At 42.1% G+C, this 72,089-nt stretch overlaps 1 protein-coding gene across 1 annotated transcript; it reads left to right on the top strand.

Annotated features, from left to right (window-relative positions):
- Positions 1–30,919: 30,919 nt before the first annotated feature.
- Positions 30,920–50,413, top strand: LMO1 (LIM domain only 1). The gene is made up of 3 exons (XM_077820077.1): positions 30,920–31,125; positions 45,805–45,930; positions 50,308–50,413. Exons 1-3 carry the CDS (start codon positions 30,920–30,922, stop codon positions 50,411–50,413), a joined length of 438 nt encoding a protein of 145 aa, XP_077676203.1.
- Positions 50,414–72,089: the final 21,676 nt, after the last annotated feature.

The raw sequence follows: 72,089 nt of genomic DNA, 5'->3' as shown, positions 1-72,089 counted from the left end.
TAAAAAGGAGTACTTGTGGCACCTTAAAGACTAACCAATTTATTTGAGCATAAACTTTCGTGAGCTACAGCTCACTTCATCAGATGCATCCGATGAAGTAAGCTGTAGCTCACAAAAGCTTATGCTCAAATAAATTGGTTAGTCTCTAAGGTGCCACAAGTACTCCTTTTCTTTTTGCCAATACAGACTAACATGGCTGCTACTCTGAAACCTAACTCAATAAAATGTCAAGATTAAAAGGTTTTGCCACACTTGTGTGTGTATGTTTCCCTAATGATCGCAGGTACTGTACCTTTGAAGGGTAGTTTGCCTATATCTTTTTTTTTTTCTTTATACCATCAGGTGAGTTCTGGAACCTCCCAAGAATTAAGGGGGGGTGAGGCGGCTAACATTTTCTTAACCTGTTCAAGCTTTTTTCTCATTGTTCTTGTGGTTTTAAACTCTTGATGTAAATCAGAGTTGTACTTAGTTCTTCGTGATTGAGTCTCTTTACAATCTTTCCCTCTGCCCTTATGGGTGGTTCAAGAGTGACAAAATCTGAAATGTCCATTTTTGTCTCATATACCAAGCTGGCAATACGTAGACTTATACACACGAGCCTATAGGCCTTTAAGCTACATAAATACATTTGCCACACTTAGGTTCTGTTCAAAGGAAATAGTTCTCATTAGGACAAAGGATATAAATTCTTATTTTGTCATTTCTTTTTTTTATATTAGTGATATGCCAAAAAATCTCAAATCCATTATGCTTGTCACATTATGCTTGTAAAGTAAGTGTGTTTTTAAGACTTTTAGCTATTCATTTTTCCAGACACCTACTGTATTATGTTCTGCCACATTAGGTTTTCCTAATAATCTATGGGAGGATGTGATCAAGGCCTGATCTGATAGACTGTGAACATCACTGAATTTTGTAAAAGAGCTATCACGGAGACCGACTCTGCAGACGTTTTAATCTGTACTTTCAGAGATGCACTACATTTTCCTTACCATTGTGAAACAAGATACAAAAGGTTGTCTGATGTTAGGTGTGCTTGTGGCACCTTAGAAACTAACCAATTTATTTGAGCATAAGCTTTCGTGAGCTACAGCTCACTTCATCGGATGCATACTGTGGAAACTGCAGAAGACATTTATATACACAGAGACCTTGAAACGACACCTCCTCCCACCCCACTCTCCTGCTGGTAATAGCCCATCCAAAGTGACCACTCTCTTTACAATGTGTATGATAATCAAGGTGGGCCATTTCCAGCACAAATCCAGGTTTTCTTTCAAAAAAAGTTAGACATAGAGAAGGTATTATTGGGATGTCTCTGCAAACTTGTGTTATAGTCCAAGTGCATTTTGATACTGGAAAAGAAAGAAAATTGAAAACTAGATATTGGGATGGGGGCATGTTTTCTATTCAGACTGTGGAACCACTAGTAAAAATTCTGTTCACTGAACTCTTCCATTTCTTTTTGCCATAGATAAATTGTCTTTTACTTTGTGTATTTTTTTTCTGAGATCTTAAAAATCAAGGTGCTGGCTGCTCTGCACTGGAGATGCCATGGCACTCTTTAGAGAGACACTGATATCAGTGTATATTGGGCTACGTGACACCTGTCAGTATTTCAGTCCTGCTGTCTGCATATAGCTTGTGAAGTGTTTTGGGATTCTTCAGCCTGAAAGAAATGTAAAATGTATTCATAGTGGAGGCAAGCAGATTAAAAATGAAGTTTCAGATTGGCCAGCATATAGAAATCGACAGTGCTAACCCAAGTAACAGAATGAAACAACTGAGTATTTTCTGTGGTGCTTCATTCATTTCCTTGGCACCATCGTGTGAAATTTCCAGGTTTTCATTTTCAGGAGCTCAGTCTGTCAGTTTTAAAGCAGCTATGGGCCGTAACCTTTGAACACTAGGAAAGTTGTTTCCACCTACAAACACTTGTGTAGCCAGCCTGTGATTGTGTTTATATTACAGTAGCTCCCAAAGACTTCAGCTGAGGTTGGGGTGCTAGGCACCCTGCAAATGCTTTATAAGAGACAGTCCCTGCTCAGATTCCTTGCAATCTAAGTAGACAAGAGAGACTGGGAGAGAAGGGAAACAGACATTGGAGGTGAAGTGACTCACCCAAGGTCATACCATAGGGCTCTGACAGAGCTGGGAATAGAACCTAGTTCTCAAGACTCCAGGTTCTAGGCTCTGTTTGTTAGGCCATGCTGACTTGCAGTGTGGAAACATTGTTTGCTAGACATGGACTGAAGCTTGTGCTTGAGATCTAGGTTAGACGCAAATTCTGGTTTGGGGTTGAGACTGAATCTGGGCTGAGGTTCAGGTTGGGGTAGAATTTTCATTTAAAGGTGGAAAAGCCTTCTCCTGAGAGGTTCTTGAGATATCTTACCCCTGAAGAGGGCAGAAATCACCCAATTAGCAGTTCTTGCGAGTTTTCCTCCATCTTTGGCCAAAAATGGGATGGTTTTCTGCTGGAGACTTGACTCCCGCTCCCTTGAAATTCAGATGGGTACAGAATTCAAGGTCCCTATTTGTACCCATCTCTGCTGGTCACTAACAGGGAGTGGTGAGGCCCTGGAGGACCAAAATAGAAGTTGTTAGCCTTTCAATCAACAAGGGATCCTTAAATTGGGAAATGTTTGGCTTAATGTATTGATCAGCTCTTGGATCTTGAGAATGTCCTCTTCCTCTCTGAATACTCATAATACAAACAGATTATGTACAATAGTGATATATAAAGAGGAAGTTAAATAAATGAAGATTTCCATGCTCTCATTATCACCTAAAATGTGGTTGGTAGTTTAAAAAACACTTTGATGTAGTAACAAACTGCTTATCATAAGCTTTGCTGTAGTAGCTCCAGGCTTGCTTTAGAGTAACATTTTATTCCAGTGCTGCAGGTAATTTAAATGCTCCTCTGAAACGAGGGACCACACAGAGTACTGCTGAGTTGAGGTGGATTGGCAAAGGGCATTATGGTTTGCAGGTGGAAGCACTGAACGTTGGCTATAGATGAATGGGGTAGGTTTAGCGAGATGACTGGGCTGCAGCTTGATTTTCAGGAACAGGTTGTGTTGTCTTTTTCAAAGATCTGCTGCACTCTGACTGTATAGTATCTGCCCATGGGACTTGTGCCTTCTTCCCTCTACACAGTGGTTCCCAAACTTTAACAATCTGTGAACTCCTTTCACTAAAATGTCAAGTCTCACGAATCCCCTCCAAAAAATGAATATTTCCTGGGATTTTTTCCTTTACTGGTGTATAAATTCTAAAAGCAGTGATCTTGGAAATATAAAATGTTTTTATGACGTGCTCATTTCACACTATTTATTTATCATTACAGTATTTTTATCACATTATGAAAACAACAACACCCTTCCAAGAGCTCACTTTCATAGCTTGTATCACTTTGAATAAGCCTGTTATAAGACAAGGTGCCTATGTTTCATCAAGAAGTATTGGATGTGAAACAGCATGAAGATATTTAAGAAGCCAACTCAGAGTTTCTCCTACACAAGCATTTAGGTCTTGTGCAGTCCAGGCAAACAATGCACGTTACAACAGAGCTTAAACTTGTTCTTCATAATAATTTTAAAAACAATACTAGCTGTCTATTTAATTTTAAAAACAGCAAAAAATATCCACCTCCCTTTCCATTTCTTAGAAGGAGTCTTGAAGTTTAAATCTACTCAGTGTGATAGATATGCTTGCTTTGATCTGCTTAAAGTCCAGGGGCTCCGTGCTGCTGGCCCGTGCTGCCTAGGGTCCCTAGGGACACCTCTGTCCACCATGAGGGAATTTTTTTCCTGAGAACGCCCTGTAACATTTCTTGAACCCCCAGGAGTTCATGAACCCCAGTTTGGGAACCACTGCTCTAGCAGTTTATCACCCTATTCCCATTTTTCTTGATAAATGCATCCAGCAATGGTAAAGGAACTGACAGAATGCTACTTTCATTTCCATTACTGAAATCCTGTGGTGGATTTGCCATATATGAACATTGGTTTCATAGCTTTTAAAAACTAGAATTGCAATAAGATTGACAGTCTTAGGCATTTTGGAGCCTCTTAATTTAATACACAAATGTTTGTTCATGGTTTAGAAAAGTTGTACGTACTTGCCAAAAGATGTGGCAAGCCATAGGAGTTTGAATTGCTTACTTGCCCCGCAAAATAAGTTTGGGATGGATGTTATCCTGGTGAGAGTGAGTCTAGGAAACCAAGATTTCTGTTTTACCCGTAACGTTTCCAATAGGAGGACGTTCCCAAGCACCAAATGCACTTTAGGTGTTCCCTCCCCACCTTTAATTATGTGATTTGTAAGTAATAAGTCCTGTCCTTGAGACCTATATTTTTGTTCTTTCAAACCTGGTTTCCCGATTATATAATCCATGAACTTTTCTTGAAATCTCAAAATATCTGTGGCTGATCTTTTCTGTGGGTTAACAAATTGCCTGATTAGTCCATGGTGCCATTCAACATTTGGTGGATAAATTCCTTTTTTATTGAGTAAAGAGCCAAGTTGCTTTTTTATTATTATTATTTATTTATTATTAAGCTCTTTAATTCATGGGTGGAGTGCACGTGACAGGAAAGCATTGGAATTAATCTGAATAGCTGGCATAGGGTAAGCACTATATACCCTACTCTAATCAGCCTGGGATTCTAAAAGCTTGCTAACTGCCTGTCAGAGTAACTGTCCGGCTTCTAGTGGCAGACTGACATAATTCCCCCTATCTCTAGGGAGCATAGTAGAGCACTCCCTGATGTGCTCATAATTCTGAAGGGAAATTGGGCCTTTTTATAGGATTTCTGAAGTGCTCGTGTTCATACAAAGAATTGTGGGCTGTTTAATGTTTTTTAAAGGTTTTTCTAATTGCCACACTTTTACCCCCTTTAAGTGGCTTCAGACTTCCATAGAACTTTTTGATTTTTAAACTAGTCTAATCTCCCAAACTATCTAGTTAGGAAAAAACTATTGTAACTGAAAATGTCTCTGATACTGCTTCCATTTTAATAGAGCCATTTAGTCTGTTTTAAAAGCTTTCTTGGGCACTCGTTATAAATGACTGATTTAAGCCTGACGGGTTTTAATTATAATGTCTTTATACGCAAGTTAAGATGCTTAATGCTAGTGAAAAGTTCTGAACACAAAGGAAACCTGTGTCAAGTTGTAGAGCACTCTTACCCATCTTAATTGCTTTTGGTTTGAACTTTGACCTTAACTTTCCCATTTATATCTTGCAAATTGCCTTGCCTCATCACAAGAACTTTTTTAGTTGGACTACATAGATCTATTGTAATTTTACAGATTTTCTTTTTAAGTCTTCCAAAGGCCAGAATTTGCCCATCTTGCTCACCCTCTAACACTACAACGTGATTACTTTCCTTGGGGCCACATTACACCACCTTTGACCACGCTGAATAGTACCTTACTCCATGAATAAAAATGGAGCTACTTGTGCAGTATAAAGTACTGTTGTACAAGTGTAAAGGTGGCTGGGTCTGGACTCAAGTGTTTTGGCAGCTTAAAAGTTCAGTTAAAACAGTGATTCTCAAACTTTTGTACTGGTGACGCCTTTCACATAGCAAGCCTCTGAGTTCGACCCCCCCCTTTATAAATTAAAACCACTTTTTTGTATGTTTAACACCATTATAAATGCTGGAGGCAAAGCAGGGTTTGGGGGTGGAGGCTGACAGCTCTTGACCCCCCACATAATAACCTCACGACTCCCAGTTTGAGCCCCTGAGTTAAAACAAGCTTCCAGTAAATCTCTGCAGTACATTTTTGTATGTAACTTTTATAAGTAATGCCTTAAGTATATTGTTCCTTTTTAGGATTGTTGGTGTCTGCGTAATTTTCCCCATGTGACCCAGCTTTGTTACTTCAGTAACAAAGGTTAGCTGCATCCTTTCCTTAGAGAAGTGTGAGTTGCACCCAAGCAGTAGAAAATTAGCCATGAAAATATCCACTGAGAGCAAATTCTTTTCCTGTGTTCTGGAGAGTGCATTTAAAACTTTGAATCCAAAATTGATTTTGAAGAACTCTAATCTAAAATAAACCTGATGTTAGCAATGTGTATCTAACTCTTGCTAGACTCTAGTGTTCTGGTTCAATGCATTGGCACGCAATTCCCTGATGCTGTGAAATTGAGACTTATCTGGAGAGTCAAACTTTTCTAAAGAGATTGCAGGGCACTTAAGACTCTCTTTTTCATTAGTAAGGTGAGAGTAGTTCTTTTCAGCGGTCAGGAATTTTATGATGAGTTGTCCACTCAAAACACAGACTATATCAAGCAGTTGGGACTTGACTTGACTGTCGAAATGGAAGGAAGGTAAAGTACACTAATTGGAATTTCTTGTCCTGCGTTGTCAAAAGTTTGGAGGTGAAGCTCGACGTTTACTACCCATTTGAAGCAGTTGGAAATGTTTTGGAATCCACTGAACCACTTCAGTAAACAGAAGAGACATCAATCCAGGTTCCAGAACATCCCAAATTTCAGAGGCTTTCAGATCTGGGTTTTGAGTTAGTGCTCATCTCTCTTAATAAAATTAAAAAAAAAAAAAAAGAAAGAAAGCAACCTGCTAGTTTTACACTTAATTTTGTTAATGTGTCAGTGAGAATTAAATGGAGCATAAGTAACTGGTCTTAAGAACAGAATTCCTCTTAAAGAGGATCTGTTGCTGCATAGAGCATTTGTAATGATGGTGAACTACAGCCAATGTGTAGGCAGTGAGTCATACGTTTTTCTGCTGCTGGTGGTGGTCTGAGGTCCAAGGAATAGGATTAGAAAGGTATTATAGGTTAATGAAAATGGCTTCCTTGGGATCAGCTTGAATGCAGCCCAGTGGTCAGCCGTAAAATGGGGAGAGTCTCGTGATCCTGTCTCCTCGTATTCTGAGTACTGTGGTACTAGTAAATCCTGTATATAGTAGAATAGACTGTATTTGCACTCTATTTTAAACGCTTTCGTGGGTGCAGTAAACTAAATGTCAGAATAGTTTGTCCCAGATCCTGAGTGTTCGTTCCATTCTGGAATATTGAGCACGTTGCCACATAAGTATTTTCAAACTTTTTGTACAATGCACAGAAAATGTCTTGCAGTTTCCTCCCACTTTGTTGCCCTTTGTCTGTATAGCACTCTTGTCATAAATATAAAGGGAAGGGTAAACACCTTTAAATCCCCCCTGACCAGAGGAAAAAACCCTTTGGCATACTTCACAAGACCGGACATAGGTAGAAACATCCTTGCCCATTCCCTCCCAGTGGAATGACCTCCCCAAACGGTCTTTGGTCCTATTCACCCACAGCCAGGCTAAGCAAGCCGTCCTGCCTAGCTCTGTTCCGGAAACTTCTACCAGGACCCAGTCAGAGGTGATGGACCCGGACCCCATGCCAACATCTGCAACAGCAGTAGTGGATCCAGTCCCAGAGACCCAGGCAGAGCCAGTCCCAGAACCGGCAGCAGCCGATAACCCTACACAAGAGGCTCAGCTGGAGCCTGAATCCCAACATAGTGCACCAGCGGAGAGTGGTTCACGGTCAACGGAAACAGCCCCATCCCCTACATCGCTTCCAGAAGGACCAAGCCTAGGTCCACAATCCAATGAGGAACTGATGTCTCCAGCATCAAGGGAACAGTTCCAGACCGAACAGGAAGCAGATGAAAGCCTCCAGAGAGCTTGGACGGTGGCCCAGAGCAACCCACCGCCTCTCAGCTCTTCTAATCGATCCAGGTTTGTTGTAGAAAGAGGACTTTTATACAAGGAAACTCTTTCTGGTGGACACCAGGAAGACTGGCATCCTCAGAGACAGTTGGTAGTTCCAACTAAGTACTGGTAAAGCTCTTGAGCTTGGCCCACGATCATCCTAGTGGCCATGCTGGGGTGAACAGGACAAAGGACTGTTTGGGGAGGTCATTCCACTGGGAGGGAATGGGCAAGGATGTTTCTACCTATGTCCAGTCTTGTGAGGTATGCCAAAGAGTGGGAAAACCCCAAGACCAGGTCAAAGCCCCTCTCCAGCCACTCCCCATCATTGAAGTTCCATTTCAGTGAGTAGCTGTGGCTATTCTGGGTCCTTCTCCAAAAAAGACACCCAGAGGAAAGCAGTACATACTGACTTTCATGGATTTTGCCACCCGATGGCTGGAAGCAGTAGCTTTAAGCAACACCAGGGCTAAAAGTGTGTGCCAGGCACTACCAGACCTTTTTGCCAGGGTAGGTTGGCCCTCTGACATCCTCACAGATGCAGGAACTAATTTCCTGGCAGGAACTATGGAAAGCCTTTGGGAAGCTCATGGGGTGAATCACTTGGTTGCCACCCCTTACCACCATCAAACAAATGGCCTGGTGAAGAAATTTAATGGGACTTTGGGGGCCATGATACGTAAATGAGCACTCCAATGATTGGGGCCAAGTGTTACAGCAGTTGCTCTTTGCCTACAGAGCTGTACCACATCCCAGTTTAGAGTTTTCACCATTTGAACTTGTACGTGGCCACGAGGTTAAGGGGCCATTACAGTTGGTGAAGCAGCAATGGGAGGGGTTTACACCTTCTCTAGGAACTAACATTCTGGACTTTGTAACCAACCTACAAAACACCCTCCGAACCTCTTTAGCCCTTGCTAAAGAAAACCTAAAGGATGCTCAAAAAGAGCAAAAAGCCTGGTATGATAAACATGCCAGAGAGCGTTCCTTCAAAGTAGGGGACCAGGTCATGGTCTTAAAGCCGCTCCAGGCCCATAAAATGGAAGCGTCGTGGGAAAGGCCATTCACGGTCCAGGAGCGCTTGAGAGCTGTTAATTATCTCTTAGCCTTCTCCACCTCCAACCAAAAGCCTAAGGTGTACCATATTAATTCTCTAAAGCCCTTTTATTCCAGAGAATTAAAGGTTTGTCAGTTTACAGCCCAGGGAGGAGATGACGCTGAGTGGCCTGAAGGTGTCTACTACGAAGGGAAAAGTGCTGGTGGCGTGGAAGAGGTGAACCGCTCCATAACCCTTGGGCGTATGCAGCGACAGCAGATCCAGGAGCTGTGCACTAGCTACGCGCTGACGTTGTCAGCCACCCCAGGACTGACTGAACGGGCATATCACTCCATTGACACAGGTAATACTCACCCAATTAAAGTCCAACCTTACCGGGTGTCTCCTCAAGCTAAAACTGCTATAGAACAGGAGATCCAGGATATGCTACAGATGGGTGTAATCCGCTCCTCTGGCAGTGCATGGGCATCTCCAGTGGTTCTAGTTCCCAAACCAGATGGGGAGATACGTTTGTGTGTGGTCTACTGTAAGCTAAATGCTGTAACTCACCCAGACAACTATCCAATGCTATACACAGATGAACTATTAGAGAAGTTGGGATGGGCCCAGTTCATCTCTACCTTGGACTTAGGGGTACCGCTAGATGAATCCACCAAGGAAAGGTCAGCCTTCACCACACATGTCGGGCTGTATGAATTTAATGTGCTCCCTTTCGGGCTGCGGAATGCACCCGCCACCTTCCAAAGTCTTGTAGATGGTCTCCTAACGGGATTAGGAGAATATGCAGTCGCCTACCTTGACGATGTGGCCATATTTTTGGATTCCTGGGCAGAACACCTGGAACATCTACAAAAAGTCTTTGAGCACATAAGGGAGGCAGGGCTAACTGTTAAGGCTAAGAAGTGTCAAATAGGCCTAAACAGAGTGACTTACCTTGGACACCAGGTGGGTCAAGGAACTATCAACCCCCTACAGGCCAAAGTGGATGGTATCCAAAAGTGGCCTGTCCCAAAGTCAAAGAAACAGGTCCAATCCTTCTTAGGCTTGGCCGGATATTACAGGCGATTTGTGCCGCAATACAGCCAAATCGCCGCCCCACTGACAGACCTAACCAAAAAGAAACAGCCAAATGCCATTCAGTGGACCGAAGAGTGTCAGAAGGCCTTTAACCAGCTTAAAGCGACCATGTCTGACCCTGTACTAAGGGTCCCAGACTTTGACAAACTGTTCCTAGTAACCACAGATGTGTCTGAGCGTGGTGTGGGAGCAGTTTTAATGCAGGAAGGACCGGATCAAGAATTCCACCCTGTAGTGTTTCTCAGCAAGAAGCTGTCTGAGAGGGAAAGCATCTCGTCAGTCAGTGAAAAAGAATGTTACGCCATTGTCTACGCTCTGGAAAAGCTACGCCCATATGTTTGGGGACGGCGTTTCCACCTGCAAACCGACCATGCTGTGCTACAGTGGCTTCATACCGCCACGGGAAATAACTTATTCGGTGGAGTTTAGCTCTCCAAGATTTTGATTTCAACATCCAACACATCTCAGGAGCTTCTAACAAAGTGGCTGATGCACTCTCCCATGAAAGTTCCCCAGAATCAACTGGTTAAAATCGTCCTTGAGATGTGGAAAATATTGTTAGTCTTTCTATACTTGGTAGTATATTTAGAGGTGCATGTGTCTTATTAACTCTGTTTTCTCCTAGTGCTCCAGGAAGAAATCACAACCAATGTTTTACCCTATCTGTGATTTGGGGGGCGTGCCATAAATATAAAGGGAAGGGTAAAAACCTTTAAATCCCTCCTGGCCAGAGAAAAAAACCCTTTCACCTGTAAAGGGTTAAGAAGCCAGGATAACCTCGCTGGCACCTGACCAAAATGACCAATGAGGAGACAAGATACTTTCAAAGCTGGAGGGGGGGAGAAACAAAGGTTCTCTCGGTCTGTGTGTTTTTTTTTGTTTTTTTTTTTTCCTGGGACCAGAGCAGGAATGCAGGTCAGATCTCCTGGAAAGGGCTAATAAGCAATCTAGTTAGATCTGCATTAGATGCTGTTTTGTTTAAATGGCTGATAAAATAAGTTGTGCCGAATGGAATGTATATTCCTGTCTTTGTGTCTTTTTGTAACTTAAGGTTTGCCTAGAGGGATTCTCTGTGTTTTGAATCTGATTACCCTGTAAGGTATTTACCATCCTGATTTTACAGAGGTGATTCTTTTACTTCAATTAAAATTCCTCTTTGAAGAACCTGATTGCTTTTTCATTGTTCTTAAGATCCAAGGGTTTGAGTCTGTGTTCACCTATGCAAATTGGTGAGGATTTTTATCAAGCCTTCCCCAGGAAAGGGGGTGTAGGGTTTGGGAGGATTTTGGGGGGAAAGACATTTCCAAGCGGGCTCTTTCCCTGTTATATATTTGTTTATTGCTGCCACCACCAAGCATCTAAGTCCAAGGGCAAAAGGTAAAATAGTTTGTACCTTGGGGAAGTTTTAACCTAAGCTGGTAAAAATAAGCTTAGGGGGGTTTTCATGCAGGTCCCCACATCTGTACCCTAGAGTTCAGAGTGGGGAAGGAACCTTGACAACTCTAGAGTTATCTCCATGCATGATTTACTCTTAAAAAAAAAAAAAAAAAAAAAAAAGATGGCACCAACTAATTACTCTGACAGTTACTAATTTTTGTCACTCCTTTTCAAGGTGTTTACATGTTAGACTTATAGCGTAAGGGGCCAATTGTGGATTGCTAAACCCTGATTTAGCAATATAAATAAAAATGGATTAAAAAAACCACTCTGATCTATGCTATATGACTAGTTACTGGCTAATTCCAGGTATAACAGATATTAAACAAGCTTTTCCTGTGCATTAAAGGGGAAGGGTAGTGGCCCATGTTAATGTCATGGTTTTCTCAGCTACCATCCTCAGAGAAGACTTCAGCTGGTTAAGGCTGCATGGAAATGAATTTGTGCGTTTGGTCGTGGGCCTGCCTAAGTAAAGATAGGACCAGATCAGGAGAGTAAACAGGTGAGTGGAAGCCGTGCTGCAATCTGGCATGTTTTCTGCCCATCCTCCACCACGTTCAGATACTAATAGATTTTGAAGGGACCATTATGATCATCCAGCCTGACCTCCTACATAATGCTGGCTGTAGAATTTCACCAAACAATTCCTGCATCAAACCCATAACTCTGAGCTAGTGCATTCAAAAAAATACATTCTGCCTTCTAATTAAAATCAGATTACAGCAAAGGAAACCATGCTAAACTTTCCACAGGGCAGGAGCATTGGGGAACTTGCTTGGGACTTGGGGTACTATTTCAAGCTGGTGGTGGTAGGGAGTGGGAAGGAGGCCTTTTCAGTATAATCCTTTACTTTGGGTCTGGTGTGTTTTCTGCAGGTCCAGTGTTGCTTCAGGATCCCTGGTTGTAGATCAAGGCTTACTACAGCAAAATGGTCTCACTGCTTACTGAACTCCCGCTCCCCCCAAATATGGAATTCTTTCCTTCTTTACTCTGACCTATACACTAGCAAATCGGTTTCTTAAGCATGTGTGTACAAGCAAAGAGCTCTGTCCTCTCAGGTGACCCATATGTTTCCTTGGGGGTGTCTGCACTACGAGCTCTACAGAGGCACAGCTGCAATGTGCAGCTATGCCACTGCAGTGCTGTAGTGTAGACTTTTCCTACCTCGATGAAGGAGTTTTCCATTGATGTAGGTGATCTACTACCTCCGCTCCTCCCCGAACAGTGGCAGCTAGGTCGACGGAAGAATTCGTCTCTGTGAAAGCTTGCTATTCTCACCAATAGAAGTTGGTCCTATAAAAGATGGTACCTCACCCACCTTGTCAGTTTAAAAACTTAGCACTTGCGAACAGTTAAAGCATAGTTATATCTGAGATATCACAGTTTCCCCTATTAAACTGAGGAAAAATTGGCAACTGTTATCTGTTGGTAATTCTTGACTTTTTTTTAATGATGACCACTATATATGCAACTGTCTCCTGGCTATCTTCATCTGGAGACTTGAAACAAATCTGAGGGAGTCCCAGACTTCTATATACACTAGAGCAATGTGTCCTTTTGGAATATATTGGCGAGGCAGAAAATTATTTATCTTTGGTAACCTTGGTTTTCTGCCACTACTTTCATGAGACAGAATTCCAGCCTGCTTTATTTTTAAGTCAGCAAACTGATTATATATTGTAAAAGATCAGTGTTTTCATGGGTGAATAGTAATTACTGAGTAATGGCTTAAAACATTTCCTGAAGGAACATAAAGCTGTTTTTAAAAGTCAAGAGTACATTAAAAGGATTACCATGTAGATTTGATTTTTAGATAACACTAAAATGGATCCCAAATGGACTTATGAAAGGGGATGCTATCTCTTTAATGGAAAGTGCATGGTCTGACAGTTAAGCATGCAAATGGTTTGTACTTATTGCTGCAAAGAAGTGGGTTGGCTTTTTTTTCCTCCTTCTTTCAACAAAGAAGTTGGAAATGGCTCCCCCCAGCCCACTTCCAACTTTTAATAGCAAATAGACTTGTATGGTGGTTGCTTGGGAAGGTAAAAAGAGACTAGGTTTTTCAGGATAACTGCATCTTTATGAATCATTAGAGAGGTATGTTTCATGACACTAGAAGGTCAATAGCAATTGTATCTGTTACATGGATTGCATTAAGTGAAAGACTCTGTCTGCACTCTTTAAAAGTGGATTCTTGCTCATCTTTTGAAAAACCCAGGGGAAATGCAATTAGATCCTTAGAGGTAAAGGTGAAGAGTTGACTGTGAAATACACTAATTCTGTGCAGGGGGTGCATTTCAGAGTGTAAATCTGTTGTAAGCTTTTTGGGGGTCTTCCTGCTTACATATTGTGATGACCTGTGATAGCTGTAGCTTTTGATGTTTTTTTAATGACTTTCTAGCTATTGATGGCTTCAAATATTGCCTCTGGCTTCAATATTATTCCCTTTAAAAACATTTGAAAAGCATATATCTATATTTCATTACGCTTTGGTTGATTTCAAATTCTTTTATGGTGGTAGACAAATTTTTATTGTCTCCAAAATTCTTGAGAAACTTCAGTAGGCCTGTGAAAGCTTTGCATTAGAGAGTTGTTATTGCCTGTATTAGGGTTTGTGACAGATTGCTTCATCTATGTACACAGAACAGAACATCAAATGGCCATTTGGCAGTGGGCATTGAAATTCTATTAAGGTTGCCGAAAGCTTAAGCTGACAATGTGTATGTCTGCAAAAAGGAAAAAGAAATGATGAGGATCTTACAATGATACAGCTCTGTTTACCTGGAAGTACTCACTAATTTAAAAATAAATAAATAAAAGAACCTACATTAAAGCAGTGTTATAGACTCATTGTTAAACCTGAGTTCAGACATGTTCTGTATCCTTTTTTCATATATGTGTGCTTCTTGCAATCTAAACAGTAATGTATTCAACCATACATTTTAACAGAAAATAGGAATACAAAATATTATTCATGTGCATTTAGAGTTGACTTCAACTCTTATTCCCCTGGCTTTTGGGGGGATTTTAATTGCACTTAATTTAAGGTTTTTACAGTTAATTTCCTTTCTTTTTAAAAATAAAGAGAAAAGAAGTTGGCTTTGTTGCAATATTGGTATTTTAGTTACCCTAAGTGAAGGGTGAGTTCCTAGCTTTGTTGCCATTTGGCCTGGAGACAGATCTGTTTTTCTGTTTGCGTTGGCAGTTAAATCTTCTGCATAGAACCAAGGAACTTAATTTTGTTTTAATGGTAACTTACAAATTTGTACAACATGGAAAGACTCCCAGCCAAATCTGAAATCACTGAAGCCGCAATATTTTCCCACCAGCGAGTTTCTCATTCTTTGCTAGCGTGCGTTAGGTGTGATCTTGAATTTGTAACTTTTTATTTTTCTACTTTCCCTGGCCCCAAACAACTAAACGAAGGTACTAATAATCCTCAAAAAAGGCAGCCCATGCCAAATTTCAAACTCAACTGATTTTGCTTTAGTGGTGTCTTTAAGAAATTAGAATATTCTGACACTGGGGAGATGGGAGGTGAGAAAGTTGGGTTTTAGTCACTTCTCCCAGAACTCAGAACTGTTGTATGGATTTTGTGAACATGCTCCCCCCCCCCCGCCCCTCACCCCCCCAAAAAAAACAAACCAACCACAAAAACTGTAGATAGTTTATATCCATATATCTTTGGAAAACTTAAGCCTGCAACTAGAATATTTGTATGAGCATATAAAAATATTACTTATGGAAGCTGTTTTGCAACCTTCACCATTGTGGATTCCATCTAGTGCTTGGCATGTGTTATATTTTTTAACTACAAGTTGTACACTTGTACGAACTAGGTACATAATGAAGATTGGCCTGAACTAGTCATCTGAACACCACAGAGGAAGGGAGTTTGAATTTTGAGCCTTAATCCAAATTTTGTGGATTAGGTCCATCTGTATGCAGTTCTTGGACAAGAAATGAAGAGGAGTGACTTTGGATATCTGTGTTTGGGTGCCCAGCTTCAGCCAGCACACTTTGAAAATTAGGTCCCTGTCTTGCCCCTTTTAAAGTGTTGCAGGTTGGGCAACCAAAATCATTAGACGCTTCTGAAAAATTAAGCCACCTTGTGCAATTGAAACTGGAGTAGGCAATCAGAGCATACAATAGCATACTGCAATTTGGCTAAGATTCTAGGGCTAAAAGTAGTGTTCCCCCCACCCCACCCTGCCCTGCAGCAAATAAAGCAAGCCTGGTGATATCTAACTAAGAGTTGTTCTGAACCTCAGTTTTACATCTCTTCTTAAAAACTGCCCCCTGCACCAACAGGGCTCCTTATTCTGCTTGAGGAATTTGTTCAGTAATGACTCAGAGGAAAGAATGCCACCAAATGAATTCCCAAAGCCATACTGAAATCAGCCACTGCATATCACAGCACAACACTAGAATTGTGAAATGATCATGGTTTTCTGTAATACATTCCTTTTTTGAAATTATTCATTGAATAAGTTTGATGAATATGACTTGGTCTATTTTGATTGTCCATGCATCACATGGTAAGGTTCAGCTCATTCATTGGATTCCCTAATCTCATTAAATCAGGTTCCAGGAGCAAATTTTCAAGGTGGCAAATACTGAAAATGTGCTGTTTGACTTGATAGTTTCCTGTTTAGCAAACTTGTTTGCTAGAATGTTCACAGAAGATAAACACAATAGTATTACGAGCACAGTCAAAGTGCTTTTGTTTTAAAAATAAGACTGAAAATTCTCTAAATCTTCTTTATTTGTAAATACTTGCCCAGCTCTGCTTATGTTGGTGTTGAGACTAAAGCTTAGAAATAATGTCAGATCCTCTGATGAAAGACGCCACAAGAGTGCTGCTTATTTACTGTGTTGACAAAAGTCAATAAGATTACTCTTCAGTTGCCATTTTGTTTTTTGCAGCCAAATGCTAGTTTGTTACTGGAAGGTCAGTTTTTTAAGTGAAGCTATTAGATGTAAATAAGATTCTTTAAGTACTCTGAAATACCAGGTTAAACTGCCTATGTATCTCCCAACTTCCCAAAGTGTGACCTCTAAGCACAAATTGCTTTAAGCCCTTATTGCTTTAGGAATTCAATGTTCCATCTACCCCCTTTTTATATTTGTTTTTGCAATTAACGTAGCATATGCACTGAGAAGAATTGTAGCCTCTGGTTTCCAACCTGAAGCATGTTGGCTAATTATATGTTTGGAAGTGCTGGGCAGCCATTTAAGCAATAGTTCGTGGCTGAACAAAACAACATCACCATGGTCCCCAGATGCCTGTGTGTTAGGTGTTGTACAAACCTATATGGAAATGTAGTCCTTGACCTGGAGAGTGGCAGTCTGCTAGTACCTTTTGGGGGAGGGGAGGGAGGTTAGAGCATGGTTACCCAGTCTGTTGTTGTGAGAAGTTGTTATGATGGTAAAAGCAGTTAATCTGTGGGAAAGCTTAAAAAGAAGTTGCTGAAGGAAAGAGTTAAAGCCATCTGCCTGAAAGCATTGTGTAAAACATACACACAATGTTGGGAAAACAAGCCAATTATGTGTGCTTCACGGGAGGTGGGGGAGTGACCTTTGTGTATAATTAGTTCTTTTATTTAAAGCAAAGATTTTGAATAGAATAACTAATTAGCTGTCATAAATGGCAAATTGAAGATTTTGGCCAGATTCCTTAGGGACTGTGGGAGGACTTCCCTCCTCCCAGCCCATACTGTACGCTCACACACTTTCCTCATTAGAGTTGTTTTTAGTTCTTTGCTGTGGTAATGAGAAGTGCAGTCGCGGCTCTTAACTGAGCCCCCTCTAACAAGGCATGAAATGCAGGTGGAACAGAACTGCCTTCAGCTACTGCTGCTTTAATATGAAGCATTTTAGATGTATTGGTAGGTTGGAGGGCTGTTGGGGGAAGGAGGGGAGGGCTCGAAAAGTCACGGTGATCTCAGCTGCGTATTATGCTCTGGACTTGATTGTATAAAACACAAGAAAGCCAGGAAGCCTTGAGGCATATATCATTAGCCAGCAGTCCACATTACTCTTTCAGACCAATTAACCTTTAGAGTTGCATTAAAGAAATTAGGTGGTGAACTTCCATGCTTTCAGACAGGACCAGGAGCCCTCTTGCAGAACACAGCACTGTAGAGATGTACATCACAGCACCCTTTCAGGTAACTATTATTTCAATGTGTGGCCTGCCCTTTTTAAAAGTTTTCCAGTCTCTCGAAAATGAAGATCTATGAGGGGTGCCCTTAGAGGTATACGCAAAAAGAAAAGGAGTACTTGTGGCACCTTAGAGACTAACCAATTTATTTGAGCATGAGCTTTCGTGAGTTACAGCTCACTTCATAGTTACAGATTGCCACATGAATAAAATATCTGGAAAATGATTTAGAAAGATTTCGGGTGTATTTAGTTGATACTTGTGGTATAAGCCAGCTGAATAATTTTCTTGAAAGACCCTTGATAGAGAAGAAATAGGCTGATTAAAGCCAGTTTGTCAGCCCTGGAGTAGAGGTAAAGTTTAGCTTACCCAGTAAAATAACATCCTCTTTAGACACAGTGGTAAATTTCAGTATGACCAGAGGGAGGTGTCTGTAATTTTTTTTAATGTGTGTTGGGGCTGTGAGCGCTAAGTATAGCTTTTATTTTGTATTTTCCAGCAGCAAGTCTATTAAGTTGTAAAGGGCAAGGAAGAGAGTATAGGTAGCCAAAAATAGAAAGGTTTCATCTACTGTTTCTAAGAAAAGGTACCATGGATGGTGAGCAGTGGGGAGGGGGAGAATGGAATTCGATATTACTTGCAAAATTTCCACTTCAGTACTCTATCAAAATTCCTTTGTAATACATTTTGATTATGTATTTAAACAGGTAAGCATCGGTATGTTACTTTTCCCAGCTCCACAGATGTAAGTTCCTTTATAATGTTAGCTTGACCAGTGCATGTGGGACTGTGCCTGAAGTGGTCTGTTAACTCTTGGGGGGATTCTGCGCCACTGCGCATGTGCAGAATTTCTAGCCCCTGCAGATTTCTTTGCTTCCCCACAGAAAAATGACTTTCTGTAAGGGAAGTAAAGGGAAGCCATAAGAGCAGTTATGCAGTCCTCCCCAGCAGTATGTTTTGGGTGCCCAGGGCATCTGGCAGAAAAGTAAATCACTGTGGGTCAGGGGACAGGACTTGGGAAGACCTGGTTGGTGGCTCAGCTGCTAGTGGACCCCCAAACGAGCCACCCACATCTGGATCCCCACCCCATTGATCCCCAACCAGCTGCACCTGGATCCCCCCCCATTGAGCCCCACTCCTTCAGCGTCTTGGACCCCCCCCCCCACAGAGTCCCATTACCGTTGCACCCAGAACCCTCCAACAAGCCCCTGCACATCCAGTTTTCTCCCCATCACCTGGATCCCCCACTGAGCCACCCACACCCAGATTGCCCCATACAGAACCCTCCCAACCAATACCTGGATCCCCCACAGTAAGCCCCTCCATGCTTGGATCTTGCCTTGCTGAGCCTGCCTGCCCACACCTGGTGCACCTGGCACAGCAGGGCAGGGCCAGTACTTGCGCTGTGTCAGGGTTGCGTGCAGCCTTACTTGGGGGGGCAGGGTATGACTGCACAGTGATCTCCCACTTCTGGGAAGCCAGTGGCCTGTGCTCCTCAATGTCATGCTGGAGCCTCCACATTTAGTTGACAAATAAAATTTGCAGAATTTTCAAATATTGTGTGCAGAATTTTAATTTTTTTGGTGCAGAATGCCCTCAGGAGTATCTGGGTTTTTTTGTTAGCACCCATTCCAACACCACATTTTTCCAGGCAAAATGAACTGTATTTCTTGCTTTAGAGCCTCAGATAAGTACAAGAAAATAAATAATACTCCAGTGGTGGTTCATGATTTTAAGGTAGGAAAGTGACTTACTAATAAAAATTTGAGGCTCTGAATACTGGCTGGCTGGCATTATTCAGCCATGGTGGTTTGTTTTTCGAGGTGGGAGGAGAGTGGGGTTTGGTATTAAACCGTCCCTGTCTTCTGAGATTTCCCTGCAGGGCTCAGGCTGTAAAGTTGCAATGCTTTGGAGACTCTGCTCGCTCCTTGTTTGGAAACGAAATGACAAGTACCCTGTGAATCCAGGCTCATAAACTTTGGCAGTTTTGAAATTTGTTTCACACCTCACTTGCCATGTCAATGTGCCAGCTAATTGCAGTCAAAACTTTTTATAGTTCCATTTGTGCTCCATCCAGATTGGTTAGGGTGTTGGGGGTGGGGAACCCTCTAGACCAAAATGTAATTTCAAAACTCTGAACCTGACTGGCACAGGTTGACCTTGCTCGTTATTATCTGAGTGGGAATAGCAGCTTTGAACATCATATGATCTCTGCAATGCTAGCTTTTTTCATTAGAAAACCCCCTGCTGAAAACTGACCAAGTGTGTGGCATTTCTTTCCTTGCTAAGGTACTGTAAAACAGATCTTCACTGCTTTTCTGCTAGTTATTAGAAGAAAATTGGAACGTGGTGCTATCCTCCTGTTCACAAGAGCCTCTCCTAAGGGTATGTCTACGCTACGAAATTAGGTCGCATGTATAGAAGTAGATTTTTTTAGAAAGTGATTTTATACAGTTGATTGTGTGTGTCCCCACTATGTGCATTAAGTCAGTGGAGTGCGTCCACAGTACCGTGGCTAGCGTTGACTTTCAGAGCTTTGCACTGTGGGTAGCTATCCCGCAGTCTGCTGCCCATTGAAATTCTGGGTTAAGCTCCCAGTGCCTGATGGGGCAAAAACATTGTCGCGGGTGGTTTTGGGTACATGTCGTCAGTCGCCCGTCCCTCCATGAAAGCAAAGGCAGACAATCGTTTAGCGCCTTTTTTCCGTGTGGGCTCCCTACTGCTTTCAGCAGACGGTGCAGTAGGTCTGCAAACCGTTGTCATCGACCAACCACTTCCGCTGCCACTCTGTTCTCCTGATGCCATGAATCCATCTCTCAGGTCCTCTATATGACCATCATCATCCATCGCTTCCGCTGCCACTCTGCTCTCCTGGTGGTCTTGCAGGGTCGCTTCCACTGCCACTCTGTTTGCCTGCTCTTGTCTCACCATACCACAGCAAGTGTGCAGCCCACTTAGCTGTTGTATCCTGGCAGCAGACAGTGCAATAGGTCTGCAAAACTGGTCATCCAACCACCGCTTCCCCTGCAATTCTGCTCTCCTGCAGATGCCATACCACGGAGCCCGCTCAGATCGCTGCAGCAGTTATGAGCATTGTAAACACCTCACGCATTATCATGCAGTATATGCAGAACCAGAACCTGAAAAAGCAGGTGAGGAGGCGACGGCAGCGCAGTGACGAGAGCGATGAGGACATGGACACAGACTTCTCTCAAAGCACGGGCCCTGGCAATGCGGGCATCATGGTGCTAAGGGGACAGGCTCATGCCGTGGAACGCCGATTCTGGGCCCGTGAAACAAGCACAGACTGGTGGGACCGCATAGTATTGCGGGTATGGGATGATTCCCAGTGGCTGCGAAACTTCCACATGCGTAAGGGCACTTTCATGGAACTTTGTGACTTGCTTTCCCCTGCCCTGAAGCAAAAGAATACCAAGATGAGAGCAGCCCTCACAGTTCACAAGCGAGTGGCGATAGCCCTGTGGAAGCTTGCAACGCCAGACAGCTACCGGTCAGTCGGGAATCAATTTGGAGTGGGCGAATCTATTGTGGGGGCTGCTGTGATCCAAGTAGCCAATGCAGTCACTGAGCTGTTGCTATCAAGGGTAGTGATTCTGGGAAATGTGCAGGTCATAGGGATGGCTTTGCTGCAGTGGGATTCCCTAACTGTGGTGGGGTGATAGACGGAACGCATATCCCTATCTTGGCACCGGATCACCAAGGCCGCGAGTACATAAACCGAAAGGGGTACTTTTCCATGGTGCTGCAAGCAGTAGTGGATCACAAGGGACGTTTCACCAACATTAACGTGGGATGGCCGGAAAAGGTACATGACGCTCGCATCTTCAGGAACTCTGGTCTGTTTCAAAAGCTGCAGCAAGAGACTTACTTTCCAGACCAGAAAATAACTGTTGGGGATGTTGAAATGCCTATCGTTATCCTTGGGGACCCAGCCTACCCCTTAATGCCATGGCTCATGAAGCCATACACAGGCAGCCTGGACAGTAGTCAGGAGCTGTTCAACTACAGGCTGAGCAAGTGCAGAATGATGGTAGAATGTGCATTTGGATGTTTAAAAGCACGCTGGTGCAGTTTACTGACTCGGTTAGACCTCGGCGAAATCAATATTCCCATCATTATTACGGCTAGGTGTGTGCTCCACAATATCTGTGAGAGTAAGAGGGAGACATTTATGGCGGGGTGGGAAATTGAGGCAAATCGCCTGGCCGCTGATTACGCACAGCCAGACACCAGGACAGTTAGAAGAGCACAGCAGGGTGCGCTGCGCATCAGAGAAGCTTTGAAAATCAGTTTCATGACTGGACAGGCTACGGTGTGAAAGTTCTGTTTGTTTCTCCTTGATGAAAATCCGCCCCCTTGGTTCACTCTACTTCCCTGTAAGCCAACTGCCCTCCCCTCCCCCCTTCTATCACGCTTGCAGAGGCAATAAAGTCATTGTTGTTTCAAATTCATGCATTCTTTATTAATTCGTCACATAAATAGGGGGATAACTGCCAAGGTAGCCCGGGAGGGGTGGGGAAGGAGGGAAGCACCAGAAAGGGTGGGGGAGGAGGGAAGGACAAGGCCACACTGCACTTCAAAACTTATTGGATGCCAGCCTTCTGTTGCTTGGGAAGTCCTCTGGGGTGGAGTGATTGGTGGAGGCCTCCCTCCCCGCGTTCTTGGGCATCTGGGTGAGGAGGCTATGGAACTTGGGGAGGAGTGCGGTTGGTTACATAGGGACTGCAGTGGTGGTCTGTGCCTTTCCTGAACCTCAACCATACGCCGGAGCATATCAGTTTGATCCTCCAGTAGCTTCAGCATTGCATCCTATCTCCTTTCATCATGCTGCCACCATCTTTCCTCTTGATCCTGCCACCTCTTCTGTTGCTCCCGCCACTTGTCCTCTTGCGCATCCCTCCTGTCCTCACGTTCATTTTGTGCTTTCCTGGACTCTGCCATTGTCTGCCTCTACGCATTCTGCTGGGCTCTTTCAGTTTGGGTGGACTGCATGAGCTCAGAACATTTAATCGAGAGTGCGTTTTTTTTTTTTGCCTTATCTGCGCTAGCCTCTGGGACGGAGATGCTAGTCGCAGCTGTCATAAATATAAAGGGAAGGGTAAACCCCTTTGAAATCCCTCCTGGCCAGGGGAAAGCTCCTCTCACCTGTAAAGGGTTAAGAAGCTAAAGGTAACCTCGCTGGCACCTGACCAAAATGACCAATGAGGAGACAAGATACTTTCAAAAGCTGGGAGGAGGGAGAGAAACAAAGGGTCTGTGTCTGTATGCTGCTTTTACCAGGGACAGAACAGGAATGGAGTCTTAGAACTTTTAGTAAGTAATCTAGCTAGGTATGCGTTAGATTATGATTTCTTTAAATGGCTGAGAAAAGAATTGTGCTGAATAGAATATTTCTGTCTGTGTATCTTTTTTGTAACTTAAGGTTTTGCCTAGAGGGGTTCTCTATGTTTTTGAATCTAATTACCCTGTAAGATATCTACCATCCTGATTTTACAGGGGGGATTTCTTTATTTCTATTTACTTCTATTTTTATTAAAAGTCTTCTTGTAAAAAACTGAATGCTTTTTCATTGTTCTCAGATCCAAGGGTTTGGGTCTGTGGTCACCTATGCAAATTGGTGAGGCTTTTTATCCAACATTTCCCAGGAAAGGGGGGGTGCAAGTGTTGGGAGGATTATTCATTGTTCTTAAGATCCAAGGGTCTGGGTCTGTAGTCACCTAGGCAAATTGGTGAGGCTGTTTACCAAACCTTGTCCAGGAAGTGGGGTCCAAGGTTTTGGGAAGTATTTTGGGGGGAAGGACGCGTCCAAACAGCTCTTCCCCAGTAACCAGTATTAGTTTGGTGGTGGTAGCGGCCAGTCCAAGGACAACGGGGGGGAATATTTTGTACCTTGGGGAAGTTTTTGACCTAAGCTGGTAAAGATAAGCTTAGGAGGTTTTTCATGCAGGTCCCCACATCTGTACCCTAGAGTTCAGAGTGGGGGAGGAACCTTGACAGCAGCGTTGAAACATTTGCAGCTGCTGGAGGGGAAAAAAGGGATATTAAAATTGAAAAAGACACATTGGCCATTTAAAAGGAGGGGCTGATATTTTCAGGTTAATGTGCAGCACAAACCCAACTAACACAATTCTCTGGAATGATCGCTTCACCGCTCCCCCCACCGCGTGGCTAACAGCAGGGAAGATTTCTTTTCAGCCACAGACAAACAGGCCAGCAGGAACGGCCACCTCTGAATGTCCCCTTAATAAAATTCCCCTATTTCAACCAGGTGACCATGAATGATATCACTCTCCTGAGGACAGAGAGAGAAAGAACGGATGTTGCTTGAATGCCAGCAAACACCGGAACCACACACTGCCATGCTTTCTCATGCAGTGATTCCAGACTACGTGCCACTGGCCTGCTGTGGTAAAGCATCCTACCATGGAGGACACACAGGCTTTGGGAGTACCTCCAGGACAGCTTCATTGAGATGTCCCTGGAGGATTTCCGCTCCATTCCCAGACACGTTAACGGACTTTTCCAGTAGCTGTACTGGCCGCGAATGCATCCCAAGTCTTCAGTGCAAATTAATCATTAAACATGCTTGCTTTTAAACTGTTTTTATTATATTTACAAAGGTACACTCACCAGAGCTGCCTTCTCTGCCTTCAAGGTTCGGGAGTCCAGGTTGGGAAGGTACGGTCTCCAGGGTGATAAACAGTTCCTGGCGGTTGGGGAGAATGGTTTCTCCACTTGCCTGGTGTGCGCTATCTTCAACCTCCCCCTACTCATCATCTTCCTTGTCCCCAAAATCCTCATCCCTGTTGCGTGAGACTTCCTTGCAGGAGTCCATGTACAGATGTGGGGTAGTTGTAGGGGCACCCCTTAGAATTGCATGCAGCTCATCATAGAAGCGGCATGTCTGGGGCTCTGACCCAGAGTGGCCATTTGCCTCTTCGGTTTTTTGGTAGGCTTGCCTGAGCTGCTTAATTTTCACGCGGCACTGCTGCGGGTCTCTGTGATAGCCTCTGTCCTTCATGCCCTTGGAGATTTTTTTCAAATATTTTGGCATTTTGTCTTTTGGAACGGAGTTCTGATAGCACGGATTCGTCTCCCCATACAGCGATCAGATCCAGTACCTCCCGTTCGGTCCATGCTCTTTTGCGATTCTGGGACTCCATGGTCACTTCTGCTGATGAACTCTGCATGGTCACCTGTGCTGATCAGCTTGCCACGCTGGCCAAACAGGAAATTAAATTCAAAAGTTCGCAGGGCTTTTTCTGTCTCCCGGGCCAGTGCATCCGAGTTGAGAGCTCTGTCCAGAGTGGTCACAATGGAGCACTGTGGGATAGCTCCCAGAGGCCAATACCGTTGAACTGCATCTACGCTAACCCAAATTCGACCCGGTGATGTCGATTTCAGCGCTAATCCCCCCATCGGGGAGGAGTACAGAAATCGATTTTGAGAGCCCATTAAGTCAACACAAATGGCTTTGTTGTGTGGACGGGTGCAGGGTTAAATCAATCCAGCGTTGCTAAATTCGACCTAAACTCTTAGTGTAGGCCAGGGCTAAGACAATCATGTGCACAGAATGGCGATTGGAGGTTTGAGAGAGTCATCTGCCTACAGGCCATATATGGGACAAGAAACCATACTGTGGTCCACTAATCATCCTTAACACAGGCTACTAGTGACCCCCTTACAATTTAGTTCAAGCCCTGCTTAATTTTTATCAAGGGAAGTTTCCCTCCTGTACTGATTAAACTAACTTTTTGAAATGTTTTAAGAAAGGGAACTGGATTTTCCCTCCATCCCTCACAGCCTCAGCAGAAGTCCTGATCTTACTGCAGTTGTTAGGAGTCCAACTTTTAGAGTGAAGGCAAATCTCATTCTTGTAGAGTGATCCCCCTTCCCCCCTCCCCCCCAAAAATGACTTGGAAACACAAGTCCCATTGAAAGTCTTGTACTCCTAAGTCACTTAGGTGCTTTAGAAAACCCCACCTATGTAACTATTTTCTGTTTGGAGAAATAGAACCAATTAAACTTAATGTTTAAACCTTGAAATTAGAGGCATCTACTGTTCCTGGGAGGGGTCTGAGGCAGGCTCTCCAGACTTGTTTAAGATCTCACGAATGACATGTGGTTCCATGAAGGGATGAGGAAGGAGATCTGTAAATTGCTGAGCTGTTTCAACAGCATATTTATGAAAAGTGTGACTGTTGATTAAAGCACACCAGCAGAGTAACGTAACCTGGGGTTTGGTATTTCTCAATGCCTACTAGATTTCCACTGATGTGTTTAAAGTTGGGTGGATGTGCATAGATCTCTCGTAGTATAAAGTTAATGATAACTACAAGCATAATAAAGTTTTGTAGGGGAGTAGAGGCTACTATAGGTGGGGCAGACTGCTCCAAATTGAGTTGTTTGTTCTGCCATGTATGGCGTTTCTTTCTTGCACTTTCTGTATGAGCTTGGGTAAGTTAAACTCCTCCTTTATTCATGTTGTACTGAAAAGTTGGACACCGAGCCTTGCCCATGAAACTTGTCCAAATATGAAGCAGACTTATGTTGATTGACTGTATGGCTCAGGAGGCAGACTGGGGGGGCAGGGGAGTGGTAGTGCGTTCTTCCAAACTCTGCCCACAAAACAAGCTCCACCCCCATGAATATCCAGAATGAGACGCTGCTCACAGATTATGCAGATATTCAAAATATGATTTTGTGTTTTTTGGTTCCCCCTCTAGGTCTACACCACAATCTGTGTCAGCAAAACGTATGTCACTCAGGGCTGTGAAGGAATAGTCACCCCCCTGAGCAACATAAGTTACACTGGCATAAGCACTTGTGTGCACAGCTTCTCCCGCCAGCATAGCTTCCGCCACTCGCGAAGGTGGGCTTTTTCTGCTGATGGGAGAGCTCTCTCCCATTGGCCTAGAGCGGGGGTGGGCAAACTTTTTGGCCCAAAGGCCACATTGGGGTTGCAAAACGGTATGGAGGGCCGGGTAGGGAAGGCTGTGCCTCCACAAACAGCCTGACCCCAGCCCCCTATCTGCCCCCTCCCACTGCCTGCCCACCGACTGCCCCCCTCAGAACCCCCAATCCATCCAACTCCCCTGCTCCTTGTCTACTGACCGCCCCACACCTGGGACCGCACCCCCATCCAACCCCCCCACTCCCTGTCCCCAACTGCCCCGACCCCTATCCACACACCCACCCCCTGACAGGCCCCCCGACCATCCAAGCCCCCCACTCCTTGTCCCCACCCTCCCGGGACCCCCGGGACTCCACCCTCTCTACAACCCCCCCCCCAGCTCCCTGTCTCCTGACAGCCCCCACCCCCCCGAACCTCCGCCCCATCCAACTGCCCCCTGCCCACCCCCTGGGACCTCCTGCCCCTTATCCAATCCCCTCCCCACCCCCTTACCATGCCGCTCAGAGTGGCAGGACAGGCTTATTGGAAAGCCTGGGAGGTGGGCGGGCACAAGCCATGCAGCTGTGGGGGAGGGGGGACAGCGAGGGAGGGGCTGGGGGTGATCCTCCCCGGCCTGGAGCTCAGGGGTCGGGCAGGACCAAATGTGCTGCAGTAGCGCCGCTGTAGCACCATATGTATAGACACGGCCTTACATGAAGAATGAAATAGTAGACCCTTAACTCAGATGGCCAGGGATGACTAGGCCTCTGTTGAGATGAATGGGACAGTTCATGCCTCTCAGAGCTGCTGCTCCAGGCATTCAGCCTAGGTTTCAGAGCCGATGCTGTGAAGTCCAAGTAGCAACTTCGAAGTGCTGTTGATCCTGCTATTTTTTTAGAGCTCTAATGCAAACCCCATTTGGTGACCCAGTCTGAGAGGTTTGCTCCAAAATACTATGCAGACAGACCCTTAGAGATGATAATTTCAGAGAAGTACCAGTACAACATGTAGGCGGCTACTCGGTATTTCTGAGCCCTGATATATGTACAGTAAACGCATATGTGGCTGGCAGAGAATGACAAAATTAGAGATACTGACACACCGAGACCTCCTGTTTAAAATCTTGTTAACGTGGCAGCAGCAACTTCATATCTTATGTTAGCAGTATATTTTAAGTATCTTGAAGAACTGTAAGGGTTTGAACTCAAATTACTAATGTTTGTCACAGCCAAGCATACCCAGTGCTGAAGAGGATAAAAGAACTGCTGTCAAGCAGGGTTTTTTCCTACAGTATCCCAGAGTATTGATCTAAACACATGTTGGGATCCAGAAAAAAAATGAACCCACTTTCACGATTTGGCAGCTGAACAGCTGGTACGGGATTTGTGATCCCCTGCATCAGAATTTCAATCTCTTGTGATCTGAAACTTGATTTTTCTAATGTTGACAAGTAGCGACTTGGATTGTGTCTTCTCCCTTGCTTTCCATCTACTGGTGAGCAGCAGCATTGACATCAGAGGGTTTTAAGGCAGCCATTTGAAGAGCATCTGGAGGAGATATTGGAAACACAGTTTTGCCGTGCAAAAATCAATCTTTCTGTCCACTTTTGAATGACAAATAAGATTATGGTTATTTTTGACAGACAAGGCTGAAGTTATACAATTTGTGGCCAGACTAACCGTGCTTATAAAAAGGAGTGGAAATCCCTTCGCTCACTGTGGAATCCAAGTACATGATTAGTCAACAAATCCCATCCAGTACTGTGCGGTGTCACACCTCTTTAAGGATCTTGGAGAGTCTTGGATTACGTATATCAAGCCACTTTAATCCTGTGATCCAAAATGTTGTATTAGTGGATAGAGCTGTTTTCTCTTCCCTTCTCCAGTGTCTGGAGATACTGTCTTTCAATAGGATTCTTAAATTTGGGGAAGCCTGGTGCTTGGTTTCAGTAAGCTCAGAAAGTTTACTTTAAAAAAAAAAACAAAAAACGTTGCTGCTGAAACTTACTTCTACATCAGGTGTTGTTTCCATGCAAAGGTCTCCATTCTAGCAAGGTATTGCAATCCTTTGCTTGTGGAGTTAGTCTGCTGATGTGGGGTTTGAGCTGGCACATAATTATCTCTTGATGGGAAATATTCTGAGGAAGAGATCGGCTGGAAAAGTGGAACTCCTTCTCTTTGCTCCCCAAATGCCGAAATAAAAAGCACAGTGTGTGGAACCCATGTGTCCCTTTCATGTCTCTTCTTGTGGGCGTGTCTTGCAATATCACTGCTGCTCAAATTTTACCCCATTCTGAGATAGGTTTCACTTCTGAAACATCCATGTTTTTTCCTCTAGAATTTGCACAGGGTTGTTCGTGGGTTTTCTTTAGAAAACGCTTCTGTGCTTGCTCAAAAATCTTTTTCTGCTTTTGGGCAGCCTGATGGTGCCATGCGTTTCCGAGTAGCATTGTTGATTTGATTAGGGGGGAAGGATAGCTCAGTGGTTTGAGCATTGGCCTGCTAAACCCATGGTTGTGAGTTCAATCCCTGAGGGGGCCATTGAGGGATCTGGGCCAAAAATTGGGCATTGGTCCTGCTTTGAGCAGAGGGTGGACTAGATGACCTCCTGAGGTCCCTTCCAACCCGGATATTCTATGATTTCTATGATTTGTGTGTGGTGTTGGAGCAGAGGCTTAGATTTTCACTTACTAATTATTACATAGTTGTCGCCAGTGTCAAAAGTTGGCAGATATTTCTCTGCAAGTGGATTTTGAGCCTCCGGCAGCCTAGAGCAGGAGGGCTCTTTTAGCCTTAAGAATTTTTGAATGTTACTTGACCTGTTTCCACAGTACCGAGACCACTTTGATAACAAATGGATCAATAGCGCACTGTTTGTGCAGAAGTGGCTTAAGTGCTGTTGTCCTCCACTTGCAGCTCTGACAGGGCAATTATTACTGTAAGAGTGGTGGAGCCAAGCGTTAGCCACCCTCACGCCCCCCCCCCCCCCCGGCTTTTAAGGAAAGCAGCAAATGTCACTTAATACAGCAGCACTATGTAGTGCCACTCAGGTTAAGGGGCTGTTAATAATTTCCAATATCAAGCTGTTGCTTCCTAGGATCTATAACTTGCTATTAAAAACTGTTCTAAAGTGTTGCATGAGAACAGACCCTGTGCCACCCCCACTGTTGCCAGCACCACCACCACCTCATCTCCCCAACTTCGTCTAAGGCAAATCGGCCATGTTCTGGAGGCCCAGCTCTCGTTTCAATGTAGGTGTGATATGAGGCAGGGCCAGCAATAGACACTTTGAAGCTCTAGGTGAAGTGGCATTCTGACTCCTTATATAGTCACTTCCTCCATCTAGGTCACTTACAGAGTGCACTTTTTTTTTTTGGCCCACTCAGCCCCATGAAACTACGTTTTTGTTTCCTTTGCCCTTGTGCTCCAGAGTAAATCTCTCCCCTTTCCCTGTGAGGAAACAGGCTTACTCCTTCCAAAGCAACAGGCAAGCAGCTTCTCTCCAAGACTTCTGGACACAGAGCTCAGAGTTCAGGAGTCCTGGTGTGACTAGGTACCCAGGGAGGAGGCCTGTAAGGAAGCTGTAGGCAATAGGGAGGAGCAGCTTATTAGAAAGTTGGAAGAGGAGCCCATGAGAGGCAGTGTACTAAAAGGCTTGGGGACTTTGGTGCCCTGGGGGCTCAGATAGGCTCTTGGTGTCCTATCACCATCTAGGGATTTGATGGCCAAAGAACTGCTTTCTCCCAAGACTCCCTGATTGAGAACCTAGCCCCTGCTCCATGCCAGCTATCTCCCTGACACTCTTGTACTCATCTCTGCTGTCTAGCAGGGATGTCCAGAATCTGAATGAGGCCCAGAGTTTTTGGTACCTGCTCTGATGGCACAAAGCAAAGAGAAAGTCCAGGTTAGACAGTTACCTGGAAATATCTCCTAGGTGCTAGTGCAGGGCCCTTGACATAAGCTGCACAGTCAAAGAATGATTGTGCTCTGGCTATTCTCAGTTGCCTTCAGGGGCCTGGGGCAGCATAGGTTAGAGCAGCCTGAGGACTATGCTAGTTTTCATCAGGGTCTTTGTGAGGGAGGAGAGTGCAATGAGTCAGAAGGGTGTCATATAGTTTTCTTTGCCTCCACTTTCCTCCCCTTCTTTGACCAAGCTCAACTCAACAGCAGACCAGCATTAGGGCCTCGGTATATGTGCCATTAAAATCTTCATGATTGCCTTTGTCTCGTTAATTACCTGTTAATGGTAATTAAGAAAAAGAAAAATGTTGAAATTGCAACCAATTTATTTGCTGGAGGATTTTAAACCCAGAGCTTGGTGCTGAGGTCAGTTTATCGTTTGGGAAACAACTATCGCATCCTTGCAGGTGAACATCCCTCCCAAGACAAAACCTGTTCCTTTGATCACTGCTGCCGAAAGCTGTTGAGAACATGATCTCCCCCAAACCTGCAGCATTGAAAGTCACCAACAGTGCGGGAAAGCAATTTTGCTTAAAATATTTGACCATCTGCAAATGTCTCATGAATTTTAATGGCTTGTTTTTGTTTGTAGGTGTGCCGATGTTATCTGTACAACCAAAAGGGAAACAGAAAGGCTGTGCTGGCTGCAACCGAAAGATCAAGGACCGCTACCTTCTGAAGGCCTTGGATAAATATTGGCATGAAGATTGTCTAAAATGTGCCTGCTGTGACTGCCGTCTTGGAGAGGTTGGATCAACTCTTTACACAAAAGCAAATCTCATTCTCTGCCGCAGAGATTACTTGAGGTAAATACAGGCATATTCTGGGGGTTCTTCCTATAAACTCCCAGTTCACCACCAGCTGTTTATTTTTCCTAAACTTGTACTGTGTAAATATCCATGTGCACAATTTTTAGCATTGCCTAGTAGTTAAATTGAGTACAAGATCCATAGCTTTCTCCTTTTTAAGGACGCCTTTTGTTTGCTGTATTAAGCAGTTGGATCAACTATATGTGTAAGGCTTGATAGTGAGGGGAGGGCATGCTTTATGGTATTTTTTTTAATTACGAGCTTACAAAAGAAAGGAGTGTTTGTTTTTAAAATGTAGGGGCAGATCATCAGCTGGTGCAAACTGAAATAGCTTCTCTGACTTCAGTGCTATGTGAATACACAACTGCTGAGTGTCTGTCCCATTTGCCTTTCAATGGCAGCTTTTAAATAGACATTTAACTATTTTCTGTAGGCTCCCCCCTACCACAAATGAGGCTCCTTGGTGACACAACAAAGCAAAACAGTGTGTCAAAATAAGAGATCAGTTTTTTAAACAATTGTTTTCCTTCAGGAAATTTTATAGTGACCAGCAGTGACTCTTCTTCCAGGTAGAGCTACCTTCACCCAGGTGCATTTGTAGCAAATAAAACCTGTTACTCAAGGAGAGTTGTGACTTTTTTTGGATTGGATATATGTAAATACATATCTATGGAAGCTCAAATGAGTCTTAATAAGACGATAGCTATGATGTACTTTCCCTAATAGTGGAGCTTATTGCGAAAGTGAGGGGAAGTGAAGTCCACTGTATAGAATATATAAAATAAATAGAAGAAAGGGCAAGTTGATAGTAATGACTATCAACCAGAAGTTAGGAATTATAGAAAACTGATAAAGGAAGCAGAGGGACACAAGGAGAAATCTATGGCCAGCAGAGTTAAGGACAGTAAGGAGTATTTAAAATATATTAGGAACAACAAGAATCCGGACAATGGTATTGGTCAGTAATAATGCAGAAAAGGCAGAAATGTTCAATAAATATTTCTGTTCTGTATTTGGGGGAAAAAAAGATTATATGCTCTCCTCATATGGTGGTGGAGACATTCTTTCTATTCCACTAGTATCTCTGGAGGATGTTAAACAAAAGCTGCTAAAGTTAGACATTTTTAAATCAGCCCATCCAGCTAAAGTGCATCCAAGATTTTTAGATTTTTAAAAGAGCTGGCTGAGGAGGCCAGTGGACCATTAATGTTGATTTTCAATAAGTCTTGGAGAATTGGGGAAGTTTCAGAAGACTGAAAGAAAGCTAGACTCATGCCAGTTTTTATGAAAGAGTAAACTGGATGACCCAGGTAATTATAAGCCTGTCAGCCTGATGTCAATCCCGGGCAAGATAATGGAGTGGCTGATATGAGACTTGATAAAGAATGAAAGGAGGGTAATGTAATTGATACAAATCAACATGGATTTATGGAAAATAGATCCTGTCAAACTAACTTCATATCTTTTTTGATGACATTACAAGTTTGGTTGATAAAGTTAAGTGTTGACATCATATTCTTAGATTGCTGTAGGGCATTTGACTTGCTACCAGGTGACACTTTTGGTTTAAAAAGATAGAATGATATAGAAGTGGCCTGGCACCATTAAATACTGGCTAACTAATAGGTGTTGGAATGTAATTGAACAGGGAATCGAGGTCACTGATTCAGAGTCACTGATTCTGGGTCACTTGGTAAAGTTGGTGCAGGCAAACAATATGTGTTTTTAATACAGTTAAATATAAATGTATACATCTAGGAACAAAGAATATAGGCCATACTTCCGGGATAGAGTTCCCTATCCTGTAAGCAGTGACTGAAAAAGATTTGGGGATCATGCTGGGTAATCAGCTGCAGATGAACCCCCAGTGTAATGCTGTGGCCAAAAGGAGCTAATATGATCCTAGGATGCATAAACAGGAAACTCTCAAGAAGGAGTAGAGAGGTTACTTTATTTTTGTATTTGGTACTGGTGTGACCACTGCTGAAATCCTGTGTTCAGTTCTGTGCCCACTATTCCAGAAGGATGTTGATAAATTAGAGAGGATTCAGAGAAGAGCCATGAGAATGATCAAAAGATTAAAAAGCATACCCCCTCCCTGCCCCTATTACAAGTCCTTCCCCAAAACCCCGCCCTGGCCCTGCCTCTTCTCCGCCTCCTCACCTGAGCGCACCATGTCCCTGCTCCTCTCCCCTCCCTCCTGGAAAGTCCTAAGACAGCTGTTTGGTGGCGAGAAGTGCTGGGAGGTAGGCGGAGGAGCGGGGACATGGCGCGCTGGGGTGGGGAAGAAGCGGGGAAGGGGAGCTTGGCCACCGGTGGAGTCAGCGCTTATGTGGGCCGCAGGAAATAACATGTGGGCCATGTGTTTGGGACCCCTGCAGTAGACTGTTGTTAAGCCATTCAACATTTGTTAAACCTGTGGTGCCCAGAGACCAGCTGTATTTGTGACAATAGTTTTAACCCTTGAACTATCTGGGATCAAAGTATTAATGGATTCAGGGTAATATTTTAGGGAGTCTATAGTGGTTACAATTTTACAAATCAAATTTTCCTTCAAGTTTTCCTTAAAAATAAGAAATGGAGTCATGAAATATCTGATTGTAATTAACCGTTATGGTGTTTAAAACTGGAACCTTGCCTTGTAGCCCATCAGTGGAATCGGAGCATCTTTCCTCTAGTTATGAATTCTGCACTTAAATCTCCCAAGAGACTATATGAAGTGCCTGTGCTATCAAGAGAGTCCATAGAATTTCAGCTGTCACAGACCCAAGTATAATTGTATAGGTAGGCCACCCCCAAAGTGTAGGTGATGGGAGGCCTGTTTGAAGAGTGGGAGGAGAGACTGGAGTGTGGAGCGGAGTGTTGTGGGATTTGCTTGGGAGGGAAGGATTGAATACAAGGGTTTTGAAGAAGGAGGAGAGTAGAATAACATGGAACAGAAGGTGGCTGGACTTTGGGGAAGAGAGACCAGGGACAGCAAGGAGCTCTGTGGGGAGAGAGATGAGGGAGAGACTGGGGAATTTGGCAGACAGTGAAGTGAAAGTACAGATGATTTTAGAAGATAGGAAGAGAGAGGACTTTGAAGATTTGTAACACCAGTCAAAGCCTGCTCCTGGCAGAGCATGGACAATGGATAGAGGGCACCTAGCTGATGCTGCTGGGAGCATGAGGGAGTCCAAAGGAGGAGGAAGTACTGAAGTGCTGGGGTACTTATAGGAGGCAGAGGGGAGCTTGTGTTGCTGGGATATCCTGTTAGGCTGGGGCTTTGTTCTCTCTAACTTCATTTGTAAAACGGGGGGACGGCGGGGAGTGTGCGCACCGCGAGGATGGGTCATAAGGATAAGAAGTGCCGTATAGCCTCCAGGTCAGTCTGACCCTCATCACTGTAATATCTGAGTGTCTCACAATCATCCAACACCCCTGTGAGGCAAGAAAGTCTCATCCACGTTCTACGATTCTTGAAACTTGGCCCAAGGTCACACAAGAAGTCTGTGGCTGAATCAGGAATTGAACACAGGTCTCTCCAGCACCACTGAGGAATTTACAGGTAATCCATGCTGAGCATATTCTTGCAGGCAGTGGTCTGAGCCAGACTTCTAATTCTGTTTGTCTTAACATGACACCTATGTCAGTGATTACCAAAGCATTGGCTCTGCCATGGACTTACTCTATAACTTGGGTGCGTCACATCACTTCTCTGCCTCTGTCTATAAGCCAAATATAACTACAGCACTTCTCGCTACCTCTCCAGGGTGTGTATGGGGTCAGTTAGTGTTTGCTTTACCCTTTCACAGTTCTATTCAGTGTGTTAGTGGTGAGAGTAACGTGTAGCTTACTTCACAACAGTTCAATGCAGGCTTTCTCCGTGATAAGGAATTTTAGCCACTGCAGGTAGAAGGGACTTTTGGATCATCTCCTTTTATCACTATCGGATACAAAATTTGACATCTCCATCTAATCTTTCATTGACTGACTGAAATAATGGCAGTTGCATATGCACATATATCCAGTCTGTAACTGACTTCACTTGTAAATTGTTTCCTAGGTTATCCTAAATTCTTCCTTTCTTAACTTCAATCCCTAAAAGCTTGTGCTCGCTTTGACTACTGAAAAAACCCTCCTAGATTTTCTTTCTTGTTACAAATCTGCATTCCAAAGTTCCCTTTCCAGACTGTGCTACTTTAGTTCTCTTTTAATCTTTCAGTAAGTTACTTTCTAATAATCTGATCATTTATGCCACCCTTCTTTAAATTCACTAAGAATTATTTAGTTCCACACATTATACTTGTATTTTATACATCCCTGTGTTTCTCTTCTGTTACTGCATGATTTCCATGTTCATGTTCAACTGACTGGGTTTTACTCTGTGTAGCCGTTCATCCCTGTGTAATACGGGTGTGCAGTAGTCTGATTTGGTAGCATTGTATTGCTATTGAGCACAGATGTAAAATGACTACTATGTACAGGGCAGGAAAGAGTTGGGCCCATTTTCTCATCAAAGATCTCTTGGTAGCATAGTTCCCAACCACCATTCCGCTTTTGCTAGCTTCCTACCATACCACTTTGCATTTATCCTGATTAAACCTAGTTTTATTTATCATTTTTTCCTGCCTAACTCTCTCCTAGATTCCACCATTTTCATTTTGCTTCCCCGGGTGCAAGGCAGCCCTCCTAACTTCTTACAATGGGAAAACTTGGTAAACATGCTCTTTATTTGTTCTAGGTCACTTATGGAGACGTTGAGCACATGATCTAAATCTGACTCTTGCTGAGGGGAGGGAAAGGTATCCATTGCGGGGGTTGGCTATTTAATACACTAGCGCATTACTTCGTTCCCAGTCGTCAGTCAGTCAGGCATCCATCACAGAATATACGTAGCCATGCCTTTTTCATACTTCTCTGAGAGCACTATGTGGAGCAGCGCTGAATGCCTTACTGAGGTGCCCACTGCTAACCAAATTCTCTGTTGCTGAAATCATTGATAGCTGTTTGGGTGCTCAGTCCATCTGAAAATCAGTCCACTTACTTAGGTTCCTAAATCTGGACTTGGCTTTAGAAAACCTTTTTTGCAAATCTTGTCCCTTGTCCCTTCTACTAGTTTTATATGTAACAAAGTGCCAGCTTTCCAGCACAAGTTGATATTCCAATTGTCTTGTTCTGTGGCTCTCGTAGACAACCAAATAGGATTTTTTCTTGTGATAATGCTGCATTATTCTTGTTAATATTAATGTCTTTAGCATTTGATTCCCTCTGTTCATTTCTATCCATTCTTACAGCCATTTCTGCTTTGTTTTCAGCATTGTCCTGCCGGCCATGTATGTTGTTGTATATCCTGTCTGCCACCTTTATGCTGTAATGTGTATCCATCATCTCCCTCTTCCCTGTTTAAACCCTTCCCACCAACCTGGCCAGCCTTCTTCCTAGAAGGTCACTTGCCACATCTGTCCAAGTAGAAGCTCTCCATTCCAAATGGTCACTTCTGCCTACAGGATCTCTGAATCCATAACATTTTTTTTCTCTTCACCATCTCCTCAGTCCTTAATTCACTTCCAGTATTTTTCTGCTTCACTCACAGAGAATTATCAAAGCCCTTCTTCTTTGACTCCTTTCTTTAATGGCTTTGGTGCCAATGTCCAAACTCTAGTCGGTAAGACAAAAAAGTAACATCTTCTACAGCAATTGGAAATGAATTAATGCTAAACTACAGTGGAATTAAACACAGTACAGCTATATTTATACTAAATAAGTTCATCGCAGTGACTTAAAGTATTACAATGACTATCAAAAGAATTAATCACTGGCCACTTACTGTGATTACGTGGTTTCCAAGAAGAACAGTGTCAAATAATGGAATTTGGTACACTAAATATGTTAGTCTTTACAAAGCTAAGAAGCAAGCCAGTTTTGAATCTATAAGTGTGGACAGAGGAAAGATAAATGAAACCTGATGGGAATAGTGCACATACTCTGTTGGGGTTCCATAGGCTTTACATAAAGGACAGAGGGCCTTTTTGAATGGATATTGGCCCACGTGGTGGTGTAACTGTAGAGAGCCACTGAGGAGCTCAAGCTGTTTGAGAATGTGCTGCCTCGTGATTCGTGAACGACTCCCAGCAGCGGACTTTGCTTCCCCCTTCATTTTGTTGGAGCACAAATCTATTAACTTCCAATGGGGATTGTTATTGTAGGTGGCACCAGAGACCCTAGCATTCTGGCCAACCAGTGTGAATCAAAGGGTGCATTTTCCACGGTCATTGGCCGTGGTGCTTATTTGTGCATGCGTTTAAAGAAATACTAGATGACATGCTGCACGTTGCTTCAGCTGCATTTCTGCTCATTCATGAATGGAAACTTTTGAAGGTGCACCTCAGAACTCCACTGTGGCTTCTGGGCTGTTCAGTGATATCCTGCTTTGGAGCTCCCTACAGGAATACACATAATGCATAGATCTTTCATGGAAGAAGCACTGTTAACTGGACAGCTGTGACTGGTGCATGGAACTGGCATGAGAACTAGCTCCTTTTAGTGTGAATGTTTTCTCCTCTTCTGAGTGGGGTAGAACCCAGTGGCAGGAGTCCTGCTGCTTCTGTATATTCTTTGCCTGCCTACATTGCTTTGGACCAGGCTGCCGTTCAATGCGTCAGATAAGGCTGTGGGCTTTCTGCACTGAATACATTTCGTCTGAGTCACTGAGGACATCTTTCAAAAGTGCTTCAGGAACTCTTACAGACCATATCCTCATCATTTTTTTCAAAAGATACTTGCTTGGAAAGGAACATTTGTTAACCTTCATGTTTCCTAAAGCACTTCCTTTTTCTTTTTTAATTCTGAAAGATGAAATCAGATCTTGAGTTGTTTAAATTTGCTATCCTTGTAATCCCACGTCAATCTCCAGCTACATACAGATGTATTTCCAGATACATTATTGTCTAAATAAATGTATTTACCATTTGGTTAATAGTCATGATAGCTAACTTTCCATCTTTAATTTATCTGTCTCTGTTGAATAGGCAAATTTTGTTGGAAGCCACTATTCCTGGTATAGAAATCCTTACAGTGTGCTTCTTTGTAAACTGCTTGTTTAATACAAAAACCAGTTGTTTTACTGATCCGCAGACATATTTGAAGATCCACCAACTTGGAGCACACAAGCAGTCTCTGTGAGCCCTGCTCAGAGTTTCTTGGTGGAACTGCCATCTTAATTCAGAATTTTCAGTGGGGTGCTTTCTGAAGATGCGTTTGATTCTCTCCTATCTTACACCAGTGCAATCCCATTGACTTAAATGGAACTCTTCCTGAATTACACCCACATAAATCAGAGGAAAATGAAACTCAGTATGACAGAAACAGACCAAATGACTTCTGCATGTTTCATACATACCAGCACTTGTTAGGAACTTGTCACAATTTGATAAACAAGGCAGTTGGTCCTGGTCAGGACTTAAATGAGGGTTATCTCCAAAGGAAGCTGAAATATTGCACAGAGATGATGGTAAATCAGTAGAGGGCATGTTTCTCTCTAAGGGTCTGATCCAGCTCTTAGTGGAGTTGTGGGAATCTTTTCACTGACTTTTTAGTATGCTTTTGATTAGGCCCTAAATTGGTATGGAACCAATGCCTCAGCATAGACTAAGGGCGTGGTGTTCCGCTTATTGCAGTTTTTGAATGGGAACTCAAACTGGGGTTTTCAGCTTATCTGGTTGTTAATGATCCCAAGACCATATTTGCAAAAGAGAGAGAGAGAGAGAGGTTTTTTACTCTGTCTTAACCGAATTCCAATTTAGGTAGCCGTGGTGCCTTCTTCCCACCTAAAAGTTCCTTTTCAACATTCACCTTTTCCTGTCTCCAGCTTTTTGGACAGCATTGCTTTGTTCTGCCCCAGTTAACAATCACGTGCAATTTATATTTCGGTTTGTGAGTAAAGAGCTTTAGGGATGCCTTTGGATGAAAGTTATTGCATCCAGGAAATGTGCAGTAGTTTTATTAGTGATTAAAAAAAGGGAGTCTTTGATTTGTAAAAATATGTGATAGTTCTGTCTGGCAAGGAAGCGTGCACAGCAATGCCTAGCTTTCAATAGACTTCCACGTGTAAGTAATGATGGTGGCACCAAATCAAATGGCCAAACCACAGTTACACATTTCAAGCCCAATCTTTGAAAGTTCCAGTGTATGCGCCAAAACCAGCAAAAGGAGAGCTAATCTGTCAACAGTGTCATTGAAGCTACATTCAGGAGCATTAATCAGCAGAAAGAACTCGATAAACTGGGAAGCCTTCCAAGGAGGGTGCTATTTATTTTTTCAAGAAATGTACGGCATATATGGGCATCAGCAGCAGATATTTTTGGCAATGATCTGTTATTAAAGGGACACAGTCAACCCGCTTATATCCAGAAATGTACTTTCTGTTAAAAAGATGACAAATACATGCAGCATGGCCACAAAGGACTGTGTTTTAAATTTGGGTTTTACTGAAGATCCTAATAATAGTGTCGAGTTTGTTAAACTGACTTTTATTATTCTTAACCACTTCGAGGCATTCTGCATGGGATTTCCCTGTTGCTAAACTGTTTTGTACCTGGACAGATTGACAATGAAAAAGAAAATGCCGTGTTTTATGTACAAAAGATGGTGCATCTCAACCACATTGTCACACTTTGTATTGTCACAGCAAAGATTATTTCCTATGTGGTAGCTGAGATGAAAGCCTTTCACTTATACAAACCAGAACTTTCCAGGATAACAAATGGCAGTTGGGTTTGTTAGTTGATTTTAATTTTATTTTTCAAAACCTTCTGATGGGGGTGGACTAATTCTGGTAGGCTTTGATGTACTGACCTGCCTCTAACACTTTCAAACTTGCAACTTTCCTGTTAATATTTCTAAACTCTCCTAAGAAAACTTGGCTCCATATATGTGTGTTTACGTAGCATCTATGAAAGCCAAGGTTGGTTTTAATGTCGGTTGGTGCAGTTATACTGTAGGAAGATTTGAGCTTTTGAGGAAGATGATGCTTATATTCTGACAGTAGGTGGGAGAGCTTCATACGAAGTGTAAATCTCTTGCTTTCTAAAATGTGGAGGGAGGGACCAAAAGACCCAAAATAAATACCTTTCCTATGGATTGTTCAGCTGAAGACGTGTGCCCTTGAGGAATCCTGAAATTTATGCCCCGTAGACTCCAGGCTAGCTGGCCACCCAAGCAGAGGGCTTTTTATACTACGCAGGTTCAGCTCCGTCTGTTTAGCTATCCATGAGTAATAAACCCTCTGGCATAAAATGTGCGTTCTCTGGAACTGAACTAGAAACCATCATGAAAGAACAACTTGACCGACTTTATTAATGTCAAAATATGGTTCCTTTCCTTCAATTGACACAACTTTCCCCTGTAGCATTGGCTCTGTTGTATTGAGAAGTGTGCACTCACTAACAGGTAATTACCACATGCCAAGCAGTGATTATGGGAGGGGCAATATCTATCTGATTTTTGCCATATGCAGTTTTTGTGGGAGCCAAGAGAAACAGAACACAGGAGTAGGTTATGTCTGTATGCCACACAAAGACAGATTAGAGATGTCATGCAGCCTGCATTTTAGAATTGGTTTTACATTTGTATCATATTAAGTGGCTGTGAAGCTTTTTTCTATAGCTATTTGCATACTCAGTATTTTGTCAGCTCGTATTAAACGTGTGTGTTCGAACTCTGTCGCATGCAGTTGACAACAAACACTGATGTAAGTTGTTCAAGTCCAACTTGCTGGAAGGTCGTTTTTTGAACTGGTAGGAACAAGGCTCTCTTTCTCGTAACTATGAATTCAAGGTACAAGAAATGGACATAGGAACTTCCACACTGGATCAGACCCAGAGTGCATCTAAACCAGTATCCAGTCTCAGACAGCAGCAGCATGAGATACTTCAAAGGAAGGTGCAAGAATTTTATTATAACGATTATCATCACTTTTATTGTAGAAGTACCAAGGAGCCCTAATCATAGACCCTGTTGTACTAGGTGCTGTACAAGCAAGAACAAAGGTGGTCTCTGCCCCCAAAGAGATGACCATCTAAATATAAGATAATAGCAGATGATTACAGAACAGCTAGAGGAGTACAAGTTAAAAATGAGACCATATTGGTTAGCATGGTAGGCAATGGTCTCATATTGAAACCACATAATCCCTAGTAATTAGTGATTGGTTTAAGCATGAGGTTCACTCTCTTCTAAAATCTGCTAGTGTTAACTATTATAACTCTGGATATTCTTGGTATCCATATAAATGTCCAATCCCTTCTTGAATGTTACTAAATTCATGGCCTCAAAAACATCCTGTGACAACAATTATCACCATCTGATTGTTTTGTGTGGAAAAAGTGTACTTTCTTTTATCTGTTTTGAACTTGCCGCCTCTTTAACGTCACTGAATGTCCTCCTTGTTTCTCATATTATACGGCAGGGAGAAAGGAAGCTCCCAATGTACCTTTTCTATCCCATTCTGTGTTTTATATACACTTATCCCCTCATAATTGTCTCTTTTCTAAAGTGAACTGCCCCAATCTTTTCAGTCTCTTTTCATGGGAGAGTTTTCTGGCCCCTGACTGACTTGCTGCTGGTTTGCAAATACCAGGCTGGAGGGCAATCTTGTTCTTGTTAGGTATTTAGAAATCCATTTGTAGATACTGTTTGTAGGTTTAGAGATCACGAAACAGATGTGCAGATTCTCATATAGCTTAGACCATACGTGAATGTGAGTGGGGCGAGAAGGAAGATTCATGGAAGGCGTACAAATCTAATGTTTGTTCATCAGGGATGAGTGTAAATAGGAAATACAGAATGTGTTTAAAATGATGGGGGAGACGGTCACTTTTAGACAAGTCCCTCCCTTTCACATGCTCGCCACTATACGTCCCTCACTCAGACCCTTTAAAAAAATAAAAAGGTAAACTCTGGGTAATTATGCCCCTATCATATAGTTAGTCAGTTTAAAGTACCTCCACAGCATTGCTGAATTCCAAAACGTTGTACAGAAGATGACTGTTACAAGCAGCTAAGTCTTCAAATAAAAAGAAGCCTCCCAACAGTTACATAGGACTTCCACAGAGTGCTCCCCCCGTTTCCCTCAATTCATTTGTATTCACTGCTGCTCCTGTGTGCCAATTAGCTTTAATTTTCACTATACACAATGACATCAACAGCTAATCGGAATATAGAATAGCTGGATTTTAGTGTGCCTATAAACTACAGAAAATTGTCCTTGGCTAAACTTCTGCTTTCAGATTGGCTGACGACAATAGACATGGTTAAGTTCAGAGTAAGAGCCATTAAGCATAATTGCTACCACAGGGTAAAAGTTTAATTGTGTTAAATTTTAAATCTGCATAGTCTAAGCTTATTTACAAGCTGGTGAGGTCCTTCTGTTACATGAGAGAGAATAAATCTGTACTTAAAAATTGCTGTCTTCTAACTTTTTAAAAGTTTTAAAAAGAGATTAAAAAACCTTCCTTGTCTGACTTTTTTTTCTCCCAGTGGTGTCATGCCAGTGAGAATATTGAGGATCTTATGGTATATTTTCCTGATATGCTTGAGCTTTCTCTGTGTGTGAGACAAGATTGGATTTACTATGGAGAGTGCATCCAGAGGGTGCAGTATGTGTTTCCTTTTTTGTGGCTTCTTTTTAAACTAAACCGTGGGATGTATTGATGGTGAAAGAAAGTTCTCCCCCAAAATTAAAAAAAACAAAACCCCAGACTTCTTCTCGTGTGATCGCCAAGTGAGGAGGTATGGAGCATGACAGCTGGACGTGCCAAAAAACAAATTCTTAGGTGAAGAATGCATCTCTTCTTTGCCTCAATCTGCTCTTCTTCCAACAGCAAAAAGCCTGTGATCTTTGAGCTACACGTTAGGCATACTTGAGAATTTTAGTGACTATATAGAGCTTTAAATTGTTCCCGGAAAAGTGATTAAAATTTGAAAGTGCTTGAATGTGTGTGAAATGTTCATATGTTAGGGAAGGGAGATGGGACTTAATGGAAGAGAACAAGATTAGCACACTGAAAAACTGGGAGCTACATTTATGTAGACATTAAAAGGCAACATAATTTCAGCTGGACAAAACATAAACTGCAGCTCTTATGCAAACAGTAAAAGCTGTTTAACACTTGGTTTACTCCCCAACCCCTGAAAAGAGACAGGTGAATCCAATGCCAAATACAATCTTCATGTTTCTTAAGCTAACTGTTTAAACAGTTAATTGAACATCTGTCCAAACTTCCCCATCATTTCCATGTAGAGAAACATCCTATTTGAAGGGTGGAGAAAAATGCCCATTTAACAATGCAAATAACTCTGTCTGGGGCCCCTTTATTTTATTTAATCTAGATTGAGCTCCGCACAACTGTGATAATGAATAATGGATATTTTACGCTCACAAGAATAGTGGCATTGTGCACAGAACAAATTCAGGATTAACTTCCACTGTTGTTCTTACAATATATTGGGCGGCTTTGCTTGGGTTTTGTTTTAGTTTAAGTCATTTTTTTAACATTTGCTGTGATTTGGATGTTCTAAAAATGCAGACGTCATTGTTCTCCTAATCTGCTAGTTCTCTATCAAATAGAGAAATTGAAACTAATGACTGCTGCTACTGTACTCAGGGTATTCTATTTATACGATGGAAGATGGTTACATCAAGGAGTGATAGCGACACTTTTGTTTTGCCAAGTAAAATGACTATGAATCAGAAAATACCAATTTGGGGCTAGATTATAAATTGGCACCCCATCCAGAATACCAGGGCATTGTAGCTATGCTGGCCCAGGAGCATTCCAGGGAGGGAACTGTGAGCTTCTGCTGGCACCACCCCCTTGTTCCGTCTGCTACTGGTCCATAATAAAAATGCCCTTTCTTGCAGTGTCCCTGACCACCTCTTTAGGACTGGGAGCAGCAGCCCTCTGAAGGCTGCTTCTCTATCTCCTACACTAACCCATGATGTGGGGAGCCCATGCAGGAAAGTGAAGGGCTGGCTCGCCTGCTATCGTAAGAGCAGGCCACCATCCTGCCCTTGCCGAATATGTTGCCATTTGCGTTGTGTTCGTTTGTAAGATTTATTTAAACTCTTTGCCATTTTGCTCGGTGTATTGTGGTACAGGCTCTCCAGCCCTAATGTGGTGAAGTCTGAGGGCAAGAGTGTTTACATTTTACATCGCTGTGCGTCTGGTACTATTTCTGTTTTGCCCATTGTACCACAGCCTTTTTTTTTTTTGGTTAAGTGTCCAACACAAATGTCTAATCTCCTCCCAACGAAAACAGTCCAGTGGCCTTCAAGCCAAGAATAACAGAAAAGGAATAGGTGTCTCTTTTAACATCTGACACAAGAAGTAAGACTTTAATATGCCAAAACCAAGCTCACATGATTGCTAAGAAGCCTGAGAGCGAAAGGGTTATCTTGAAGATCTTATCACACTTCAGTTATTACTGTCCAGTGATCAGTAGCATTGACTGGTTCAGCAAATTGTAGGCTGAGAAATCAGACCTAGGTGTTCCTCTGCCAGACTACAAGCGGTTCTCTCTATGCTTTTCGCCTCTTTGTACTGGTGGAACTAGCAAGTACTGGCATTAGCAAGATCCAGCTTCGGTATATGCACACCGAACTAACAATCAGCTGAAAGAAGGTGCCTTCCACATAGGTCTGAGAACAATTCAATCACATGCATTCTCTTAAAGTAACTAAGTGTATATTGACTATTCACAGTTTAAGATTGAAATCTTTGGTTTGTTGCATGCATCCCCAACTGGTTCCTATAGCTCTAATTGAGAAGTGCTGTCGTGCCTGTCATCATGGAGTGGCACTGGCTCATGGGTCTTCCGGGACTTGTCTGAGGGCTGCAGGGGATGATGTCGTAGCTCTTGGTTAGTTTCCCTGTGGGAGCTGTAAGAGCAGCAGACATCTGGGAAGGGAGATGGCAAAAACCATGACAACAGTGGCAAAGCTTCCAGTGCAGAAGGGTTATCCTCAAGGACTGGGGAGCTGAAGTGAACTGTTGACTGTAGTATTTGTGCCTCAATGTAAGAAGTTTAGCTGGTTCCCAGGAAGGTCGAGGAGGGTGGAGGTCATAGCATAATGTATGAAGTGGCTTTGTAAAACATTATTGCCAGTTGTCTTTAGAGAAGTGTGTTTCTTTAAAACAGGAGGTAAGTTAGACTTTTCTCCAGCTGCAGCTTTGCCTGCCAGAGTTGGCAAAGTTAATGAGTCTTCTGCGTTTCACCCATTATAACTGGCTCGTTATCATCAGCTTGGATTCCTCCATAAGGCAACAATGAAGAGCAAATGGGTGCTGCGTGGGGTGGGGAAGGAAGCAAGATGTTCAGAGAACAAACCCTGCAAATAGTTTTTGTTTTGACTGAAATTGTGAAAGCCCCAGAATAGCACTGTAAGTGTCTTTAATGCTTTTCTCCATTAGATAGTAAATTAGCCCAAGGCTCACAAGCCAAGTGAAGTTTCATCTCGACAATCGGCATTTGCTCACCAGGCAGTTTTATCCCAAGTTCCTGCACACTGGTTGGTCACCGAAATGGATAGTGCAACTCCTATTGGTGCAATACAGTATTTGATACTGCTAATTACACTTAATTAGTGCTTCCACCATTTAATTAAAATGGCTTCTAATGATTGTGCTTCTTTGGCAGGCTCTTTGGTACCACCGGGAATTGCGCTGCCTGCAGTAAACTGATCCCTGCCTTTGAGATGGTGATGAGGGCCAGAGATAATGTTTACCATTTGGACTGCTTTGCCTGCCAACTCTGCAACCAGAGGTGAGGACACAGTTATTACAGAAATAAAAAACCCCACAAACTATTTTTTTATTTTTGCCAACGGACCAAGGAAATCTGCTTGATCTTTGCCACCTCTCTGGGGCCAAGAAGCTGCTAGCGCTGGCTGGGTTGTCTTATTTGTAGTTGCCTACATAGACTGGGTCTGTCCTGCAACCTTTTCGAGGATGTGGGCCTGGTGGAGCCGGTAGGAATTGGGGTTGCAGGGGGAGGACTGCAGATCCAGGCACTGTAAGCAGCAGACAGCTGTTCTGAAATAGTTGTAATGCAACTGAATGAACAGCTTCTGAGATCTTTCAGCATCTAACCTGTTTGCTGAACACCCATAGACAGAGATAGAAATACTTGTGCAAGAGAGGGTCCTAACTTACAGTTACTTAAATCAGACTTCTGACCATCTCAGAAGTGAGGAGGGTACGAAGGAGAAATATATTCTAGGTAAGCCCTTTTGGAGACTGCGAAGTGCTTTCTTCAGTTTCCTGCAAAAGCAACAGGGCCTGCTTGTGGGGTAATTTTAAATGGGGCTGTACCGTACCTGACTGGAAGATGCACAGAAAAATATATATCAAAGTGTACAATGAAAGGACCTACGGATTCAGCCTGACTCATTGGTGTCTATAAAAGACTGAATTGTGGGAGGAGGGTTGTGCAAAGATTTTAGGGCATGCTTTTCTCTTGATTTGGTGTAGTTGTCGGAAGATTGAGCTCTCCTCTTGGAAGCTGAGTGCATTAAATGCAGCATAGTTTCCCTTTTTGAAGCATGTGTTCGTTCTTAAAACTTCCCCCTCCTTGCTTAGGCTGCTGGTTGAACCAGAAATTATTATTTGTGAAGGGACATGTTTTAAAAGAGGAAGAAAAGAAGAGTGAGTAAACTGAATGGGAGAAAAGCATGTTACTTCAAAGCCAAGTTAACATACTTGATATTTTACTTAAAAATAAGATACATCACATTCAATTACTCTGGAATTTGTCAATATGGGGTGGTGTGTGTGTGTGATATTTACACACATGCATATGCTCACACCTCCTTTCTAGCTTTCATGTTAGATTTGTGAGAACATATCAAAATACAGGGACTGACTTTCCTCTCACGCTTGTTTTATATCAGTATAACTTGGTTGAAGTCTGTGGAGTTGCACCCAACTCCCACCAGTGCATGTATGAGGAGAATCAGACACATGGTATGTAGTTTGGGTGGCTTTAATTGAAGGCACTGCATCAAACACAAAGCTGGTATTATTTGTTTGGGGGTAGAATGCCTTCCTATTAATACTGACAGCTGCAATAAATCAAGCTGTCCCCAGTTTAATAGGGTTATTCCACTGAGGTTATAGTGACATCTAGTGGTTGGTGTGTTGGACAGGGAGTGTAGTTTCTTGCAGACAAACTGTATTTCCCAGTGTTTTGGTGCGTAGTCTTATTTCTAATTCTGTCTTTAACGTGCTATACCTTATTATTTAATATGCTATACCTTCATATTAATAATAATAGGATATACCTTATTGCTATCCGGAAAGCATTGGAAGACCTATTCATTTTGTGACTGCGCTAGCAGGAATTCAGCACCTCCCTCCCCAGTCAGAGACGAAACTCATAATAGTGAGCAGCCTCTCACAGGCGAAGTCCTCAGGGTAGGTTTTTTGGGATCCATTGGTATTACCCCATTCTTTTTCAGAGTCCCAGGCTCCATTCTTAGCACAGTGTGTGTGTGTGTGGGGGGGGGGGGGGGTTAAAAGGCAAAATGATACATTATTTAATAGTGTTAGGTATGAAATATTTCCATCTGCTATCGTCTCCAACAGACATCAGAAACACTCTGATTCCTAAAATGTATCTTGGGCCTCACTCATGTTGCATTTTTTAAGGGTAAGTAGCTGTTGCCTAACTACTAAATCTTCTTTTTACCACTGTACTCTGCTGACTCATCAGTACTCTAAGATGTTTCACGCCGTTCACCTGCCTTTTTCTCGTGTTGGGTTCTGTTCTGAAAGTCACTTTATACAAATGGCATCCTGGGTTCAGTGTTTGTGTGTCTCTCTGGTTTCTGATGAAACTCGCTCAGTAAGATAGGGGTTTTCTAACAGTTCGGCACACGCCGTGCGAAGGCTGGGTTCCTTTCTCCTCGCACATTAACCTCCAGAAAACTGCTGGGTTTGCCCAGGTGTAAAACGCTTTAGGTGTGACGCGGGCCTGCTAAAGCTTGATTGGTAGTTGCGCATGAGAAGGAAAGCACTCCGCTTCCTGCTGGGTCCATGGTGAGTTTTCAGGGCTGGCAGTTGGAGAAAAACATCTTTGTCTTGTAAATTGAGCACATTGTGAGAGACAAACGTGGGACCCCACAATGCCTGGTTTTTCCTGATTTTCAAAGAACCACGCTCTACCACACCCTACGAATCGCTTTCCAGCTCTCCCGCTGCTGCTCTAGACCCCAGCTAGATTTGGCAAGAGGCAGCTGTTGACTGTACTGCATTTGTGCTGGTGGTGTGACTTTGTTTTGTTTTCCTGCTCCTTGGGTTTTATGGTCACAGTTTAAGTAACATTAAGTAACAGAAAGTCAGCAGCTGTGTCTTAAGTTGCAGTCTGGAAAATGTTAGCTAACAGACTTTGTATAGTCAGCAAACCCATTGGTGAGGCTGTGACTTTCAGGAGAATATGTGCAATGCTGCTTTAACTGGAGTCTCCTCTTAAAGAAGCAGCTTTTGTTTCTTTTCAGGAATACAAGTTAAAAGTTAGCTCGCTGAATTTCAGACTACTATAAAGAGGGCTTCAGGTGCAGGCTAGGAGAGGAGACTCTGGGTGCTGAGCTAAATCACACAATGAACCATACTAATTAAGGGCATTGTAGAAGCCACAGGTTTCGCCATACCCAACTGCCAAATTAAGCAAGGCATCAGCTGACGTATAGGTATCCATTAGGGGAAAACTTGTATGAGGTGCTAGAGGGGCTTGGATGTGGTAGGTCTCATACAGATGAACACTCCTCTTATAACTCAAACTATCCAGCCTGACAGCAGGCTTACAGTCTCTAGCTACCCACTGACAATCACAGGCCTAGAACATATTTCAGACCAGGACTAGAGAATTTCCCTTGTACAACCATGCATAGTAGGGGCATGTTTTCAAGGCTTCATGACACTGCTGAGGAAAAGTTGTCCTCTTTCCATGGGCTTCATGTTGTGTAGAGCCTATATTTCTCCCTCAAACTCCTAGATGTTTTTGCCTCTTTAAAGTTCATATCTGCCAGTTCCTGGCTGGCTGGGCATGTGTGCACCATATATATCTCCCTTTCAGAACTGGCCATCCGCATCACAACCAGCTTTGCCTATACCAGCCCTGAAGTAGTGGGACTGGCTTAAGACACTGAGGCTGTCTCGCCTGTGTCCTGCTTTGTTATGCCATTGGCACGTGCTAAGTCAGACTCTGCCCTTGAATGGGAGACCAATGAAGAGCACCGTATTATCCTAAAATTGTAGATTAACTTTCACATCTATAGCAAACAGGAGGTGTGAGGAGGTTAGTGGCTGTCAAACTGTACCTTTCAGGTATTGTGTGCAACGTTTTTGACCTTAATGATCAAATAAGATTGTTAAATATCACAAGTCTCTCTGTCAACTTTAATACAAACAGAACAATTTACATGGTAGACAGAGAACTTTACGCTCCATTCCATGAAGATAAAGGTTAACTGAGTCTAGCCATCCATCAAGAAACTTCTATTTATTGTTCAGCACTGTACATAAGGGGGTGAGGAAGGACTTAATAGCCATTTGGTGCCTGTAAATTAGTGTAAACACTGCCTCACCTGGAAATTTGAATACCATAGAACATTTCAAACATTTTGTGTAACATACCCTGTTTGCTTCCTGGTTTCAGTAAATTCTGAAAGTTCATGTCTATTTGGGGATATATTCCATCACTTTTCCTGTTGCATTATTATTACAGTAGTATCTATAGGCTTCAACAGAGATCAGGGCCCCTTGTGCTAGGCACTGTTCAAATGCATAGTATGAGAGAGCCTCTGCGCCAAAAAGCTTAGAGTCTAAATAGACAACACAGACAAAAGGTAGGAGAGGGAAACAGCGTGGTGAAGTGACTTGGGTCTCTTAGAGGTCAGTGGCAGGGCCAGAAATAGAACTCTGGTTGCCTGGTTCCTAGTCGAGTGCCCTATCCGCTGTATCCTGCCTCCCTAAATTCCAGTCTGGGAAGCATAGTTCATAATGAAGATAACTTTTCCTTTCCGTCTGGGCACCCACTACCTCTAGACTTAATCCTCTGTCATCTTTTCCTCAGCGTACTGCCACCTGGTTAGTGCCAGCTAACATTTAGACATGTGTGACCTTTTATTTTTTAACGTTTCAGATTTTGCGTGGGAGACAAATTTTTCCTGAAGAACAACATGATCTTGTGTCAGATGGACTATGAGGAAGGGCAGCTGAATGGAAGTTTTGAGTCCCAAGTTCAATAACAAACCCTGCTTTGCTGAAGCACTGTGGGATGGACGTTCAGCCGCACAAGCAGTGAGGGGCGTCTGTCAGCTTGCCTGCAATATTTTTTTAATTCTTGGTCCAGAAAGGACTATATACATTGTAGTACTTTTTTCCCGCCCCAACACAAAGCAGTTACAAATTTTAGATGTACAGTTGTGCCTGCTTAGCTGAGCACTGCATTGCCTGTATGTTTGTGAGTTTTTTGGGGTCTGGGGGAGGGCTCTGTACAGTCTGTTTTCTGTATATAAACTGGAACATTTATTTTATGAAAAATGTAATGCAATTTTATTACTGGTGTGAATTAAAAATTATGAATGTTTCCTGGTCATTTTAAGTTGTGGTTTATTCGTAATACAGTCGGGGCTTGTGTTTCCTGTATTTGATGCTGACCAAATATTTTTTTAAGAAAACAATACACAGATCCCTGGAAGCTGCATGAAATAAATTAATGGGCACAAGTTTAAACTACTATACAAACAGACGAGAGTAGGGGGAGGAAGTGCTGCTCTGAAATTAAACCTCTCCATTTGAACCATGTCATGTTGCATCTCCACAATTACTATCGTGTAGAAAAGGAGTAAATGCGCGCTGTGTGGGTGATGGCTGGGGAATCTTCACTGCATCGCTAGTCAATCCCCATGAGTTCTGTGGTAAACAACTTCTTTAATTGTTCACCATGAATGGTATCTGTGGACACATGCCTCTTTTAAGTGAAAGCACATCAGTTCAGACAGAGCAATGTTATGACCAAGAACCCTATTGACCAGCTAATACAGTATCTCCTCAGTATGAACCCTAATGAATAGAATCTATCTAGCCTTGTCAACAGGTGGCCAGTTACTGATCAGAATATTCATTTCAGGGCTTTGGCATGGCTTAATTCTCTTATACAGAGCATCAGTTTTCCAAGTGTCAGGCACCAAAACAGCTGATGCCAGAGACTTCAAATGAAGCCTGGTATTGAACCCACATCACCTGTTTTACAGATCTCTTTGCTTGTCATTTGCCAATTGTTTTGACCTCCCACACAACAAGCTGTCAGATTCCAGTTAATCTAGGTCATTTAAAAAGACTTCGATAAAGCTCCAGAATGTTTGTTACTCTACTTTGTGCAATTTTCAGTGTTACACAATTCATGCACAGGGTACGAGACTGCACCAAACAATTTTACGTACAACCAACATCACTTTTATACATTGCAGCCAGCACTGGTAAACAATTACTTCAATTCTCTGTATTATGTCTCCCTGCTTTTTTTGTTGGTTTGTTTCAATTTTTTCCCCAGCATGAATTAATAGCTGGCTACTGATCTTGAATCTCGTATCGCTTGTTTCCTCTGCATTACAAATACTATACACAGTTTTATCTTGGTCTCTCATATCTCTTTTCTTTAACTGTTTGTTTCACAGTACATCCAGAACTCAAGCTGAGCAAACTAAGAAAATAACAGCAGAGCACCAGAGATGTAAGAGAAGCACTGAGGTATCGCTAATGAGCTAACATACCTCATAGTGTATCTTGAGCATTCCTTCTCTTGAACACCGAGGTAGATATTTCAGGATCAGGATGGCCATGGAAAATGAGGAGTTTGGTCTCCATTCTGTCTCTCTGATTGTCAGGCATCTTTTCAATAGGTGACTCCTCCAGTTAATACCAGTTGGTTCCTTTTAGCAATTTCATCGGGGGGGAACGAACAGACATGGATTAAATAGCCTCTAGTGCTAAGAAGATTATCAAATAAGCTCATGGTTGAGGCTGCTTGTGACAGTATAGGAGAATCTTTATTTTTCATTACTCAAACTGTATTTGTTCTCTTGATCTAAGTCGGTTACCATACCCAGTACTCAGAGTAGCAGCTGTGTTAGTCTGTATTCGCAAAAAGAAAAGGAGTACTTGTGGCACCTTAGAAACTAAAGAATTTATTTGAGCATAAGCTTTCGTGAGCTACAGCTCACTTCATCTAAGGTGCCACAAGTCTTCCTTTTGTTTTTGCGGATACCCAGTACTGTCGTTCCACCACCTTTCACAGGCTCTAAATTCAAGGGGAAAATTGACATCTCCATAGCCATGATTTCCTTCCATAGTTTAAAATGGTTACATTTGGGATGATAGGGGTGTCATCCCACACCGATGATAGGAAAGCCAGATTTGTTAGCTCCCCTATCAGGCTTATTTAAGGTTTGAAAGAAGTGTTTTGGTGTCAGTTTAAAGAATCTCTTTAGAGAACTGATACTTACTTTTTGATGTCTAAGAAATGCTCTTTCAAGATCATATCACTTAATTTTTATCCTTCTTTTCACTGGAAGAAATTATCTTTAAAAGATTTGCCAAGACACATTGGCCACCAACCAGTTCTATTACCCATTCATATGCCATATTGACAATGAGGTTGAAGTATTAGTGCATAGTATAGGGGGGAGAAATCTATCCAGTAGCTTGTCGAGAAGTGATTCTTAAGAAGCTTGGATTTATAAAATGGCTGTGTGGTCTGTATAGGCAGGTTTCTTTTGTGTGATTGAGCCACCTGTCTGCTTCCTTAGGCTGAGAATATCGGAGAGTTATCTTTTGTGTTGAGGCACATCTGGGATGGCTCTTGTTTCATGTAACCTCAACAATAGGCATACAAACAGAAAGAAGAAAATTCTCTCTGGACACACGAACATTTTTCTACTGAATCACATGCTCTGACAGAGTGCTCACACACCCTTAAGGTATAGAAGGAACATTACAATTTGCTGTTGCTACTATTCAGAACTGTCTAGGCACAGATTAAATTTTCCTAAGGTGTACTGACACTGAAGTTCTTTCCTTTAATGTAAAGAAAAAGTGGTATTTATCTTTTTTTTTTTTTTAAAGTGACTTGGTAAGTGATGTCAGAGGGTAGCAGGAGATGGAGAAAGAGAGAAGTTGGCATATGTAATATCTCCGATGCATTTTTGGCATAATCTCATTCAGTGGCACAGGGTGCAGGGCACAACCAATGGAAATCAGCAGGAATCATGAGAATGGCAGACAGGCTAATGTGAGATAAAGAGGAAATCCAAAAGGATCTGGAAAAAACAGGCCACAGACTGATGAATGGCTTAGATTTGATGTAGATTGTAAACCAAAATGGCCTAATCGTCTAAATGGTTACAAATTGCAACATGCTGGCCAGAAGAGCAATCTGGGATAGAAGTAAAGTGGACAGAAACATAAAAATATTTGGGGGCAGAGATAGCTCAGTGGTTTAAGCATTGGCCTGCTAAACCCAGGGTTGTGAGTTCAATCCTTGAGGGGGCCATTTAGGGATCAGGGCAAAAATTGGGGATTGGCCCTGCTTTGAGCAGGGGGTTGGACTAGATGACCTCCTGAGGTCCCTTTCAACCCTGATATTCTATGGTTTTAATGGTAGGTAAAAAAAGCTAATAGTCATAAGTAGGACATGTAGGACTAGAAAGAAAAGATTAGACCATCTGTAGTTGGGGACTGGTCAACACATTCTAATACCACAATTGAGTTTTGAAGCTTTGAAGTTAAGTGTGCTAACCTTTTTGAGTACCTCTTCAATTCCTGGTTTCAAGGAGAAGTACCAAAAAGATATTTTGTTTCTCATCCTTGGTTGGGCACAAAAAAATACACTGAATGGGTAAAAACGCATTAGCAGTTTCTCATCTTGCCCTGTTCAGGCTGGCCAAAAGCAAGAACCAAAGGAAATACATAGCAGTAGACCTTAGTGGCTCTGACCTTAGTTGTTCTGAAGCAGATTTCTAGACCATTTGAGTGCAAATTCAGCTGGAGCAGTGTTCAGAATTCCGAGTATCATATTATGAAAGAATAGTACATAAAGGGGGTTGGAAAGCTTGATTGAAGATAACTGTGTAGCTTTCCTAATGAGGCACTCTTTAATGTGGACATGACTGGGCTGTCTAAAGCCCGCTCTACTTGCTAACAAAGCTTAATGACTTTATTTATTTATTTTTGCTTTGCAGAAATCATTCAAGGTTAATGAAAGAAAAAGATTGTCATCATGCATCCACAGCACTCTTCTCTGTTTCTTTTGGCCTACTTTCCTGTTCCCTTCCCTAGTTCAGTCTCCTTGGCTCTATCCTCTCCAGTCCCAGTGGGGGAGGAAAATAACTATGGAAACAGAGAAAACCATCTCGGGCAGTCTTGAATAGCATGTTCCGTGATGTCCTTGTACCAGCCACCCTCCAAAAGAGTGAAGTAGGTTTAGGGAGCAAGAAGTTCCAAGCGCCCATTTTCAGCCCACCTCTTTTTTGAACTGTTAGAGAGGATCCCTCAGTAGAAAGGATAATCTCCAATTACATGAACTGTTACATGCTATTGCAAAAACTTCTGCAAACGTTAGAAAACTTCCACGCAGAGTGGAAATGGCACAAAACCAAAATTCTGGTGGCTTGCTTTCTGCATAGCTTACATTATTTTATTTACTTGTGTAATGGTAGCACCTAGGGTTCCTTTGGAGACCCTTTGCAAGTGCTATACAAACACAGGACAGTCCCTGCACAGAGGTGTTTATGATCAAAGTCTAAGAGGAGACAGCAGGTGGATACAACAATCAGACAATACTGGTTATCCTGTTAAATAGAGTCACAGCCTGCCAGCTGCCGAACCATTGTCAGGATTTTTGTAGGCATCATTGCAGATAGATGCCTGCCAAAAAGTCCCCAAGTAGTTAGTGTTCAACCAGTGGAGAAGGGGGAAACACCTGTTGCCAGCTCCTGGTAGAAGTATGTCAGTTCAGTTTTGGCATGTTGTCTTCAGCCAAGCTTCACTTCTCACCGGGGTATTTTTCCAGGTATCGTATACACCAAAAACACAGGGCTGAACTCTGCTCTGTTACACTCTTGACTCCTCTATATTGCTTTTCCTTGATGGGGGTGGTCTTACATCTTCTAATTTTTTCACAAATCCTTGACCGTGATAGGTCCTAAACTTCAACATTAGTGATGAGGCAAAATACATTTGTGTGTGCGTGCCAGATTCTGAAATCCTATCACCTAGTGAAGGAAAAATGTTCTTGTGGTGAAAGCCAGGACTGATTCATGAGAGCTGGGTCCTATTCCCAGTGCTGTCACTGACTTCCTGTAAGAACTTAGGCAAGTCACTTGGCCCCTGTGCCTCACTTTCCTTAGGCTTATCTTAAAACGCAGATAATGGCTATATCATTATAGAACAATGTGGATTAATGCAACAATGCTAGTGAGGCACTTTGAGGTCCTTGGATGGCAGGTGTCATAGATTGCAAAGTGGTATTAATGTCATTATGAGAAGCCTGGAGGCAATTGCATTTAGAAGAGAGACAATGGGGCTGCAGGAATGGTGGTGTAGGTTAATACATTTCTGATCATCAAGGTTTCCAATGACTTACCGTACCCTATCATGGGCATAACATTGTATATGTTATCAGGTGTCAGTTGCATTAAAAATTGTGGTTAACCACTTCAGTAAATGTAGGAATAGTTGATTTAATGCTTGATAGTCAGGATTATTATTTTGCCCTTCCGAAGTGACTGACTGTAAATTTGATTCTGGATGCCTAATAAGACGCTTCCTGAACTGAATGATTTCTGTTTTTTTCCTGGCTTGCCCAGATTTGTGTATTGCATGCAGAGTTGTGAGTTGCTGGGCAAATGAGAGAGAAGCGGTGCATGCATTGTGGTTGCTCCTTTTGAATACAGTGCAGCAAATGTCCACCAGTTTCATATAAAATACAGGAGAGAAATTGCTCAATGCCTGTATAACCACTTCCATATTTATGTATTGGACAAGGCCCACCCGCTGTGACCCACATTCTTATGATGGACTAGAATGTGATTTCTTAAAAAATCCAGAAGGAAAATGCAATCATGAATTTTTGTCTGAACACTGCAAATTTGCTTAATAGAAACAAGTGCTGAAGCACAGACCTGCTGTTGAATAATCACTGACACTCTGATGAACAGAACATGAAATTCTTTTGATGGTGTGTTAGTCATCACTTGGTATAAATATTCATTTGAGGAATCACACCAGACTAAATGGCATCTTAGACTCTAATCATTTAGTATTAGCAGCTAGCCTTTTTTACTGCTCAAGATAACCGTGGCTTAATCTGTTTAGTGACCACTGGCATGAAGTTTGACATTTCAGCTTTTGTCTCAATCCGTGCATTCAGAATGCTACTGTCTATGACCCTTCTGCTTGAGTCTTAATGATTCTTACTCAAAGTCTAGCAGAATTACTAAAGCACGGTGCTGCTGAAAAACATATGCACCTTGCTTTAACTTCTGAACTATTTGCCATTTGCCTAATTATTCTTAGATCAATGTGGCATTTAGGCTCTAGATTCCAAATGTAAAAAATCTGGGGTGTTTTGTTTTTTCCTGGTTTAATAGCTGGTAGTGACTCAGTTTGATTTTGAAATAAAAACAAAAACTTGAGAGTCCTTTAAATGTGTCTTTAACACTGGTATAATTGTGCTGGTTCTGGCTCTCTCTCTAATCTATTTTATTTTTTTTTAACCTCCGTATTTCAGATGGATGCTCTACTTTCCTGAGCTACATTAGCTTTATTGAACACTTGGCTATCGACAATCCAGCTCTCCTGATTTCGTATATCTTGCCAAACAAGTTAATCTAATATTAACAGCAGTTTGTTACCTTGTTGTTAGCTTAATTTACCTTACAAGAAATGCTGTATTTGCATCTCAACCCTGTTTCATTCAGTTATAAAATGTGTGTTCCCCCCCCCTTGTGCCATAACCATCATTAACTTTGCTGAGAACAGTGCAGAGAATGCATCTTCTCTGGGGCTGTAGCAAGTTTCATATAAACAGAGTGATCCTAATGAGGCATATTCACTAATTGGCTGGGAGTGAAACACAGATTGGAGGAGTCTCTCAAAGATAAGAGCTATAAAATGCGGATCTGTACACATCCTGGAAATGTAAGATTCAGACACATACAAATACAGTACTGCACTTCCAGTAATATAGCTGAATTGTAGACAGTAGTTTTCCCTTGTGGTAAACGTATACAGTAAATGTCTTTAATATGGAAATAAGTAGACATATGGGCACAACAGCAGACATTTCTAATATCAACAGATTCCTGAAGCATTTATATAGTGCTTTCATGCTATTCTTTATCTTGTGCATCAGGATTTTCTGAGGTTTATCTATGGGCAAAGGAAGTGTCTGTCTTTTCACTGCAAATTCTTGTAAGAGAAAAGGGCAAGCGAAGAGCTCAGTCAAACCACATGTTAAAACGCAATTTTCACGGTGACCCAGATTCTGACCATTATAAGAGGCTCAGATGTGAAAATTATTCTCAAACTTTAATGCTGTACCACCTTGGGCAGTGATCTCATGAGATCTCCTACTAAGCAGGTCAGGTCTGAGGAGTACTTGGATGGGAGACCTCCAAGGGAAAAAAGTGCTGAAGGAAATGATGATGTGATTCACTATGTGGCAAGCATCCCCATGAGTTAGTAATAAACCTGTGCCCTAGCATATTGTTGGGGGGAATTGTGTTGCCATCTTTCAGAAGATGTCCTGACTCTGTCGGCTCAGGTGAGTATTGGCCTGGGACCAAATTCTGGATTACATAATTACATTCTGCAGAACTAAATGTTGGCCCTTCATTTTCCATCTAGACACCATTTTTCTTTTTGTCCTGAACAACAGGGTAGTGTGGCTGTGTGCTGTTAAAGAACTATGGATTTCTGTACCATCAGGGGAGAAAATGTGTAGTTATAGGAGAAGAGATCGTTACTGATTTTGTAACACATCCTTTTGGAAGGAAGTTAATTAATTAATATATAACATAGAATCACAAAAATATTTTAAAAAATGACATGTGAATAAACTTATTCCAGTGTAGCAATGAAAAACACTGGGTCAAATTATGCCCTTAGGTATATTTGTGCAGTTTCCCATTTACTTCCATGCATGTTGTGCATGTGTGCAGTATGTGGGACCAAAATTTAGCCCATTGTCTTTTTACTTAAGTCACATTGACCCATGTTTAGACAGAATAGTATAACATTGCCACCAGAAACATACTCAAGATTACAGAGTGTGGGTTGAAAATAATGGACCTCTAGTAGATTGGAGAGGCATGATTTTTCTTTACAAGAAGCTGTGTTGGTTTGTCCTTATCACATCTGAGTGTTTGAGAACGCTAGCCTTAATTATAATTTTAACACCTCAATTTGGGACAGTTCCTCAGATCTGTCACCCAAAAAGAATGGCTCAGGTTGTGGAATCTCCCTCACATCCTCAACAGTGAAGACCGATGCAAAGAATTCATTTAGTTTCTCCGCAATGGCCTTATCATCTTTGAGTGCTCCTTTAGCATCTTGATCGTCCAATGGCCCCACTGGTTGTTTAGCAGGCTTTCTGCTTCTGATGTTTTTTAAAAAAATTTTTGCTATTACTTTTGGAGTCTTTGGCTAGCTGTTCTTCAAATTCTTTTTTGGTCTTTCTAATGAAATTTTTACACTTCATTTGCCAGAGTTTATGCTCTTTTTTCTATTTTCCTCATTAGGATTTATCTTCCCCTTTTTAAAGGATGCCTTTTTGCCTCACTGCTTCTTTTACTTTGTTGTTTAACCATGGTGGTTCTCTTACTATGTTTTTTAAATTGGGGTATACATTTAAGTTGAGCCTCTATTATAGTGTCTTTAAAAAGTTTCCACGCAGCTTGCAAGGATTTTACTTTTGGTGCTGTACCTTTTAATTTCTGTTTCACTAACCGCCTCATTTTTGTGTAGTTCCCTTTTCTGAAATTAAATGCTAGTGTTGGTCCGCTGTGGAGTTTTCCCCACCACAGGGATGTAAAATTTAATTATATTATGGTCACTATTACCAAGCGGTCCAGCTATATTCACCTCTTGGACCTGATCCTGTACTCCACTTAGGACTAAATCAAGAATTGCTTCTCCTTTTGTAGGTTCCAGGACTAGCTGCTCCAAGAAGCAGTCATTTAAGGTGCCAAGAAACTTTATCTCAGCATCCCTTCCTGAGGTGATATGTACCTAGTCAATATGGGGATAGTTGAAATCCCCCATTATTATTATTATTATTATTGAGTTTTTTATTTTAATAGCCTCTCTAATCTCCCCGAGCACTTCAGAGTCACTACCACCATCCTGGTCAGGTGGTCTGTAATATAACCCTGCTGCTATATTCTTATTTTTCAAGCATGGAATTACTATCCATAGAGATTCTATAGTACAACTTAGTTCATTTAAGATTTTTACTTCATTTGATTCTATGCTTTCTTTCCTATATAGTACCACTCCCGCACCAGCACAACCTGTTCTGTCCTTCCGATATATTTTGTACCTTGCTATTACTGTATTGCATTGATTATCCTCATTCCACCAGGTTTCTGTGATGCCTGTTATATTAATATCCTCATTTAATACGAGGTACTCTAGTTCACCCATCTTATTATTAAGACTTTAGCACTGGTATATAAGCATTTTAAAAACTTGTCATTTTTTGGCTGTCCCCTATTGCATGATGTAATTAAATGGGATTTTTTTTTCATTTGACTGTTTCTCATCAGCTCCTCCCTGTATCATTTTCCATCCTCTTCTCCTTATTAGGACATAGGGAATCTCCATTTATAGATCCTCCCCTAAGGGATGTCTCTGTCTGAACCACGTACTCTTCCGCACCTGTCGCTTTCCCCCAGCCCTTAGTTTAAAAACTGTTCTCCAACCTTTTTAATTTTAAGCGCCAGCAATCTGGTTCTGTTTTGGTTTAGGTGGAGCCCATCCTTCCTGTATAGGCTCCCCCTCTCCCAAAAGCTTCCCAATAAATCTAAACCCCTCCTCCCTTCACCATCGTCTCATCCATGCATTGATACCCTGCAGTTTTGCCTGTGGAACTGGCCCTGCGCGTGGAACTGGAAGCATTTCAGAGAATGCTACCATGGAGGTCCTGGACTTCAATCTCTTACACAGCATCCTAAATTTGGTCTCCAGGACCTCTCTCCTACCCTTCCCCATGTCACTGGTACCTATCCTTTGTGGCAAAGAAATTACTTAGCTTCTATTCTAATCCCCGCTGCTCCAGCAGATCTACTGATTCTCTTGCAGGCTTCCAGTTTCTGCTTTTTTCTAAATAATTTCATTTTCATTCTCACATCTTGGCTCTTGGAAATAAGGTAGGATTTTGATCTTGGATTTTTACCTTCAGTTTCTATGTTCCCTTTTATTGGCATAAATTGGGGAGGATTTCCATTTCTGAAGAACAGTTCTTTAGCTCACGTTACCTTTTGTGCCTGGCCATAAACCATGTTGTGTTTTTCTTGCACTCCTGCTTCCTTTTTTGTTTGTGTTTGGTTTGGGATATGAGGTTGTCACATAGATTAGAGCAACTGCACCTCTAGTTCGCCACTAGGGACACCCCCTCTAGGCTCTCACTCTTCAGCTGTGACCTTTTTGGACCCAGATCTGCATCTCTCTCCCTCCTGACCAGAGTTTTTTCAGGCTGCACAGTTTACTGCCTACACTGTGATATCTCCAGCAAGCAGGTCTGCCTAAACAGGCCAGCATCTGTGCTTTGCTTTCTCTCCGAAAACTACGAACAGCTGTAATTGCCAGCAGTTACTACTTAACACACAGCTCTTCATAGGAAGCACATTTATTCTTAAAATAAAAGCATTACAGAGAAAATGTGTTAAAAAGAACATACACATATGCTGATAAATTTAGCAGAGATCACCCCACAACTCCAACAAAGGCTCTGGGTGGGCTCAGTCCTTCAGCCCCACAAAGGGGTTTTTTGTGTGGTTACAAGTTCAGAACAGCCTTAGCTCTGAACTAGCCCACCCATGAATAGATCAGTCAGCTTGGGCTTTTCTTCAATAGATCAGTCAGCTTGGGCCTTTATTCTTGAGATTCTGGGAACAGGTAATCAGCAGACAGTGGTCCCCTCCTCAGGGCATAGTTTCCAAAGCTGCGTTTTTGCATATCCACAAGTGGGAATTTGCATTCACCTCCCCCAATTCCTCAGACAAACCACTTGACATTTTGTTTGTCCCAAAAGTCCATTCTCGTCTGGCACATTGTTCAATACAGTCCTTTGAAGTTCATCACACTTCCCAAGATTCACATCACATCTCCTCCTTAGAAAAGTTACATACAATCCCGGCCCACAATAATATAAATAACAAACCATTGCATTTAATACAATGGACTCAGAAGATACTAACCTTTAAGGTTTTTAAAGGATTATTGTAGGAAATTGCAATATCTGTGACAGTATACCTTCTGTTTATGTAGTCTCAATGGTGATTCTAAGGATTTTAATTTCCTCACATTTGACTTTACATTTTTTACCTGCTTCCTAATTTTTTTAAGTATTCTTTTTAATTTAGGGTTTTTTTGTTTTGTTTTTTGCATGATTGCTTCTCTCAGGTGTTAAACTTAATTACAAAGTGATCACAATAAATTAGTGGCTAAACTATAGTCACTTTTTAGATCAACTTCTTTGGGTTACTTAGGACTGAATGGAGCGTAGCATCTCTGAGTAGTCAAGAACTAGTTGTTTCAAGAAGCAATCATTTGAGATGTCAAGAAATTGCTTCTATAAAACTTGTCCCGATGTGACATATGACAAGTGTATATGTGGGTAGGTGAATTCACCCATTATTACTTCTTTATTAGATTCAGTTGCCTCTTTGATTTCATTCAATATATTTTTCTTGACATGGAGGCCAGTGATATAACTCTTAGTTTCACAGTGACTTGAGATTTGTATCCGTGTGGATACAAATAGAGATATGCATGATCCTCTCCACTCAGCAATCTTATCCCATTAGTTTCTATGGAACATTTCAGGGCTCCTGCTTCTCTCACACCTTTATTACCGCCTCTGTCCTTCCTGTAGAGTGTATACCCAAATAATGCAGTGTCCAGTTGACTGTCTTTGTCATTCCGCCATGTTTCAAAAATGCCTTTTATGTCGAGATCCTCTTCTAGTACTAGGGATGTTAGTTTACCTACTTTTGCTCTTAAATTTCCCACAATTGTCTACGAGATTTATAGCTTCTATTTTTGATTGTGTGCCTATTTACATTTAATTAATTTGTCCAACACCATATTATTTCTGGAAAGTATCTCTGTGATCTCAGCTTATCGCTCCTCCCAATTCAGCTATAATTTCTATCCTGTTCTTTACTACTAGAAAGAGCAATACTTAGGTATCAGTGACATCCCCAGCAGAGGTCTTAGATGCCATGAAGCACTCTGGTCAGACTATCAGGCTTTCTTAAAAAGAACACATCCACACCCCACAACCCTCACACATATTCTAAACTGCTGTATTTTTATCTTATTGGTGCTCTGTACTGTGTTGATTAACTTGTAGTGCCAGATGTGAAAGGACAATAACACCAATTAATTGCAATTATGAAGAAATCAGGCATTGAACAGCTGACTTCAGTCATCCATAGAAGGTATGACAAAGTTCTTCCTCTACCTTGGTGGGTCTTGCGCTTATTGGTGGATTTGCTCACCTTGGAGCTTCATGGCAGCCCTCAGCTTGGCCATTTTTCTGAACCCACAGTCCAGATCGACGACTCCTGTGTCTGACCAGGAGTTGGGAGGATTTGGGGGGAACCTGGGACTGCCCTCTACTCCGGGTTCCAGCCCAGGGCCCTGTGGAATGCAGCTGTCTAGAGTGCCTCCTGGAACAGCTGTGCGACAGCTACAACTCCCTGGGCTACTTCCCCATGGCCCCCTCCCAGCACTTTCTTTATCCTCATCATAGGACCTTCCTCCTGGTGTCTGATAATGCTTGTACACCTCAGTCTTCCAACAGTACACATTCTCACTCTCATCTCCTAGCACCTCTTGCTCCCAGCTCCTCACACTCACACCACAAACTGAAGTGAGCTCCTTTTTAAAACCCAGGTGCCCTGATTAGCCTGCCTTAATTGATTCTAGCAGCTTCTTGATTGGCTGCAGGTGTTCTAATCAGCCTGTCTTAATTGTCTCCAGAAGGTTCCTGATTGTTCTGGAACTTCTGTGTTACCTTACCCAGGGAAAAGGGACCTGCTTAACCTGGGGCTAATATATCTGCCTTCTGTCTCTCCTGTAGCCATCTGGCCCGACCCTGTCACAAAGGCTTGACACCTGCTGACAGGTTAAAAAAAAATCAAGTTATAGTCAATACAGTAGAACCTCAGAGTTATGAACACATCGGGAATAGAGGTTGTTTGCAACTCTGAACAAAATATTATGTTTCAAAAGTTTACAACTGAACATTGATTTAATACAGCTTTGAAACTCTACTATGCAGAAGAAAAATACTGCTTTCCCTTTATTTTTTTAAGTAGTTTACATTTAAGACAATATTGTGTTGCATTTGATTTTTTTTTTTTTTTTTTTGGTCTCTGCTGCTGCCTGATTGTGTACTTCCACTTCTAAATAAAGTATGTGGTTGACTGGTCAGTTTGTAACTCTGGTGCTGGTAATTCTGAGGTTCTACTGTACTTTATATGTTTAACTTTTCTTACGTATGAGTTTCTATGGTATGCAGACCTGTTGACTTGGATTTGTAAAGACACCTACAATTTATTTCACACAAATTGCCAAATAGCATACACAGACTGTCATCAACCACAGCTCTGGGCTGGGCTTCAACTGGCAATTAACAGGTGAAAGGCTCAACATCCCATTATCAGTCTCTTGAAAATGTCTCATTTGAACGCTTTCTTGTAATTTCTTTGCTAAATTTGGTAAGTGTTATTTTTTCTGATAGAGGAAATGTGTTCTGCCTAAAAAGTTGAAGAATTATGAAGGATTGCAGTAAATCTGGTATAATAGCAAAAGATTGGGGTGGGAGGTGCACGGAATTTACAATGATAAGCTATAGAGTGGGATTTTCAAAACTGCCTAAAGGAGAGAGGCACCCAGCTTCCACTGGAATTTGATTAAAGTTGAGCCCCAATCCATTTAGGCATCTTTTTGAAAATCCCAGCTTTAAATCTCAAAGAAGAATGGTCCTCATAAAACAGAGCTAGATGTTTACAAGGCAAATACCATAAAAACATTTTTTAGCAATTGAGTCATGTTAGTGGTGGTTATCTCAGGGGTAAAAATAATGGTTAAATAGGTAATGACCCACTTCAACAGGCAGCAGAATACTACTGAGCAAATTGCACTGAGTGGCTAAAACAAACGGAGCTGGTTTGCATGCAGCTGTTCAGCAATGTTAAACGTTTATGCACAGTGCTGGAATACGGACATTACAGGACCTTCCACTGATTAGTTGGTTTGTTGGGTTTTTTTTGCTTGATAAAATGATTGCTGCATGAGGATGCTATTAATCTAACAATTTTTCTCTGCAAATAGATTTTATTTTTTATCTTAAAATATGTGCAGTAATAACTGTTGGTAGGATTTCTCATTCCAGCAGTAACAAATGACAAATACCCAACAGGGTGTTTAGCGATAGCGTATTGTGCTATTATGCAGGAGACTCAGGTCTGAGAGTGAGCTAAGGCCTTTGCAAATAATTCAGACCACACACAATAGCCTAACAAGGGAAATAAGATGCATGGTAAAGCAAAGTTACTGTACAAAGAGGACAAGTTCCAAAGTTGTCCAGCATACTTCCAGATTGTCTCTGTAAATTGTAAGTAAACATGAGCCACTACCAATCTGTAAATATTTGCATGACTCTGAAGATAACACCCACCTACCCATACTCCTCCTTCTTTTTGCTGATAAAGACTAACACAGCTTCTAATCTGAAACCTAGCTATTTAACTTTCTTTACCGCTAACCTTGAATCACAGAGTTGGGTAGCTTGGTTCGCTTGGCTGAATATATCACTGTAGGTGCTTAACACAAAACGAACCCACAGACATTTCCCATTGGCTCTAAACTTACTTGCCCAATTCTTCTGACTTCTTCATGCTACCAGTAAGCAATCCAGATAGATGCAGGCAACGTATTAAAAAGATGCTAAAAGCATATACATTTTAATTAAATGTAAAAACTGCTGAATTTGTTTTTCCTTGAGGGAGGAAGTTCTGTACAGAAGAAAGGGCTCTCTCTCACTCTAGGTGGATGCCTGAGGGAGGAAACATACAAAAATATGTAGAATACAAAAAATTAACCAGGAAGACGGCCAAATTTTTGAAATAACTTTGTAGGTGTTGGTGTGTGTGTGTGGTGCTTATCATATGCTTAATAAGCTGCTTTTTGCTTATTATGAAGCTATCTGTGTTCAGTATACAGCAGCAGTTGCATAGCCTGGGCAGGATACTTTTCATTGTTTTTTAGTATCCATCTGTCATTTACAACTAACTAGCTATAGTCAATCCACAAAATCTGCACATAACTAGCACAAATGATGGAGGGTGCTTTTTTCTTCACCATAACTATACTGTGAAATGAGTAGGTCCTGCTGTGAAGGCAGCTAGTGCTAAAGAATTTCCATGTGTTATACTGTACTAGTCACTGTGCATTATAACATCCATTCCCTTGTGCTTCCAGCCAAAATGAGATTTGAAAAGGATGTGAAGAAGGTTAAAGAAGCTGCTAGTGACTCAGGTAAGCCAAACAAGAAGCTCAGTGAAGGAGGGAGAATTACTGAGATAGAGTAGAGTCTGCCACTGGTTACAAGGTTTAGTCTACACTAGGAAAAAAGGGCCAGGGTATAGCCTCACCACAGCTGCCCTGTAAGTGTAGACACAGAGACATGCAAAGGTTTGAACCAGCGCTTCTCTCTCAATTGCCAGTTGAGTTAATCAGGAATTATCTTTGTTAACTAATGGATGCAAACTCTGTCTTGTCCTTATTTACATCCAGGGTCAGCACCAGCTTCCTGGTTGCTGGCTGCTGAATACTTAGACTTCTGTAAGGTGTTTGAATTAGTACCTCACAACATTTTACGTTACAAAAAAAACCTAAAACAATGTAAAATTAACATGACGCACATTAAATGAATTACAAACTGGCTAACTGATGTAATGTAATTGCATATGGGGAATTGTCATTGAACAGGTGTGTTTTCAGAGGGATCCCATGGGCCTTTGCTGTTTACCATTTTTATCAGTGACCTGGAAGAAAACATAAAATAATCACTGATAAAGTTTGCAGATGACAGAAAAATTGGGGAACTGGTAAATAATGAAGAGGACAGATCACGGATTCAGAGAGATCTAGATCATTTGGAAAACTGGACACAAGCAAACAATATGTGTTTTAATATGGTTAGGTGTAAACAAATCCAACTAAGAACAAAGAATGTAGGCCATACTTAGAGGACTGGGGATTCTATCCTGGGAAGCAGTGACTCAGAAAAAGATTTGGGGATCATAATGGATAATCAACTGCACATAAGCTCCCAGTGTGATGCTGTGGCCAAAAGGAGCTAATGTAGTCCTGGGATTCATAAATGGGAATCTCGAGTAGGAGTAGAGAGGTTATCTTACATCTGTATTTGACACTGGTGTGACCACTGCTGAAATACTGTGTCCGGTTCTGGTGCCCACAATTCAAGAAGGATGTTGATAAATTGGAGTGTGTTCGGAGAAGAGCCATGAGAATGATTAAAGGATTAAAAGACATGCCTTAGAGTGACAGACTCAAAGAGCTCAATCTCTTTAGTTTAACACAGAGAAGGTTAAAGGCTGTGACTTTATTACTGTCTATAAGTTCCAACATGGGGAACATCTAGCAGAGAAAAATATATAACACAATCCAATGGCTGGAAGTTGAAACTTTCAGGCTGGACATAAGGTGTAAGTTTTTAAAGGTGAGAATAATTAACTAATGGAACAATTTACCAAAGGTCATAGTGATTTCTCCAGCACTGACTAGTTTAAAATCAAGATTGGATGTTTTTTAAAATAGTTATTATTTTGGGAAGTTATATGGCCTGTGTTCTACAGGAAGTCAGACTGGATGATCACAATGGTCTCTTCTGGCCTTAGAATTTATGAATCTGGACTAGTCTCAAGTGTGGACAACTCCCAACAAACAAACATCCAAACTATACCTTTTTGGATACGTTCATCAATAATTTCAGGTGGTGTTAATATCCAGAATCAATGAAGCTTAATCTCCAAGTCCTGTTCAACATATCACAGGCTACAAAAAGAAAAGGGGCCCAAATACCAGGGCAATATTGTTCAGTCTTTTAATGTATCTAGAATAAATCTATGATGTGCCATCAGCACCACAAGTGTGAGTAATGGGAAAGGGAATGTAGAAACTAGGGGCAACATTTTTAAAGGTAGTTAGGAGCCTAGGTGCTTCTGGCAATCCCAGTAGGCACCTACCTGCATCTTTAGGCACCTAAATCCCTTTACAAATCTGGCCCTTGGCATTTGCTGTGCTGAAACATCACTTAGAGAGAAATCACCAGCCACCATGGTTAAAGCTCATGAAACGAAAGGGACTGCAAAGGAGACTGAGGATGGTTATCAGAAAGAAAACCTGACATAGCTGATCCTATTCTGGCATTGCAGTGACAATCATTCCTTTCTTTCCATACATCAACTAAGGCACCGGAGAGGGAGCAAGGTGAAGTGGGAGCAGTGACTCTTTAAGTTTGGAGTTTTGCCAAGGTATAGATTTAAAGTAAGAAACAAGGGATGTGATAGGATCCCGTCTCAGGAACCAGCTAACATGTTTTTAAACACACCTGCCCTTGTCCACACTCAGGGAAAAACCATGTTTCACATTGGACTAAGTTAAAATGTGCTAATTAAGCTGCTTTCTCACATGCTGCATTTTCCAGTATAGACAAGGCTTGCAACACCACAGGTTCTAATTTGCCGGTTTGTGGAATATTAAAGGCTGAGAATACTGAAATTAGCTTACAAATTTCCATGAGCATATGTGTGCCCATTTTAGCTCATCACATATACACAGTGCAATGCACCTTTGCACAGTTATTCTTTCCTTGCCAAACTCTTATGTCTGACTCTTGTGTGAGGGTTATGTGACTGCAGTATCAAAGCCAGCTATCTGTAAGCTTGTGCCATGACTCGATGAAGAGACCCCTATAGGGATATAGGTGCATCAAGACTGTACAGTGAAGCTGCTTGTTTCTCTATAGATAGCCAATAGGGTGCAATCCTTGGGTCCCCTTTCACCTCTGCATTATGGTAATTGACAGTCAGTACAGTGGTGTACTGGGGAAATTCCCCCTAGAAGGTGCATTTTGTTTCATTACATGAGCAACATAAGAAATTTTGAAGCCCTAATGTGACTGGGCAAGCTTAGTCTAAGGCAAACAAAACACCATGAAATTTTGGCCATGGAAATGAAGCCCACAGTGAATGAACCATCTGTACATTTGCAGCAAGAACATTAAAGAGGAAATCTGTGGACTGATGTTGCCATTTGATATGTTGTCCAGCAAACCATTCAAAAAACTGATGGCTGCAGCTGACTCTGTTAGCATGTTCCTTCTTGGATGTTCTTCTTTTAAAAAATGATGTTCCACAGACTTACGTTGCTGTGCACAGAGTCCAATGCATCAGTAAAAATGAGCTGAGATGAGGATGAGGTCCATCTCATCATGAGGATGTAGCCCAGTGGTCTCCTGTTTGAGTTACGTAAGCACAATGGGGAATGTTTTGGTGTAATGTGTTTGCCCAGACCCCCTCCCCATTCAAAGGCAGTCACGTTACAAAGAAGTATTTTGGAGAAGACCATAGACAGCACCATGCACCAGGAGATGCAGCACAAACCTGAAGTGGGGCTCATGCACATACTGTATTCATTATACCGAACAGGATTGCAGGTTCTAGGACTTGGCATAATGGTTAGTTCTTCTACTGAGTCACACTAAGCTCATGTGCTAGAAACCTGTATCAAGGCATATAATAATTTCTTCAGACTGGTGGATGGATCTTGCTAGATCTAGCCAAGCTAAAATAGAGGCTGGAGCACCTAGCTGTGGCAGAGGGTAATGAGAAGTGTGACAGAGGAGGTCCTACAGAGAAAACCCAAGCTGGGCCAATATCAGGGATAAAGCTTAGGCTGAATTTTGTGGTGGTGTCTTTTAAGTTTCCATTAAATTCAAAGCCCTATAAAGGAAATAAGTTTAAACAATATACAATATTGATTTGTTTAGAGTAGGGTGGGAACTTCACCTGCTTACAGAAACCCACACAGAGTGTACATCAAAGAATAGTCTACTGCATATAATCTGTGTGAAAATTATGGTACAGAAAACATAGGTCTAGTGTGTACAATTAGACAGACATGCAGTTTCTACAGCTTTAGGCATACTCCACAGAAGCTAGAAAAATCTTGAGCCCTCGCTAGCAAGAGAGCCCCTTCCTGCATCAGCAACAGTGGGACAAATCATAGGAACATTATGTTTAAGAGGGTTCTGGAAGAACAAAAAAAGGTCTATGCTTGTACTGGCAGGCATAAGACCGATGTTATCCTCACCACCACTGGTGGGAATTTGGATGCCTTTAGCTTAGACAGCTAGTTGGCGTCTTCGCGTCTTCTCCCATTTGAGCTGGCTACATGGGAGATCAGCAGTGGTTATGAGCCTTAGCTATGTCATTATTCTTGTGTAGTGTTTTTACCAAAACTGAATGTGAAACAATATTACATTTACACTAGCAGAAAAACTTGCAGCCTAATTTTGAATTATTTACTCAGGTGGAGACATTTGGGGCCTACTCCTCAGTTTGGGTAAGTCAGTGTAGTTCCACTGAAATCAATAGAGCTATGCTGATTTACATCAGCTGAGAATCTGGTCCCTTACACTTGCTTATCAAAGATGCTGAAGAGCACTGAGTTGTGGGTGCTCTGGACCCAGCAAATCAGGCACAAAGTGTCTTTAAGTTGGTCATCCAAAAATGGAGAGGCACAAAACAAGGGAATACACTGGGCACTTTGGCCCTAGATTCTGATCTGCCTTTGGGCTCCAGAATCAGTGATCTGCTGGAAAGAGGAGAATATATTCTGGTCACATGGACTGATCTATGTCCCAAAGACCAAACTGAAGTCGTACTTCCAGCTCATTTATACAGTATAATAACATACTTATAGACTGCAGCATAGATAATTTCACCAATAAATCATGAGACTTTATGCACGAGATTGAAATGCATAAATCACCAGCCATCATCATCCAGTTCTCTAGCTCACAGGCCACCTGACACAGAATACCTTCCTGGAACATCAGGGAATGAAAATTACACTAATTGAAATAAATTCATTTTGACAAGAACAAAAAGTTGTTGCTTTTCGTCTTCTAATTTTCAGTGCTGGAAAATATACGTAATTTGGGCCTTTTGTCATCATCACTGTAGATGAAAGCTGACTACCCATGCAAATTCATTCATCTCGTCTATCAGAGACAGAACAGCTCTATGATGAAAGGCCTACAGATGCCAGAGAGGCCCCTTTGGCATATTAAGCACTGACATGGGCTTTGAATAGGTAAGTCCAACTACACTTGAGTTGCCAACCATCCAGTATATATTCAGAGCATATTTTTCACTATGGCTGGTGGCATTGTTACAAACAGAAGGACCCTGTTTAGTGGCACCAGAGTTGAGTGCCTCATTTTGAGAAATGAATCTGGAAAAGATCCTAAATTATACATCTGTGCCTCCCATACACAAAAGAGGATGGGGCTGGTCAAGAGGACTGTTACATCTAGACATAGTTGTGGGGAGAAGCTACTAGCAAACATTTCCCCTGAAACAAGTGGGAATGCCTCACCCCTCTTCACTGAAAAAAATCTGTCTGTTGGCTGCTTACCTGTGTAATACAATAACCATGTGTCAGATTCTGTATGTGCAGACGTATGTAGGTTGATGCTTTTTAAAAAATCTTTTAACTCACCTGCAAATAAACCTTGATAATGCAACTCCAGCCCTTGTAAGTGAGTAATTTTTACCAAGCAGGTATGCTCTCTGAACATTTTAATTCCTTTAGATAGCATTTCTTGTTGTGTTTTTAGTCAGGTGTCCATTTATCTCAGTAGAAATCATATAAAAAGTACAAGACTTTTGTTAAATTAACACCTAGGCATTTAGAGACTGAATTTCATTCTGCAGTTTATCCTATGCAGTCCATTGCTTGAGTCCTTGATCAAAAAATTCAGCGAACTCTGAAGCAGTTAAAGAATTTATTCCATGCGGCATGCTCCTGTTAGATCACCTCCTTATTTTTTTCTATGAATATTTTGTCACGGGGGTCTAATTCTCTCTCTTTTCTTCAGACAGCAGTTGAAAGAACCCTCCCCCCAAATAGAGAACCAGAGAAAGCAGTAACCCTATCCTGAGCAGAGCCTAAAACTCTGAGCAGGTGTAACCAACACTAAGCATTGTGGGTCTTTGTTGCCCTCTAGCAGCTGGTTCACATCAGATGGTTATGAATCTGCTACTCTTTTCAGCTAATGGGCTTAGGCCTTTAGCTCAAGCAATAGCTGTTCACACTTTTAGCACTGAAGGCCCCAGCTTCAAACTCTGCTTGTCCCAAGCAGGACTGGTTATACTGAAATGTCATTTTCCCTTTTCTTCCTTCCAGCAGCAACAGCACAAAAGGAAAGATGAAGCTATCACAAATAAAGCACTTCTTTAAAAATGAAAGTTGTGTGTTTATGTATATAATCCTTCCTGCACTAGGAGGAAGCACTCAGCAGATAAAGGAATGTAGTTT

Source organism: Eretmochelys imbricata, chromosome 6 (assembly GCF_965152235.1).
Source record: "Eretmochelys imbricata isolate rEreImb1 chromosome 6, rEreImb1.hap1, whole genome shotgun sequence".
Classification (NCBI taxonomy): Eukaryota; Metazoa; Chordata; order Testudines; family Cheloniidae; genus Eretmochelys; species Eretmochelys imbricata.
The sequence above is the reverse complement of the archived record's forward strand: the minus strand, read 5'-3'. Positions and strand labels throughout refer to the sequence as shown.

Coding starts and splice junctions, on each gene's coding strand:
- LMO1 (XM_077820077.1), top strand. CDS start 30,920: ATGTTATCTGTACAACCAAAAGGGAAACAGAAAGGCTGTGCTGGCTGC. Junction 31,126..45,804: donor TGCCGCAGAGATTACTTGAG/GTAAATACAGGC, acceptor CTTCTTTGGCAG/GCTCTTTGGTACCACCGGGA. Junction 45,931..50,307: donor TGCCAACTCTGCAACCAGAG/GTGAGGACACAG, acceptor TTAACGTTTCAG/ATTTTGCGTGGGAGACAAAT.